Source organism: Miniopterus natalensis, chromosome 7 (assembly GCF_054644295.1).
Source record: "Miniopterus natalensis isolate mMinNat1 chromosome 7, mMinNat1.hap1, whole genome shotgun sequence".
Lineage (NCBI taxonomy): Eukaryota > Metazoa > Chordata > Mammalia > Chiroptera > Miniopteridae > Miniopterus > Miniopterus natalensis.
In genome coordinates this window covers 33,355,717-33,426,624 of record NC_142087.1, presented here as the reverse complement: position 1 = coordinate 33,426,624, position 70,908 = coordinate 33,355,717, and the positions used below count along the sequence as shown (strand labels likewise).

At 51.0% G+C, this 70,908-nt stretch overlaps 2 protein-coding genes across 4 annotated transcripts; both read right to left on the bottom strand.

The window, feature by feature from the left end:
- Positions 1–24,164: 24,164 nt before the first annotated feature.
- CNDP1 (carnosine dipeptidase 1) lies at positions 24,165–47,220 on the bottom strand. Its single transcript, XM_016213616.2, is given in 14 exon segments — positions 24,165–24,191; positions 24,193–24,256; positions 24,436–24,583; positions 25,982–26,123; positions 27,390–27,554; positions 28,505–28,665; positions 30,369–30,453; positions 31,854–32,054; positions 35,342–35,430; positions 36,070–36,232; positions 36,953–37,102; positions 38,316–38,432; positions 46,626–46,686; positions 47,191–47,220. Coding segments are annotated over 14 exon segments (1,575 nt in total). The 5' UTR covers positions 47,193–47,220.
- On the bottom strand, positions 46,914–65,809 carry CNDP2 (carnosine dipeptidase 2). 3 transcript variants are annotated; one of them, XM_087818907.1, is made up of 12 exons: positions 65,764–65,809; positions 62,770–62,859; positions 61,952–62,095; positions 59,664–59,826; positions 58,133–58,221; positions 56,443–56,643; positions 55,232–55,316; positions 54,165–54,325; positions 53,441–53,605; positions 52,189–52,330; positions 51,798–51,945; positions 46,914–47,319 (listed from the first exon to the last, which is right to left on the bottom strand). In XM_087818907.1, exons 2-12 carry the CDS (start codon positions 62,827–62,829, stop codon positions 47,226–47,228), a joined length of 1,452 nt encoding a protein of 483 aa, XP_087675033.1. In that variant the 5' UTR covers positions 62,830–62,859; positions 65,764–65,809; the 3' UTR covers positions 46,914–47,225. The 3 variants fall into 3 exon arrangements, with proteins under 3 accessions (XP_087675033.1, XP_087675032.1, XP_087675034.1); XM_087818906.1 differs by lacking the exon at positions 65,764–65,809 and adding an exon at positions 65,162–65,302; XM_087818908.1 differs by lacking the exons at positions 46,914–47,319; positions 65,764–65,809 and adding exons at positions 50,363–50,988; positions 65,162–65,302.
- Positions 65,810–70,908: the final 5,099 nt, after the last annotated feature.

Genomic DNA, 70,908 nt, shown 5'->3' with positions numbered 1-70,908 from the left:
AACCAAGGGAGTTCCAGCTTACTGCCTAGAGCAAGGACCCAGGCCACAGCACGGAGAGGAGCCCAGGCAGGGCCCAGGGGCAGCCAGAGTCAGTAGGGCAGAGTAGGAGAGAAGAGGTGCCAGAAAGAGAAGCCCAGAGGCCTGCAGAGCGTCCCTCGAGACAGAGAACACTGGCATCTTCCCCAAAAGCTGTCTCATGCCACCTCACACTCAGTCCTTGGTAACTCCCCTCCTGAGGCAACCACTGTTCTGGATTCTTCCACAGTAGATTAGCTTTGCTGTTCAGAAGTTCATGTAAATGCATTCAGGCAACATGCCTTTGAGGGAGGAGAGTCTGGCTTCTTCTGCACAGCATGACGTTTTTGTCGCACGTATCAGCAACGTGAGTTCATGGATATACCACGATTCTGTTGATGGCCATCTGAGCTGATTCCCTTTTTTTGGATTTCCCTTAAGGCAAAGCTGCTATGAATATTCCTGCACAAGTTTTTATGAACATATTTTTATCTCTTTTGTGTAAATAGGTAGGGTGGTACTGTGGGGTCACAGGGGGAGGGGCAGGGTTAACTCTATAGGGCAGTGTTTGATAATTTGCAAAGTGGCTGCACTGTTTTACATAGCCACCAGCAATGTCAGGAATTCTGAGAGACCCACGTCCCCACCCACACTTGATACTGCCAATCTTTTAAGTTTTAGTCATTCTAGTGGATGTGTGTAGCTTTCCAGTATTTCCCGGATGACCAGGGTGCCGAACACTTTGTGTTGTGCTTTGTGAAACGCTTGTTAGCCTTCTGCCCATTTCTTAGTTTGGTTGGTTGGTTAGTACTGAGCTGGGGAGTTGCTTATGTCTTCTGGATATAAATCCTCTGTCAGATATGTTTTACAAATATTTTCTCCCTTTTCATTTTATTATTGTTGTCTTTTATTAAGCAGTTTTAAACTTTGATGAAGTCAGTTGTTCTTGGGCCCTGGTTGTTGATGTGTCTACTCTATTTCCGCTATCCGCCCTCACATCCCAAGAGCCCAGAACAATTCCAAGCACACATACGGCGCGAGAATGAGTGATATAAGAAATGTCTGCTCTCTAAGCCTTTAGATGCCATGACAGATGTCTAAGATACGCTTCAAAGTGGCCCAGAGGAGGGCACCGTGGAGGCCGTGAGCTGACAGTGACGGAAGCTGAGTGACAGTGACAGGGATTCAATACACTCTTCCACCGGCTCTGTAAAGTCTGCATATGCGTATGTCTGAAAATGTCCATGACAGAAGTTTTGCTTAATATTTTTTAATGCCTGGTCTAAAGTAATGTGAATCCCTCCCTTCCAGTGACCATCCCTACTCGCCCCCTGCAGTGGCACACTACCTAGGCACCGCCTCCCCGGGGTCACTGCGGGAGTTTCATCGTGTGCAATAACACAGACGGAACACAGAAACACCAACTTAGGGAACCATGTGGCCTATTCAGAGTAAATGCTCTAGTGACGACGCCTGACTCGTGGATTTCTGGAGACAGAGAGTGACAAGCACATGAATACGCGGGCGCAGAACAGTGACGCCCTTCACTGTCACCTGTATAATGGCCCCAAAAACTCCAAACCAGGAGGGACTGCTCCTACCCTTGTTATTTCCCAAATAATTCTCTACATTACAGAAATAATTCGACATGTCACACCAAGGAAGAATATTCAACCTCACACAGCGGGTGCTGGCCCTATGAAGGGAACCACGGTGCGACAAACACTTCTTCCCCCCTCACCAGCTCATGTTGTTAGGAGCCACAAGCAAAGGAACTCATATACACATGGATGTGATGACCGTGTGTCAGATAAACTAAGATCTGCGTAGAGACGAGCAAGGGATTCCACTTCCAAGGAGAACACCTAGCTAAAGAAGCAGTGATATCACTTGAGCTAAACCTTGAAGAAAAAACAAACACCATTTTTCCTTCACTGAGGGAGCAAGTGGGAACAGTGAAACATCTCCAGTGGAAGAAAGGGCTCAGGCAAAGCCATGAAACACGCCCGATGTGCACGTGAGACTGTCGGCCGTCCAGACGGCTAACTACAGCTCTGCCATTCTTCTGCCTGCAGCTCAACCAAAAGCAGGTGGTCACCCAGGACCACGTCACACAGGCTGAATTAGAGCTGGAATTTATGCAGTCATGTCAGTGAGGGGTCGCCAAAACCTGACTCGGCTTTAGGAAGATAACTTCTCAGTGCGCAGGACCCACCCCAGGGGGAGAAGTCTGGAAGCAGAAAGTGCATGTTCCCACAGTTTTAGGTAGAAGGCCCAGGACTGGATGACGTCAGTACGCAGGAGTGCAAGGTGATTTATTAAGTATCTTAAAGTGATCTTAAAGTGATCTGGAGAGATTAAATGGAAAGGAGATGTTCACACTAATGTAAATTAAAGAGAAAGCCTTCCTCAGAAAGGGTGTTAGAACAACTACCAATGGAGATGGGAGAGGAGTCTGTTAAAATGGAAATCAAAATTCACCCGACTGGAACCGTTTAGGGGCTCATTTTTCTGGAGGCATGTTTCATTCATTCACTCAACACTCACTCACTGAGAGCCAATCTTGTTCCTGAAAGCCCCTTAATTGTCTCAAGAACAAAGTCAACCAACAGGGACCCTGCAACCTCAGTGTAGAGTACAGAAGGCGCCATCTGGGCTCTTTCTGAAACTATGGTACTTGTACCCAGTGGAGAAAGGAAATGAGTCTTGGATTTCTTCCCACGGCAGGGTTTCAATATTCAGATGACCTGGTAGGTGTTTACACTAAAATAATAAATTATATTATTAAACCAAATCTTCTTGAAGCGTTTGCTTCCAGTACAAATCCATCAGTTACCACTCAACCCATATCCTCACCGGGCCACAATGATTTTCAAGTATGCAGGCCATTTATAGTGTCTCCTCTTATCCAAAGTCTCAACTAGCTGTGCCCCGACTAAGAAATAAGACGCATGTCACTTCATCCTCTTTAATTTTACCTATAAATCATCAACTCATGAAGAATCTGTTACGAAGGAAAAGTTCCTACTGTAACTGGAAAAGCCTCCTCTATGGTTTTAAAAGAAAAAAAGTAGCAAAAAAGGAATCAAAACACTCACACTTTTTAAGAATAGTAATAAAACAAATCAACAGCAGCCTTCTGAGGACACCTGGTGGCCACTCCTCAGGGGAGGCTTCCTGCAGCATTTAGTGTCTCAGGGGTGAGCGCGGCGAGTGTCCCAGGCTCCCGTGCTGCCATGGCTACCGGGCGGCATGCGTGACACCTTCCCTTCCTTTTGCTCCTGTCCGTCCCACTTTCTTCTCATTCCAATCGTGTCTTCGTTTCCCTCACATGCCTTTTCTCTTTCCTAACGAGTACATGCGGAGCAGGATGGAGCCCTCTCCTCCCTGTCCCTCCCCCCCCCCCCCCCCGCACACACAGGAGCACACGAAAACCCGCACCCACAGACATGCTCTCTCACTGGCATGACGAGGCCACCCACCCAAGAAACCACCTTCTCTCTGCCCCATCCCCCCCTCCCAGAGTGACCCACGTTATGGAACAAGCAGGCAGTGTGAAGTCAGCACGTGCTGGCACCAGGCCGACAGTAAAGTCACAGCAGGGACACCTGTGCACCGCCTGGCAGAGGAGCACACACAGGCGCATATAAAGCCCGCCCTGGGGTTCTGCCCTTTCCCTCTGCGGGTCTAGAGAAGGCTGCAATGCAGACACCACTCAGAGGCCACAGCAGGGACGGTCTTCTGGAAGGACAAGGGGGGACAGGTAGGAAGACCTCCCACAAGCCTGTCATGAGCTGTGAGGTGACAGCTGAGTGGGGCAAGAATCGATAAAAACTGGTGACCACTGAGATCTTTCTTAACCCACCATTTGCACATGGACTTTTTATTGAAACTGTCTTACATTATATTATTACCTAATTTAATGGAGTATCACCAAGTCATAGAGAGTCTGTTATGAGAAACTGCAATGTTAGCTGTCATTACAAACACCGTGGCGTAGCCTACGGGCACGCACAGGTGCTGAGTTTTATAATGCTCCCCTCGCCACTCTCTCCCATCAGAAGCACCAATTCGTAACAGAGAACACAAAATAAAGTATCTGAGTCTACAAATAAAAACATCACTTTTCCATGAAAATGAATAAATTCTGCCATGACAAAAGAGTATAATTTAACACCCTAAAAGCCACAGATGGCTACACCAGAGGCAGCTTCACCACAGTGGGTGGAGACGCCGTGTGTTCTGAGCACGGACTCTCATGCCAGGGGCAGGCTGCAGCGCACCCCAAGTGAGCCGTCTGCAGGCGGAAGCACACCCACTCCGCCCAGGAAAGGGCCTGTAGTGGGTTAGGTGAGTCCACAAGTTCTGAAACTCCCTTCAAAGGGTGGAGCCTGCCTCCCTCCCCTGGGTGTGGGCTGCTCAGCGACTTGCTCGCACAGGACAGCAGCAGTGAAGTGAGGTGCCCATCTCCACAGGTGCCGTCCCGGAGGCGCTGTGTCCCTGTGGGCCCTCCCGCAGCCTCCCGCCTGGGGAAGGCCTGTGTCTGGTTGTGAGGACACTTGTGCAGTGTCCTCTATATGAGGGCTTCAGCCTCCTACCAAGCACCAGACGGGAGCTGGGGACTCCTGCCAACAGCCCCATGACGAGCCTTGGGAGCAGCTCCTCCAGCCCCAGGCCAGACTTCAGATGACTGCAGCCCTACTATATCCTGACTGCAGCCAAGGAGGCAACCGCAGCCAGGACCACCAGGCGAGCCCAACCCAAACCCTGACCCACAGAAACTCAGGGAACAAACATTTATTTCTTTAAACCACTAAGGTTTGACATAACCTTTTATATAGCAGTAAATGATTAACATAGTGCCCTTCTCTGTCCTTTCCACCTTGTCTAGGATACCTATGGCTCAAGTTCATGGCTCCTTTATGTATATTTTACGTATTTCCCTTCCTAACCCCCTTTCACAAGAATCTTCAGTACTGGCGCAATAGGATTCAGGAACACAGGAGGAGAGCAGTAAGTGTTAACTGAAGTGCACTGTCTGCAAGGTACAGCAACAGCAGAGTCCTGTCAAATGTCTGTAGGACATCAGAACTTTAATACACTGACACTTAGATGTATGCCTCTCCCACTACCAAAATCAGATCAGGGACAGCTTACCACAAAAAAATGAAATAATAAAATCAAGGGATTGTAGAGGGCTAACAAAGCGATGATGAGGAGAGAGTTTTAAATTTAGATTCATGGGGAATAAAAGAAACGTCCTGATGTTTCCTGACACATCTCCTCATGTTGGATGAAGACATTCATTTTTATAAGCCCCTGTATTTGTTTAGCAGCTGACCTGCCTCAGAGCTGACAGCAGCCGTGAGCTCCCTTCCAGCGAGGCTCAGCCGACAGTCCTAGTATTCCCCAGACCTGATGGGGCAGCCCGTGTGCGGCAAGCACAGGGACAGCCACAGGTCACGGGGCAGGAGGAGTGACTGACTACGCTTTGGCCACGCAGACTGTGTAACTCCCCCACCTTCCAGAACAGAATATTGTTTCTATTCTAGGGATACTGTTCTATTTCAAATATCCAATTCAATTTCACCTGCAAATTAAAAATTAGGATATTCACTTAGTGCTTACATTGGCGCTGAAACGATCACTAGTAAACCACACAAGTAGGGAGCAAATCGTGGTGACCAGGAGTGCAGACAGACATCACTCCTTCCACTACCAGAGTCCCAGCATCCCACCACCACTTGTGAAAATGTAAACAAGTCATGGACGAAAATAAACTGTAAAATCAGCTCAGCCTCTTACCTATTTCTTTTTTCAATAAAAAATCTTCCTACACCTTGAGTACTATTTCCCAAATACATTAAATTGATCCAGTAATAAAGTTAATTTTATGACAATCTTATATCAACCTGACAATGTACCTTTTACAGTTGGAAAGATTTTACACAAAAAGTTAAAATTTAACATACCTCCTTTCAAAAAGCATTTTTAAAATCAATGCTTTGTTAGTATTTCCATCTAATTGTTTTAATTTTTTTAGAGAAATTTTTTTTTTATCAGAACAGAAAAACAGGATAAAAAGGAAAAAGATCCTATGAGTAGAGATGGAAACTTCAATGCCATTAAAAGCAGGCACGTAGGATAGTTTGTATCTTAGGCCATTTGAAAAGGTTGTTTTATTATCAATGCAACTAATCACAATGAAACCATCTCTTCCAACTAAAGACATTATAATGAATTTTCTTTATAGCTACAGAGAAATGGGATTTGCTGTTTCATATCAAATAGAACAGGCTGTATAAATTCTTCTTCCTATTTATTGTAAAATATAATTTCATCTATAAAATCAGTCATGAAATATTAACACTGAAACAACAGAATATATATCCTTTACTTAATTTAGTTTAAAGGGTCTATTCATTACAAAAGGGGGGGGGGGTGGATATGTGTGACAGAGCCCCTACCTCCTCATTAAGTGTTTCCATTAGACCCTTTATTGTCAAGAATTTACAATGTAGCCATAAAAAACATTCCACGATAAAAGTTAGTATACTTTCCTTAAATCTGCCTTTCATCTTTCTCAAAAATCGAGAATGAAGCACACAGCATGTGAATGCTGAGGAAAGGGAAGAGAGTTAGGAGAATAAAATTAAGGAAACATGATATATTTACACTGATATATTTCATGCCACCTACACCAACAATATGTGTGGTATGCATGGCAACCATGCAACTTTTCTGAGCACCACTGTCCTTGTATGGAAAGTGGGAGGAAAAACTAGGTTCACAAATTCGATGAGAAAAATCAGACCGTAAGGAGCTGCTGAGCATTCAATCGATAGAAAAAGTACTCTCAGGACTGGATTTGTTCTTCATCTCAGCACAAAGAGGAAGAAAGGGGGTGGTTCCAAAATGTAAATACAGGGGAAACAGAACTTGAAAACATCTACAGACACGCTCCCTGGTGTTCTCCCTTGGAGATTCTCTAGGTCCACTGAGAAGAGACAGAAGACAATGGCTAATCCCAGAGCCGCAGGAAGAAATGTGAACTACTAATTTTGGAAGAAATCTGGAAAACACTGTCATTCCAAATGTCAATAAGCTAACACACTAAACTATCAAGCCTCGAGATATAGTGAATATCAATTATTAGGTATCAACGATCAGAGTGCTAAGGTATATTTAGCCCTGGCTGGTGGCTCAGCTGGCTGGAACGTCGTCCTGTACACCGAAAGGCTGCAGGTTCGAATCCCAGTCAGGGCACGTGTAGGAGGTAACGGACTAACGTTTCTCTCTCACATTGTTGTTTCCCCCTCTCCCCACTCTCTAAAATCAATGAAAGCATGTCCTTGGGTGAGGATTAGACAAACAGGAGGGAGGAAGCGTATTTAGAAAGAAGAACTTCAGGGTGACTCTACAGAACATATTTCTCACAAAGTCCATTTATACAATAACAACTTTTTCCTCTTGGTGCTGAAATTTTAGGGATTTGTTTCCTTCTTCTTCCGAGTACGTCTCTGTACTCTCCAAAGTATCTTCGTTTGGAAGACTGAGAGGACAGCCTCAAAGAAATTACCCACAGCAGCAGAAATGACAGGCGACGAGGACTACTCTCAAAGTCAGCCCTAAGACAGAAACACACTTACAATCGTGGTTCTTGCACTAAACTGAGAATCAAAACAATTAAAAAAGAAAGTTATAAGGTGACTTAAAACAGTCACAGATGCTTGGGGTCTAATTTTGTTCAAATCACCCAGGGACACCAAGAAATGTACCTCTGGCTCATGGGGCCTCACAGGAACCTCAAGAATGGAGGGAGGAGACCCAGAAACAACGAGCACAGCTGACACCCACACCCTGGTCGCCAACAGCAGCCCCACTAAAGGCTCCTCCAGTAATGACAGAGTCCAGGGCTGCGGCAAAGTAGGTACACTTGGAGCCTAGAGCATCTTATTACGTCAGAAAGTGAGGAAGTGCTTTTTTAAAAAAATGATGTGACAAGGACACAGGAGTCAGCTGGAATGCGCTTCTACCGGCCAAATCCTCCTGAGACAATTTGAGCACCAAAATAGCCAAATACCATTAAACCATGGACTATGGAGATTCCCAATGAAAACCATTTGCTCTCATTTTTTAACTATATCTTTATTGATTTCAGAGAGAGGAAAGGAGAGGGAGAGAGAGAGAGATAGAAACATCAATGATGAGAGAGTCATTGATCGAGCCCGCAACCCGGGCATGTGCCCTGACCGGGAATCGAACACGATCGCCTGGATCTTAGGTCGACACTCAACCACTGAGCCACGCCCGGCCGGGGGCTCTCATTTTTTAAAGACTATAACTTCTACTACCTCTCTTTGAATGATCTAAATTGTCTAAGATATTTTTAAAAGTACATTACCACCTTAGTTTAAGTTCTAATGGTTTTATAATTATATGCACTCCTATAACTACAATTCCTCTTTCTGTAATAATTGATCCAATAATTATATATCAAATTCTGCTAATAATTCACAATTAGCAGAAATTACAAGTGAATTATACACTTCTGAAGAAGTGGGGTGTTGCTTGTTCTGGGTTTAAAAACGGCTTCCAGCCCGGCCGGGCGTGGCTCAGTAGTTGAGCGTCGACCTGGGATCCAAGCGATCGGGGTTCGATTCCTGGTCAGGGCACATGCCCGGGTTGCAGGCTGCAGCCGATCAAGGACTCTCTCATCATGAATGTTTCTATCTCTCTCTCTCTCTCCCCCTCTCCTTTCCTCTCTCTGAAATCAATAAAGATATATTAAAAAAAAAAACAAAAAAAAAAACCGGCTTCCATTATACTCAGTAACAATCACGCTGGGCTCTGGTTACACAGGACAATTATACTGGTCTTATTCCAACTATGTCCAACAATTTCCCTATTAGGTTTCTTATTGCCTTGCTTGTTTTTATTTAAAACAGTTTCGGTGTTTTGATGTAACAAAAACACAGCATATCAGTTAAAATAAAAGGGAAATATGAACATCAAACACACTGAAAAGCACTCAGAATCAAGACAGACAAACCAGCTTTAGCAGATGGAGCTGGAACTGGAAGAGCTGAAATACCTACAATCTGTTTAAGGCACCTACATTCCACTGCTGCCCATCAGGGCTCTCGGACAGGCAGTGCCTGTGTCTGAAACACAGTCTTCCCTGCTCTGCAGGGACTCCCGTTGGCTGCCGTCTCCTCAGCCAGGCACTGAGTCTGCTACAGAGTGTGACATGATTACAGATGCCTGACAGTTGTTGTGGTTCAGACAACTCTAGCACTCTGAATATCAAACAAAAACAGAGGTGCTATTTGGTTCCACAGGGCATGCGATTTGACTTAGAACTTCTGGAACCATATTTGTATTTTTCCTATAATTGTCAACCTCAAGGCGTGACTGCCCTACCACGATGGCTTAAAATAACGTTTATTTGAGCCAAACTGCAGACAATTGCCAGGAAGCAAGATCTCAAAGGCTCTGGAGTGGAGAATGGCAGTCCGCAGTTTCTTTTATGCATCTGGAGTTGAGGAGGAGGATGTGGAGGAAAGGTAAGAGGAAGCAGGCAGGGCTGCAGGACAGTGAGGATCATGTGCTCTCCTGAGGGCGGTCACGCCTTCGAGAGGTAGTACTTCTGGCAATTCCAAGGTGTGTTAACCTGAATGCACAGAACTAATGGGCAGGACCTGCTAAAGGCAAAGATAAACCTCTTACTAAGGAAGTTATAGGCCTGGGGCCTGACCACCCCCCATGACCTGCCCAGTTACGAATTTATGATGAGATCATCCTATGAGGTTACTTTCCACAGAACCATTTATTCATGCAGTTTTTTAAATATTTGGTAAGTACAAAAAATAACTTTTAACATGTGCAAGGTATTACATATAACAAAACCCTGACTACGGATCAGTTTACTAAAGTTAAATTCTGCTCTTTGAAGTTCCTCTTGGTGTCTCAACCACTTTCCCTCTTCTTCAGGGCTGCCCAGTAAGTTGAGTTTTGTTTTGTAATTTACCTGTTTATTACTTTACCACATCTATATTCTAACAATTTGCAATTTTGTTTTGCATGTTTCTAAACTTTAAAAAAAAAAAAAGTGAAGAAACTATATGCTTTCTTCTGGAAATAGCTTTTTTCCCCTAAAAATGCGGTTCCTGCCACTTATCCTCAGTAATGCATGTAGTGAAGTCCCCTCAACTTCACTGCTGTAGGACTTCACTACAGGAACATAACACAATCCACCTGTCTCCTGCGGGGACACCGCTTCCAGGGTTTCCTTTTAGGAACAGTGCAACCTTGAGCATTCCGGTCCGTGTCTCCAGGCGCGTGTGTGCAGGGATTTCTCCAGGGCAGTGCTCTGCCAACTTGAGCTCGCATCAAATCACATGGACAGCGGGGTTGAGACTGAAAGTTGGCCCATGCCCAGAGTTTCCCATTCAATTGGTCTGGGTGGGACCCAAAAATTTGCATTTCCAACAAGTTCCCTTGAGATGCTGGGAACCCAATTTAGAAGCACTGCTCCAGGATGAAGACCTGAGGGGGGAATTACTGGGTCAAAGGGCACATGCATCTTTAACCTTACAGGATAATCCCAAAGTTACCGTACCAATTTACACTCCCATCTGTTGTGCAGCATTCCAGCTGTTTCCTACCCCCCCAGGTAGTCATATTTTACATCGTTGCCAAGCTGTGTATGAAACTATATTCCACTTTGGTCCTAATCTGCCTTCCCCTGATTACTAAGGACGCTGAGAATCTGCATTCTGGCTGCTTCTTGTGTGAGATGCCTGTTGTGGTCATTTGCCCATTTCTGTTGTTCTTACTGATTGTTGCTTTTTATCCTTCTGGATACAAATATTTTATCAGTAATATGTATTGAAAATACCTATTCTCACTTGTGACTTCTCCACTTTCTTAGTTTCATTTAATAATCACAAGTGGTCAATACTATTGTCAACATACCGACCTTTTCCTTCACGGTTTGAACCTTCTGTGCTGTGTTTAAAAGCCGCTTCCCTACATCAGTCATACAGCCACTGTCCTACATTGTCCTCCGAGTTTCATCATTTTCCCTCCCTATTTAAGCCTTTAACTGCTAACTTTTGCACTGATTTTTGTGAATGATGTGAATTAGAAATGTATCCCGTTCTCAAAAAGTTTCCTATTTGTTAAGGGGCATGGATATCACCAATTATAACTTTAGGAGAATATAAAAAGTGCCCCGAGTGAAATACTGAGTAGCTGCCAACCACTTTATGGAGGTTTATTGTTCTCTCATTGAGGCAAACAAAAAACTGTATATTTTCAATGTTAAAATTTGGAAGGTTATTAGGAAATTAGTCAGACTGTGATTCCCTACTCCACCACACTTCAGGAATATTCCTTAGGAACATCCAAAAGAACCCACAATTTAGTCTTATTCTTTAAAAAAACAAAAAGTTAGGCATTGGGAAAATGGGCATTTTCAACCCCTGGTTGAGCTATAAATCTATACAACCTTCCTAGGGATATATCAAAAGCTGTAAAATATGTATCTTCTTTGAGCTATCAATGACTCTTCACAGAATTTATCTTAAGGAAATAACTGCACAAAATGTGTTTCAGATATTCACCATGGAACTCTTCACAAGAGAACAAACTGGAAACAAGCTGACACCCACCAGCACAGGATGGGTTAGAGGGTTAGCTGCTGAGGCACATCACAGGCTCTACGCCCTGCAGAGCACAGCAGGCGATTGTGGGAAGGTGTTCACAATACGCAGGGAACTTATAAAAGCAGTTAACAAAGTACACACGTAATATGCATTTATTCACAAATATTTATTGAGTGCCTTGTGTGTGCCAGGTACCAAGCAAGTCACTGGTAAGCAAAGAGATCTGTTCCCTGCCTCCGAGGAGCTTGCAGCTCAAGGAGGACAGAGACAAAGTAAATATCTTCCAATTTCCTCCGGCTGGTATAGTAAAGGCACAAGCATTTTGAAAAGAGAGACAATTTATAAGGTGCATGTGTACTAATAGCGCATTTCATCAGCATGGACTGCAGAGAACACACCCAGCTCGACGGACTAGCAAGTGAGTAAGCTGCTCCTCATGCAACTGCCTTGGGAGGATCTGAAGAGTGTTCACCTTCTACGAAAATGCTCTAGGGAGAATCTGAAGAAATTTGGTTATGGAAAGCCACACACTGGAAGACAGATGTGAGACAGATCACAGAACCACGGCGAAAGGACTGGGGCACACAGTTTCCATTTAAGACCAAGACTGACCAAGATCAAGTACAAGTTCTCGAGCAAGTAACTGTTGGTCCCGTGCGAACTCCTTTACCTTCCCTGCTATGTCTGGGTCCAACAAACAGTAATGAAGCCCCCACATAAGAGCGAGCTCACAGTTAGGGTCAGGCTCGGGGAATTCTGACATTATACGTTCATTTCTTTTAAAAGGTCATAAAAAGACAAAGATAAAGGGAACGGTCACAGATCGGAAGACACTAATGAGACAGGTTAACTAATACTGGATTGGGTCCTGGACCAGTAAAAGGACCCCAGGGGTGAAACTCAAAGACTTTAGATTAATTTTATCAACTGTCCGGTTTCAGTGATTGCACTATGGTTACATAATGTTAACAAAGGGAGGCTGGCTGAAAGGTATATACCAGCTCCCTGGATTACCTTTGGAACTTTTTTGTAATTCTAAAATTATTTCAAAGTAAACGGTTTTTAAAAATCACTTCAGATGAATGATTAAAAAGGTACAGGATACCACTCATTAACTCTAACATAGAAGTACACCACCTCCTCCAGTAATTGTACTAAAAAATCCCAATAATTACAAGTAAGGCTTATGTTAGAATTTTTATTCACTAAAAACCTGCAATTGGGATAATCTAAGGAGCAGAGTAACTTTCCCAGGGCACTGAAGTCTCTCCAAATAAATAACCTCCCTTATTTCCCCTCTTACTCTTTTTCAATTGAACCCGACTTCCATTTAACATCTACTAGAGGCATGTAACTGTGCTAGAGCCTCATAAGATTTTGAAAGGGTCTACTTCATACACAAAATAAGAGAGAAATGCACCACTTAACAAAACTGGAAGTACTTTTTCACTGCTCTGCGATCTGGCAATCGATCTGGACACCCGTTTTACTGTTCGCGTTGGTAAGACTGAGGATACTCACAGTTCAAGTGTGTACCCTTCATCAGTAACATGGTTCTGACCTCTAGAATTATCTCCAAAAATTACCCTTGAAAATGATAAAATGACTGGCTCTGACAAATATTCCATTTCCGGTCCTTTTTTTCACCTAATCATTTTGGTATTGGTGCATTACTATTTGTAACTCAAAACTGAATGTGATTCTCTGAGTACCAGGGCAAAGGTTAGGCTGGCACAAACCCATGGAGGTTTAGTTACTGTCGCCTTGTAAGGGACGGAAAACAACACCGTGTAAGGCCATGTTTCCCAAAGTGTGGTCTCAGAGCCTGCAGCTTCCACAGAACCCAGGAACTTGTCAGAAATGCATTCTCAGCCCCAGCCCAGACCTGCTGCGCGAGCCTCTGCCAGGGCTCAGCATGTTTTCACAAGTCCCCAAGGTGACCCTGATGTACCTCAAATTTGAGAACCACTGATGAAGAACAGAAAGACCAACCTGCAAACCAGGAGATGGAATTCTAATCCTTGCTCTGCCACTAATCTCCTGGATGGATTTGTCCCTTAGCTTCTGTGGGGCTCAGCCTCCCTACCAGACAATGAGGAAACCTGAATCGATCACTGCCTGTCCTCGTGCCCTCATTGATAACTCTGAGGGCTTTCACACCTGAGGCCTAAAAGTGAAAAGAGCACCACTGTGTGTCACATTTCATCAAAAATGAAACAATTAAAATTTCCTCAGCTATTGGTCTCTGAATCATATTTAACATATCTAAAATAATTTATTAAACAAAATTGTGTTTGTTTTAGTAAAAGCCATATAAACACTAATTTTAGTTTCCTATTTAGTTGTCTATAGAGTCTATTTTGGAGGAATTAATTCCACATCCAAGAAACGCATCTACCAGACTGAATTGTGCCCCCTCAAAATTCAAGTTGAAGTCCTGATCCCCAGTGTGATGGTATTTGGAGGTGTGGCCCTCGGGAGATAATGAGGTTTAGATGAGGTCATGAGGGTTGGCTTCCAAAGATGGGATCAGGGTCCTCATGACAGACAAACCAGTTCTCTCTTCTCTGCCCTGTGAGGACACAGCGAGAAGGCAGGCATCTGTAAACCAGGAAGGGCCCTCACCAGGAACCTGCGCCTCGACCTTGGACTTCGCAACCTGCAGCGCTGGGAGAGAGCAGTATCTGTTTTTCCAGCCGCCCAGGCTAGGACAGCATTTCGTTCCAGTGGCCCAAGCTGACGAGGGTCCTCACTCAAATGGCCCCTCTGGTGTGGGCATCTAAGACTACAGTTCAGAGCTGCACTCCTGTCCTCACATAAAGAACCAGGCCACAAAAAGTATTTAACAAGTTTGAAAAATAATGTGAAAATGTACAGGTCTAAAAATTTCCATCACTGCATAGAAGCATAGCTTCATTTAATCTCCTACTCACAGGTTTATAAACTGGGGTTCTTCTCACTCTGACACCTGCACAACAAATCTCAAGAAGATGGGGAATCAAATTAGAAGTCTGTTTTATAAAGGCCAGCATTCTTCTCAAATAAAACAAACCTAAAAAGGTGGGGTGCAAGGAAAAATGTCCCATCAATCACCCCTCGAGACCTAAGTCAACAGGTATCCTGCAGGCTCTGCCCCTCCCTCCAGGCAGGAGGCCGCCTCCTGCTGCAGGGCCCCCTCTCGGGGCGCTCGGGAGCCGCCCCGCACCCCGAGGCCCGCCAGGACCCCGAGGCCCGCCAGGACCCCGCGCCTCTATCTGGCGCCCCCGCCGGCCCCGGGGTCGAGCAGGAACTGCGCTCGCGTAAGCGCATCCGCGGGACTGAGCGTGGGATCCCGTCCTCTCCTGAGGCCTTTCTGTAAACCCTGAATGATCCCTAATGCGTTTTGTGTGGTTTGTGTTTTTTCCAAAAGGCACCAGCAGCAACAGTTAACCGCGATCACCCCGACTGCCGCGCGTGCGGTGCGGGGAGACGTGGGTCCCGGAGAGGCTGCCTCGGCGACTCCCAGACGAGCCGGGGGACTTTCATCTCACGCGGAGCCAACTCGGGGACAAGCGACTAACACCCGCGGCGTGAACCCTGACATCAGTTCTGGTCTAACTTCTTAGTTGGGTTCTCCTGGCAAAAGGGGGCGGCCACCCCACGAGGCTGGGTGCTGAGCGAACAGTCTCGGCCTCAGCAAACGAGCAGGCGCCCGGGGCCGCCCCACACCCGGGGCCCTTCCCCGCGCGGGCGGCCCGTACCCCGCACCCCGCACCCCGCACGGGGCGCCGCCTGCGAGACAGAGGGCCCTGCACCGCGTGCAGGGTGCGCACCCCAAACACGCCTCGCTCCGCAGCTCCCGGGGCGCCACCGACAGGGGTCAGCAGCGCCCGGCCGGCTCCCTGGGGCCCGGAGCGCGGCGGCGCACGCGGGCTGCCCGGGTGCGGGTGCAGCGGCGTGCGGCAGCCTGCGGCCCCCTCCGATGCTGCGCCGTGAGCCCCGAGAGGCCGGGGCCCCGCGTCGGCCGCGCCGCCGTCCACAGCGCGGGGCCCCCCGCCCGGCGTCCCTAACGGAAGGCGGCGGCGAGGCGGCTGGGACGCGGGCGGGGGCGGCCGAGGAGGCCACCGCCAGACCGCAACCGACCCTGCGCGGCTCCGCGCTCGGGCGCGGCGGGGTCCGTTCCGGAGCCGGCGGGCGGTGAGCGGCGCCCCGACTGCGGGCCGGGAAGCGCGGGGAGTGCGGGGCGCCCCGCAGCGCTGACAGCCGGCGCCGCGGGGAAGCGGGGCCCGCGGGGGCGCGCGAGCCGGGCCGGGGCGGGCCGCGGGGCGAGCGGGGGCGGGCGGAGCGGAGGCCGGCGGCCGCGGCCCCGGCAGGCGTGTGAGGGGCGAGTCTGGGCGGCGCCGGGAAGGACGGCGAGCGGGAGGGGCGGAGGCGGGGGGAAGGGGAGGAGGCAGCGCGAAGGCCCCGGCGGGCGCCCCGCGTCCAGCCGCCGGCGCCCCGGCCCTCAAGCCACCGCCCCCAGGCCCCGCGCAGACGCTGGACCGTCCCCGCCTCCAAACCCCCCGCCCCGGCCAGACAGTAACTTACCTGTTCGCCGACAGGATCGCTCCTGCTGCCCCTGCGACTGACTCCTCCGGCTCACCGTCTTCCCTCTGGGAGGAAGGGGCGGGACTTCCTGTCTTTCCGTTGAGCCACTTCCGGCCGCTCCAGGACGACTCCGTGGTGAAGCGGCGGCCGGATGCTACAGCCAGAAAACAGGGTCTCAGGACCGGCTCAGTAAAACCCGCGCCGACCTCCCGCTTTCCGCCCCAAAGAGCCGAGGGGCTCCTCTTGTTTTCGGTGCCTCGGCTCTCGCCGGAAGTCACTCGGAGATGCCGCCGGAAGTCACGCCCCTCCCCGAGGGGAAAACGGAAAGCGGAGGACGTCAGTCTGGAGGGGAGACGCGGTCGGGCTGCGGGGCCGCGGGCCGGCCAGGGGGCGACGCCGGCGGTTTAGGGGGTCCCGCCCCTGCTGCGCCCACCCCTCGCCCGCCCTCCGCCGCGCTGACCCCGAGGCCGACGCGGAAGTCGCCGCCCGGTGCCTGACCCGGCGGGAGTGGGTCCCGCTCGAGGCCCCACGCGAAGGATGGAGCCGGGCGGCCCCCAGCCCCCCGGGTTGAGAGAAGCTCCCCAGTGACCCAAACTGGGGTTCTCGCGGCCGCAGGGTGGGGGAGCCCGGGAGGCGACCCGAGGCGGCGGCTGAAGGCGGCGCCGCCGGGCTCGGGGAGCCGGGGCGCCCGGACCGGTCGTGGACGCGGACGGCGGGGATCGCGGCCGGGCCGCCCCCCGAGCGCCTCGGGGCCTCGGGCCTGGAGACGGCCGGGAAGGAGGGCGCCTGCCGGGCCGGGGCACGGTGCCCGGCGGTCCCGCTGCGGGAGGCCGGCCGGCCTCGGAGGCGCAGGGCGCGGAGCCGCGGGGCTGTGCAGGGAGACGCGGCGAGCGGGGCTGCGAAACGACGGCCGGGAAACAACGGGCCCCTGCCCGCGTCCCGCGACGCCAGGTCCGGCCCGTGCTGCCTGAGTCAGAATCGTTAGAGCAGCGATTTCAACCGGGGGGGGGGGGGGGGGGCAAGAGCCTTTAAACCTGCAACACCTGACCCGTCGGGCACCGACCTCTTTTCCCCTAGATTGTCAAATTAAAAAATGACAGCGGCCAACATGGTGACGCCTCCCTGTGTGCATCAGTCAGAATTATGCCTTTTTCTTTTATCAGATCGGCAAAAAATTACATTTTCGGTGCCGCAGAATTTTTGTCACCAGTGTGTGTGCCCCGAGATGACGTGGGCAGATCGCTGGGATAGAGAACTAGAGACCTTATCAGAATTGTCGTCATAATCCAAGTGCATTCTCCCGCCGCCCGCGGGCCCAGACCTCACGGCCAGCGACGGGGCCTGGGCTCTGGGCACCAGCCTCTCCCATCAACCACACCTAGTAACAGTCAAAAGTTGTAGAGAAACATGGAAAACGGGTTTCTCAGAACAGGTGACCAGCTGCCAGTGTTATATTTGTTTCACTAACCAACATTTATTGGGTGCCTGTTGAATAAAAGATAAGTAAAACTAGATTCTGTCTTCAGAGTTCCCTTGAAATTTACTCGAAAATGTAGTGCTTATTAGTATAGTATCACACTGTTTGGGGGTAGTTTTTATCGCGCGCTCTACCACCAGTCAACGTAAAACGTATAAATGCGTTCCCCGCATACAATGTGGTATAAGCACCTACTATATTCCATGCAGTACTCTAGAAAAACCCAGGAATATAGGGAAATGTTGATAATGTTTTTCTGTGTCTCATTAGGAAAACTTACATATGTAAATATATATTCATTATATAAAAGAAGCCCCAGGGTTATTCATTTATATAACCTTTATAAAATTTATACATTATGGTTATATTTATTATTTAAATTGTATTTATAACTAATATTACATGTAAATATTTATATATATAAAACTGGGGGGCATTTCAAAAAATTGTTTCTCCCCACACACTTATGTAGCCACAGCACAGGAATTTTTATTTTTACAGGGTTGCTGTAAAGCAAGAGTAGTCACAACACTTCTCTAACTTTGGTCTAGCCTTTGAAGGGATAGAGGCCCTCTGGATGGGAGGCCAAGTAACTTTTCTGGACTGAGATGGCAGCCCAGCCAAATGCAGGGTGTTGATGTGAAACTCCTGGAGCCTGGGGGTGGCTCCCTCTAGGGTTTCATTCCTTCCATTGACTGGACAGACCTGTTGAACCCCCCTCAGTGTTGGAACTCCCAGTCCACCACTTTTCTCTGAAATGCAGCTTCTCTGCATTGACGGATGTTTTCTAATATTGCAGACAAGTTTTCTTAAAGCACTATCTGTCCTTACACCTGTAGCTAATGCCTCCCTCATCATCTCAGGCTCCTCAAGAGGGGAGGGTTTCTATCGGGGTGATACAAATTACTTTCTACCTTATAGCTTCACATGCAATGATCTAGCTTCATAAGCGTTGCCCACAGCACCCCTGAATCGGAGCTGGAGTCCTTCCCAGGGGTTAGGGGTGGCACCACCACTGAATTGAGGACTAGCCTCAAATCCCTCTGCCACAGGATAAGAAAGTCTAGGTTATAGTTCCTTCTTTGCCACAAATTAACCTAAAGAAAATTGCATAGTTTTGGCATTCAGATACTGTCAGTTCAAGTGTGTGGATTTGTCGGGTGTGCTCCGTGTGTATGACTCATGGCCTCTCCACGCTGCCTTTTCTGCAGTGGCCCTGCCCATCAATAATTCCAGCGAAGGAGAGAGGAATAGCCAATGAGTAGGTATTACCTACATTTGGACCAGAGGAACCTATGGAATTTTAAGGAAAGATGATGACAGCCACACATAATTGGTGGAAGAGATGGTTTAAACCATTTACATTTTCATATCCTAATACTCCTACCATAAATTAGTGTACTTAATCATTATGAACTTAAATTTCCCACTACAAATTCGTCCATTACTGCCTTCCTCGTGTTTAGTTTTAAACTGCCAATCCTCAACAAAAGTGTAATGTAGATCAGTCATTACTCAGAGGCCCAACTCAGTTCTCTCACAATAGTTTGGTCTCTCTAACCTCCCACGGTCCCTCATTTCCAGTTGGGAGTTTCCACTGGTCTGATTAACGACTAACTTTCTGATTCTAATAGTGAAATTCAGAGCAAGGGTTCTCTGGCTGAGTCATGTCTGACCAGAATCGTGGGAATCTTGCCCAGACACCTGGTGAAGGCCTGGGGCTCTTAGTGAGACAGTCAGCCTGGGTCAGGCCTCAGGCAAAGCCAGCCCTGCTGGATGGAACCTTCTACTCACAGTAGCCAGAAAAAGCCCTGTTATTGTTTGTCAGGTTTTCTTTCAAGAAGCAACTGAAATGATACAGAAAGATTATTACCAAATCTATCATAGTTGCAGTCTAAGAAAATATAAAAGAAAAACTCGGAGCAAGTTTTCAAACTTCGTAAGATTAAAAAAAAGAAAAAGGATATATTTGTGGAAATAAAACAATAGATTTACGTCTTTTTCTAAGCATGTCATTTTTTCCATTAGATAATGAGTAGTAAACATTTTTACAATGACAGGTTGAAAAATTGAGAGTGTACAAAAGAAGATACACCAGGTCCCATAGATGCCAGGCACTGTGCTAAAACCTTCAATGCAGTTTCTCATGTAGTCCTTATACCCTCTCTAAGTAGGGACACTCTCTTTAGTTTACAGGTAAAAATGAAGCTGAAAGTGATGTCATATTCTCTGGTTCTGTCCACGTTGGGTAACGAGGACAACTTCCCCTCTCCAGCGCCCCAAACCTCACACAGGCAGCTCCTCCCCGTCAGCCCTGTGGCTGGGATGTCCCAATAAAGAGGCTCCCTGGAAGGAGGAGGGGAGATGTCCCCATTTTTTCTCTTGAATACCAATAAAATCTATACATTACACCTCTTGATAGTATACACGATGATTAGAAGCTGTCTTTTTTGTTGTTTTCTTTTTTTCTCTCAGACCTGCAGATTGGGTCGTTTCTGTTGATCTGTCTCATGGTTTCCCTGATTCTTCTGTCATCTCCAAACATCTGTTCAAAGCAGCTAGTGATTTTTCCCTTATTTCTCTCTGTGGTTGAGCAACATTAATTTTCTCTTGAGTATGAGTCATGTTTTCCTCGTTCTTCAGTGTCTAGTAATTTTGATTTGTATCCTAGACATCTGAGTAATAGGATGTAGAGATTCCAAATTCAGCTAAGTTCCTCCAAAGAGGCTGATTGTTGTTACTGTTCAACAGATAATTATTTGGGCTGTTCATCCCCCCTCAGCCTTAGCTGGGAGGCTTACATCTGCCTCACACACGCATAGTTCAGAGTCATCCAGAGATGTAGGAAGAATATGCAGAATTTGGTGCTTCCCCTCTGGGGCTCTCCTTTCCAGAGCCTCCCTCCCCTCACTTTGTGCTGGTGAAACAGACCTGAGCTCTGCCTTCTGGTTCTCCAAGTGGAGTTTTAAACAAAGTTTAGATAACCTTCTTTATTTGGCTGTAATTATTATAAAATTTAAAAGGAAACATTGGTCATTTGGATGACTAATTTTTGATGACTAATTTAATGGTATCCTTTGAAGTTCTAATTTCCTTTAGCATTTTCTGTCATTACATTCAAATGCCCACCTACAATAACAGTGACAATACACTATGAACACTTAGCCACCCACACTAGGATTTTAAATATAAGTTCTTTGTGAATGTCTTTTGGTGAATTTCAATGTGGGAGGTGAAATGATTTAAAACTTCATATTTTTTGTTTTAGTCAAAGGCATAATTTCTCTGACATCTTTCCTCATTCTGAATAAAAAATTACCCTAGAACAGCATTTTAAAATATAATTTTTCTGCATAATGACTATTTTTTTCTCTTCAGTCTACCCACATTTAAAAGGCTCAGAAGCATTTATTTACTTACCATAACTGTTAAGAGGTTACAGTCATTACACCTACCATCCATTCTTTTTCACATCATGCGGGGGGGGGGGGGGGGGGGAGTAAGAAACATCACTTTGCAACAGAAAATCACCTGTATTTCTGACTTTGTATTTCATCAATCAACTGAGCCTTTGGATAGCTGAGCAAAATTTAGAATGTGCCCAGCCTGGCCCCTGCCTCCAGAGCTTGCTTCCTAGAGGAAAGTTCTTTTCAGTGCGGTGAGGAGGAAGGTCCTCTTTCTCATGTGGTAAGTGCTCTACAGAATAGAAGACAGGTGTTGCCCAGTCGGTCAGTGGAAGAACACGGAAGATATGCAAGTGTCAGGCCTTGGTTTAAACTGTATTGTTTGTCATTTAGGCAGTGGTGTGGTATTACCGACAGGTAACGTCACTGTGGTAGATCCAACCACAGGTGCATCATCACAGAAACAGAGAGCTTAGTTCACCTTATATAATCGAGGCCGGAAATCATTATTTAATTCTTTAGCTATTACATGTGCAATTAATATTCAAACTTGAGTTGAAAAGTAACATTAAAAATAATAGCTAGGCCCTTGCTGGTTTGGTTCAGTGGTTAGAGCATCAGCCCGTGGACTGAAGGGTCCCGGGTTCAATTCCGGTCAAGGGCACGTACCTGGGTTGCAGGCTTGATCCCTGGCCCCAGTCAGGGCGCGTGTGGAAGGCAACCAATCAGTGTGTCTCACGTCGATGTTTCTGTCTCTCCCTTCCACTGTCTCTAAAAAGCAATGGAAAAAATATCCTCGGGTGAGAATAAAACTATATATATATAATAATAATAATAATAATAATAGCTAGATGACTTTGAGTACATTTAAAACCAGATATTTAAAATAGTATAGTATTTAAAAGTCATTTGGCCCTATCATAAAATGGAGTTGGTTTGGGGACTTGTTTTTTAAGTGGAACTAGCTATCAGTAGAAGTGAGAAGCCAAATAGCATTATTTTTTTCTTTCGTGACCTGCTTCCTTATTCCACTTCTGAGATGTTTGTTGAGCACACAGTAAGGGCCAGGCACTGTGCTCAGTCCGCACGATCTCAGCTCAGCCGGCCGTCACCCTGAGGACCACAGGTCAGTGTTGCCCAGCCCCCTGACTGCATGCGGTGTGAAGCCGCCCAGTTCTGAAATGTGGACATCCGGTTCAGAAGTGCCCTGGACGCTGAAGTCTCCAGGTGGAAAATCCAGAGGGACCTATGAGAGCTGGGTGACAGGGAGGCAGAAAGACACGGGCACTGGGCCCAGGCATCCCGGGGCTGGCATCTCCTAGATTCAACGACCTCATTCGTCCTCTATTCCCCTCTGGTGGCCGCTGAATAATTAACCAAGATACTGCAGGTCTCAGAGTCGGCAGGAGTGAAGGTCAAGGAACATGCCTTCTTACGCAGTGACTTGGCAAAACGGATGCCGCATTGCTCGGAAGTGGTTACAATATATTTTACAACCAGTTTTGTTAACTGAGTTCCTGAACTCCTTTTTAAAATATAAATTAGCATCATAGACCTCTAGCACAGTTCGTTCTTGGGAATTCTGCCAAATACGTCAGGTAGGTCCCATAAAATCCCAAATGTCACAAGATTCAATGTAATCCAGCGAGCGCGAACCAAGCTTACTATCAAAGGATATGAAACACCTGCCAACACTTAGTCACCAGGACTTGATGTCTCTGCCTCAGAGAAGTGGACACTTTGTGGTGCACCCCCAGGCTGAGGCTGCAATGGGGTCCCCCTTCAGTGACCAGGGTCAAGGTAAGTGGAATCACTGGACCGTGGCCCAGCCATTTCAGATAGGATGCCGTAGGTTTCAACACTGACATTTCAAGAACCGGCGGAGAGGTGGAAAGCGTTATGCTTTGTTTTTGTTTAGAATCACGAGAGAAACATTTTTAATAAACCCTTAAATTCTTCCCATTAATGTGATTTAGGTAATGAATTCATAAAGATTGGACTGATTTGTTTACATACACTCAACCTTAGGAAAATCACCTTGTTTGTTTGTTTACACTGTCAGTTCCAATCAAGCAAACAAGAGGGTTAACTGAAATGATTAATGACTGCTCACCGCTGATGGCTTTAAATATAGAGCTGTCGTGCTCTCAGGGTTGATTAGCTCTCTATCCATCACTGATGCTATTAAAAGCTCCGGGCAATTTAGATGTCGTCTCTGAGTAAAATCCAGTGGGCTCAGCAAACTTCTATCAGATGGAGTCTGCTGTGGCGGATATACATGTGCAAAGACGTTAGAGAGACAGGATGGCCTTTACGGATGGAGGGGAGGAAGAACAGAAATCGGGAGGGACAGGCGGGCAGCATCCATCACAGCAAAGCTGAAGAGGCCTGGGAAAAGAAAAGACGCATCCCCACTCGAGGAATCCCGAGTGGCATGAGGCTATGCACATTGATCACTTCTCTTTCAGAATTTTCCAGAAGCAGGAAAAATAAATGAAGGGACGCAAGAGGGTGACATGGTATCATGCTCTAGTAATACCTCTAAAAATGAACCCACAGGGAAACCATGGTGGTCAGTGGTGGACACCAACATTTTTATTAACAAGGTAAAGGGGAGAGGTGGCCCGGGCAAGGGCGGGGTGAGTACTGGCAGTCGCTGCGTGGAATGATTATGTGTCCTGGGTACTTCCAGACGAGACAGCAAGCTAGAGTGACCACGCCAGTCATGGCAAGGGGAGGTCCAGTAAAAGAATCGTCCTTGTGCTCCAAGGGCAGAACGAGTCCAGTCCTGGGCTGCTGCAGCTGACCCTGGGGAGATCAGGCTGGTGACGGTAGCTGTGACTTTAGAGGCGTGCAACGGGGACATTAAAGCATTCCCAACGTCTGTACCTTTGAGACGCCATATCACTGGTCCAAGTCTCCAAAGATGCTTTAAATGGGAGGGAAAACATTATCTCCTGGACCGAAATTCTCTGGATATTTGGTTCCTTGCTGTCCAGGGTGTGGGCGAGGGGATCTGTCAGCAGGCCGGGCCTAAGCGGGAAGGTTCCTGTCGTTACTCGTGCAGCTGAGCCACCTCTAGGAAAAAGGCAGCCAACAATTTGGATCCGTCTATGTAGTTCCGCCTGTTGAGAGAAGAAAGAGAAACACCGTTATTTGCATTCAGATGGCGGAGGAACGCCCGTCTGCAAGTTGAACAGGGGAGGGGAGGGCATAAATTCAGTCTGAAGCCTGCGGCATGTCCGAGGTCACCGAAGCGCAGACCTGGGGCTGGGCGGCGAGGCCGTGGCCCCCCAGACCCCACCTGTTGATCTTCTCATTCTGAGAGTGCTCCCCGTCGTCAACGGCGCCCAGCGGAAGCATCAGCACACTCTTCTGGATAACCTCCTGGAACGTTTTGGCAATTGGTATGGTGGATCCATCCCGGATCATGTCTGGCTCCGTTCCAAACACTGCAGCCAGGGAAGAAGGCCTTTGATTAGCAAGACGACGCCAGTGACCCCCGTCCATTTGGTGGGTGGGGTGAGTAAGCGTCTGCTGTCATGCAATTTATGTTCTAAAATAGAGCGTCCAGAACAGGAAACTAAAATTGGAATGATGATATTAACTTGGCTCCAACCTTACTGGACCATCACGACTGTCCCTTTCCTGCCCCGTGACCCAGTCCAGAACCCCACACAGTGTTTGTTGCAGCTCCTCAGCCTCCTCTAGCCTGTGACAGCTTCTCGGTCTTTCCTTGTGTCCCATGACCTTGAACCTCTGGAAGAGTACTGACCGGTCGTTTTGTAAAATGTTCCTCAACCTGGGTTTGTCTGTCTTCTCATAATTGGAAGGGGTCGTGCATTTTGGGGAAGAGCAGCACCAATGTACCTACTTTTATGGTTGGTTCATAAATTAAATATTAGGAAAGCGAGACTTAGTTTTTTAGGTGTTTTTTTTTAACCAATATGTAAATACATCGCTATAGTCAACTGTCACCTGACCTCTCAGTGCTTGTACTCAGATTTCAATGCATGCCACGAAATAGCTGAATGGCTGCCCCAGGGTCTAGAAAGAGACGAGTTCAAACCTTCTGGGCCAGAGGGCGAGGTGCCAGTGATGGAGCGGAGACGAAAAATAAAGTGACGGAAGAGGACACGCCGCGTGGTCCCTGTGAACGCGAACCGCGAGGGCGCACCCGGTGGCCTCTCACGCAGCAGGCCCCGAGCGGGCTCGCGCCTTCCTGCAGGAGCACCTGGGTCTTCACCGTCGGCCCTGACGTGTGGACAGCACGTCTCCCTTCGCCGCATTCCCTGCGCCTGCCTGGCTGAGCTTCCTCTTCCCCTCACTCCCAGCTTTTACTGGTCAAACACGGCTGCCCGTGGGGGGTGGACGACGGAGAGAAGCAGGCTCCAGGTCTGGGGCTCGCGTCCCTTGTACTGACAGCCCTCGCAGAGAGCCGGCCCCCCAGGAGGCCTGGACCTCAAACTCCAGCTCTGCTGCCATCAGGGGTGTGGCCTGAGGCCCCTTCTGCAGCGCAGTGGTCCCTCCCTGCCCACGGCTGTACTCTCCAAGGCTTCAGTTACCCACGGCCAACGGCGATCGGGCCGTACTGCACGGAAAACGCCAGAAATAAACAATGCCTGCCGCACGCCCCTCACTTCATCTCATCACGCAGGCATTTTGTCATTCCCATCATCACAAGAAGGGTCACACTCAGTAATACAGCCTGTGTAAAGGACAGTTGGTACCGGAGTTTCACACTGTCTGCTTTATCCAGCCCCGGCTCCCCACCCCACCCCAGGCCCGGCCCCAGTCACCAGCCCTTGGTCCCACTGTAAACGGGCACCTCGAAGTATCTTAAGTCCAACCTGTTTTGATGGCTCTTTTTGCTGCAAGATACTGATGGTCTTTGACATCTGCCACCCACGGGTGTAGTCCCAGGACCATGGAAACAGCCATCTGGTTGGGACTGTTTCTTTGGGAGAATATATCCTGGAGATGCTGCTTCACCTAAAAGGTAACGTTTTCAATTGCAAGAGAAAATTTGGAGTTCCTCCCTCAGACAATGACTATAGTCTCCCACCAAGAAACTCTGAAATCCCAGCCCGACAAATCCAGAGGTTGTGATGTGATCTTGGCCCTGCCAGAGGGAAGACGGCACAGCGAGCAGGGTGTCCAGGGAGAGCTTCGCCCAGTGGGAGAAACACCAGCTCTCAGCCCCCTCACCCCCAGCCCCCCCATCCCACCACAGCGTCTGACTGCTAATGTTTGCTTGCTCTGAATCTGGTAACTATGAAACCTCGAATGGTATTACGGATCCCACGAGCAACAGGAGTATTATGAATGCTGAGTGACTATGAAACATGATACAAGTATAACTGCTCAGTTTGAACATCCCCCTTTCGGGATTTATCGGCCCTTCATGACCATTTCAAGAGCCATCCCACAATGACTGGGAAAGGGCTTGTCAGCACCCTTCTCTTTGCCCCGGCTCCATTCCGGTTGCTGCTGTGGAATCCTCCCGGGAAGAACCCCACAGTCTTAGATATTTCTTCCATTCATTCCTTCAGCAAACGTTTGCAGAGCACCTGTCATGTGGCAAGACCTGTTCTAGGGGCTGGGGTGTAGCTGTGAGCAAGAGGGACAAGGTCCCGCCCTCAGGGGATGTATGTGGTGAGAAAGTGGGGGTGCAGAGAGGGAGGAAGGAGAGGAAGTGGGAGGGGGCGTATGTAGAACGTAATTATCACCTAGAAAACAGTAACAGACAATGGGCTGGAGAGGGTTGGGATGAGGTGTTTCTTGAGCTCATTTGTTCAGTTTACTTCTGTTAAACTTGAGGATAACTGATGACGGGCGGACGATGGGGACATATAACTCCTTCCAGATAACATTTTCGTTAAAAGGCTCCTATCCGAGTGCTCATTTCAGACACTAGGATAAATTGATGGCAGGCGCTTGAGATTTTCTAGCTCAATCCAGCCTTAGACAGCGAGTGTCCTCATCTGGGTACAAAACCAGTCTTGCCTCTGTAACTACCATTTAACTTTTAAAAATTTTCCATCACTCCAACTCCAAATGGTTATTTATCTGACTACTGTAATTGCATGTAATCAAGGAAAGAGATTTCCACTGAACAGAAATGATGGCTGTTTTTGACATCAGTTGCAGTTCCTTTTGTCTTGGAAAAGGTGGCACTTCAGTGCCGCCCCCGGAGCTGCTCACTCAGGTGTGCGGGGCTCTCGGGAAGTGCTGCTCGCAGACGGGCAGGTGCGTTACCTGTTTCTCCACCACAGACACGTCCATGTGAGGGACCAGGCGGATGGAAAACTTTCCTGTCACTCGGCCAGGTATGACAGTTTTAGTCCCGGGCTCATCAAACGCCCCCTCGATCCCGTGAATGGAAAGAGATGGGAACCTCCACAGGTGCATCAGAATTTCCTCCTGAATTAAAATAAAATTATTTTATTATATACAAGAATGACTGATTAAAACCAGTCCAGTTGTATTGCTCACATCACCAGTTTCTGTCCATCGGAGACAACCATTCAGGACAAGTCCATTCTCACCCTGCTTGGCTACGTCTGGACTAGTACAAATGACCTTCTCCCTCAGGACACGAGGTGCTTGCGGCTGTCACCTGCCCAGGCCACTCCCATAGACAAGGGCCCCTTGTCATCAGATCTCTGGTTTCCAGTTAACAGATGGCAAGGGGGCCCTTTCAGAAATTTGAGTTCAGTGATAAATTTCCCTCCCAGTCACCCGTGACAGCCTGTGTGTAAATGCATGTTATTTTCCAGGCATCCGAGCTCGCTGCAGACGCCTGAGCCAGTTTTCTTCCTCACTGTGGCCATGCAGAGCTTGTGGGAGGAACTCTGCCCGCGTTCAACAGGGCTCCCCTCTCCTGCATTCCCCCACCCCAAGCAGCCAGCCATCCACCCACACACCACAGCAGGCGGAGGAGGGGTGGCCACGAGGGAAAGGAAAAGTCTGAATTTGATTTAACACCATTTCCGCCCCTGGGCTACGCCCTGCTCTGAGGGGCGACCTACAGAGCAGCCCGAGGCTCTTGGTTTTGTCTAGAAAAATAAAGTTAGGGGCCTGGAGCTAAAATGACTGCAGACTGTTCTCTCATTAACCAGATAGGAAGCCCGGCTGGGACAGTCTAGTAAGCGGATTAGGAAGGGCAGGGCTGTGACAGAGGAACTGCCCTGTGGGTACAGCCCCAGAGAAAGGTCTGGATCTAGACGAGAGTGGCCCGGAAGGTGAATCTCCGCCTCAGAATGACCTGCTTGGGTTCTCAGGTGTGAGATCCGCAGCACGCAGGAGATTAGGATCGGGGAAAATGGGTTAGTATCGTCAGTCCCCTCAGCGAGCCATCGCCTGAGCCATACCTTGGTGTCATACAGAAACCGCCGCACCTGGCTGCTGCTCCGATATTCCTCTAGGTCCAGGTCGATGGCCCCGTACATGTCTCTCTCCTCCTCTGTGACAGGAGCCACGTGGTCGTAGATCCCAGGGATCAGAATGTGACCAGACGAGTCTGTGAGGCTACCTGCAGGATACAGGTGTTCCCTGTGGGCTGGTGCTCCGGCCCTGCTGCGGACCACGGGGATCACCCTGGGGCAGCAGCCTGTGGCTGGCTCCTGTCCCCACCGCAGAGCCACCGGCAGCAGCTCACATCCTCAGGGTGATGGTCCCAGGAGGGAGCAGGTTACTCGGCTGGCACCAGCCCCGCTTTAACGCCCACCTTGTCGATGGAAGGATGAGCTGTAGATTTGCCATCAGTTAAATGGGGTTTGACTCACCTGCATCACATTCTACCTCCCAACTATACCTGTTAGAGCATAAACATTAAAAACTTCTCAAGGCCGGCCAGTCGTGGCTCAGCTGTTGAGCATCAATTTAGGATCCAGGAGATCAGGGTTCGATTCCCGGTCAGGGCACAGGCCCGGGTTGCAGGCTCCTCGATCGCCAGCAGGGGGCGCACAGGAGGCAGCCGACCAATGACTGACTCTCATCATTGATGTTTCTCTCTCTCTCCCTCTCCCTTCCTCTCTCTGAAATCAATATACATTAAAAAAAAAAAAAACTTTTCAAAAGTTTTATATTATCCTGAGTTAAAGTCATGAAAAATTTTAGATACGTGTGTGTATACGCACACACACCTGACAAACTGAAAATCCTCATGCCTAAACTTCTCTCCCTGACACACCGTAATAATATAATGAATATTATCATTAATCAAAAGCATAATTGGGGTCTAGTCTGTGAGATCCATCAGGACCATGAGAGCCTTTGTGGTGATGAGCAGTCACCTAAACTGTTATTTACTTTTTTTATTGATTGATTTTGAGAGGGAGATGGGAAGGGGGGAGGGGGGAGAAAGGGAGAGAAACATCGATTTGTTGTTCCACTTATTTATTGATTCTTTTTGTTTTTTAATCCACACCCGAGGATATTTTTTCCATTGCTTCTCAGAAAACATCGATGTGAGAGAGACATCGACTGATTGCCTCCTGCACATGCCCCTCGGGGATGGAACCTGCAACCGAGGTATGTGCTGCCCTTGGCTGGAATCGAACCCAGGACCCTTCAGTCCGCAAAACTGGCTAAGAATCATTGGTTGATGCTTGAATATGCCCTGGCCCAGGATCAAACCTGCAACCTTGACGTATCAGGATGATGCTCTAACCAACTGAGCTATCCAGCCAGGGCCTAGACTGTTATTTATGAAAGATGTTGGGATTAATAGAATAGGAGAAATCATCGAAGAATGTAAAAGAAGCAGACTCGAGATTCAGTAAACACTGCTCACAATCTTGAGAAAGTACTTATCAAAGACACAAGGCAACCAGCAAGTAGAGAACATAAATGATGCACAAGTCTCAGGACAGCTAAATCCATCCTCGGTCAGCCTGGGGGCTTTTATTCAAGTAAAGACACCTCCTAAGACTATGTGTGTCACACTACTGCGGCCACCCAGACTTTCACGGGGTTTTCCTTGGCTTCCATTATGTCCACACAGACCCAAGCCACCTGTTGGTCCAGGCCTGTGGGGTCACACTTGTCATTTAACCTGTGTGGTCAGGGGCAGCGCCCTCGTTGATGGAAGGCGGGTCTGTGCATCGCCACATCCCAGCATTCGCCCGGCGCTGGGGCACAGCAGGTGCCCAGGGACTAGGTGTAAACACCAGTCCTCATGGAGCCTTCAACCCTGCGTCCTGAGGCACAAAACAAAATGAAATAAGACCTTACCGAGAAGAGCCACCAAGTCAGCCATTGGCTCATGAAGGATGCCACCGAAGGTCCCTGAGTGAAAGTCCTGATCTCTGCATTTCACCTGCAAGACAGGCAGGAGAAGACAGGTCTGCTGCTGTCGCTGGGGCAGCCATAGCTTCCACGTGGTGGGAAATATGCCAAGCGGTGTCCCCCAGGACTCAGGTGAGCAGCCTGACGTCACTTCTGCTGTCCGGTCACATGACGCCCATGTCTTCATTTCCCATGTGTCCCGAACCCCCTGAAACTGACTTCAGCCCCCACCTATTCCACAAACGGGGTTCTGTGCAAGATCACCGAATTATTGATGGGTATGCCCTCGTCTTACTCTCGGTCTCACCCCCATCTGCTGCTCACCCTCCTTCCAGAAAAATTCTCCTCCTGTGGTTTCTGAGAAAGTTTCTTCTCTGGATTCTTTCTGTGCCTGCAGGACAATCCTATCAATGTCTCCTCCAGTCACTTCTTTTCTGTCTCCCACCCCCACGCTTATTCCGGGGCTCGCTCTTCCTCACACACAGAGCTCCAAGAACTAGCTCACTGGGCTCCATTCACTGCCCACACTCCTCCACGCGCCGCCCCGAAGCTCTGACCCCCCTGGTGTGCTCCACCTTCTGAAATTCAGGTCCAGAAGTCAACTCAGCATCTTCTCCTGCGCTGACTTCCTACCAGCTTGCTGTTTCCAAAGCAAGGGGAGTCCCCAGTCCTGCTAATGGGTCACCTTAAAATGACACCATAGCCCATGTCACCAGTGAGGGGTTTTTGAAATTGTCTCTTCGACTGATCCCCCATCTTCCCTGCCCAGCGGGTCTTCCCTGCCCGATCCACCTTTAAGGTCAGGCCAGGGGGGTGTCCTCATTCCAGCCCCGCTGGGTTCCCACGGCACGGATTTTGGTGTCCACGTTGCTACGTGAGAAAACAGAGGAACTTGGCGGAATGACAGGAGATCTCCCAGGAGGTGCTGTCTGACTCTGAGTCACGCGCTCTGCCCCAGGCTGTCTGTACTGATGAAAACAAGGGCTGGACCAGCTGCGTGGGGGTTGCTGTGCTCACGTTAGAGGTGAGGACTCGGAGGCCGAGAGTAAGGGGCCTACACAGGCTGTGTGCGCATCACTGAGCCGGGACTGGGATGCAGGCCCCGGGGAGCGGGTACTGCTGGTGTCACAGGAGCCCAGCACCTGGTGGGCAGGCTCCTCACCCAGATTCCACAGCTGCAGTCCCTAAGCCTTGGCCTGTGTGTCTCAAGCGCTCAGAACCAGTCTGCAGAATGATGCACAGAGCTCACGCTCACAGTGGGGGGCTGGTGAACCCCCACCCAGCCCCAGGACCTCCCTCCGAGGTCCCTGGGCATCCCGGGAGAACTCTGTGCTCTCACACAGCTCTGTCGCTGCCCCTCCCAGGCCCCAGGGCGGCTCCCCGCCTGCAGGCCAGCAGCCGCCACGGTTTCCCTCCGCGGTCTGCGGGTACCTCCACCGTGAAGTAGCTGTTCCCTCGCGTTCCGTAGATGAGCGCGGGCCTCCACCGGCTGACCCACAGGTTGTCTGAAATCACGATGTAGTCCACGCTGGAAAAGAACCCCTCCTTTTCTCTCGTGACAAATTCCTCCAGGCCCACAGAACCGGCCTCCTCCATCCCTTCAATGATAAACTTGATGTTCACCGGGAGATCCTGAGTTAACAAGTCAACAGTGGGACAAGCCATTCTGTCAAAAGCTGCACAGCCACCCTCTCGCCTCATAAGACCCAGGGTCGGTGGGTATTTAACGTAAACACAGTAATTATTGCCCGGCCGGCGTGGCTCAGCGGTTGAGCATCGACCTAGGATCCAGGAGATCTCGGTTCGATTCCCGGTCGGGGCACAGGCCCGGGTTGCAGGCTCCTCGATCCCCAGCAGGGGGCGTGCAGGAGGCAGCCGATCAATGACTCTCATCATTGATGTTTCTCCCTCTCTCTCCCTCTCCCTTCCTCTCTCTGAAATCAATAGATACATTTAAAAATAAATAAATATACAGTAATTATTCTATGTGTTCCATGCAGGAATTACTCACAGTCCCAACATCTCTGTGATAGTAAAGGAGCTTCAACTAAGGCTGGGAAGGAGAATTCGAGGGAATGCCCAGTGTACACACTGCAGGGCGACCCACCAGTCTGACGCCGGTGAAGAGTGTGGGGAAGGGATTCCTAACAGAGGCGGCATCCACCCCACGAGCCCTGCGGGGGCCCCGACAGGGGCGCTTTCTCCCTTCTCCCCAAAGGGAATTTCTCTAGAAAGGCCACTCAGTGACAAACCTCTTCGCCCTCGTAATTCTGAGCATGATACACGAGGACCCTTTCCTCTGAAAGACCGGCTGATGTTTAAGCCTCGGGATAATTTTCATTTCAAGTGTCTGCTGTTTTTCAGCTGTGAGTTCCAGCTGCCTTCTGACTTATTCAGAGGCCCTGGTCACACAGCAGAGTGGACTTGATTTTTCCCCAGCTAATACCATGGCTCGGGATCGCTGCTGTAAAATTATCACGTGTCCCTCCCCGTCGGTGTTGACCTTATTGTATCTCTACAATTTATAACTTCCTATCTCAGAGCCCCGTGAAGAGCAGAGGCCGGAGCCTCCTCCCAGCGCAGGAGACGCGTAGGAGGCTCTGGGAGCGACTGCAGGCAGGCAGACGACCACACAAACACACCGCTTTGATCTATGAGGGGACCGACTCGCCGGAGAGGAACCAGGCAGGACGAGCGGAGGATTATGTGTCAGGAAATGTGACCCGCGGCCACCCGCTGGCCAAGGGCACGTGGGGATAGGCGTTTGTCCAATGCATCGCTTGGGTACATTTCTAGGCGTCACAGGAAGTGGAGCTACATTCTGAAACCTTAATATTCAAAAGCTCTTTGCTAACATTTCACTGTCAACAACAAGGGCTGAGAGGCAGTAGGAAAGCCTCAGAATTTCCTGGCAAAAGGTGATTAATAAAATGCCAGCCAATGGCTGCAAGTGTTCAGAGAGGATGACAGACCAGCAGGGCTGTCCCTTGGCACCCGAGGGACCTGGATGAGCCATGTCACCCACCGCCGGGCTGCTCACTCGTCTCCCTGTGCGGCGCGGGCACTGCCCCTCGCCCTGGCTCCTGGGGAGACGGTCCAGTGGGGCGACGCAGGCTCAGTGATCTGCACACGACACAGGAGGGGGGAGGGCGCCAGGAAAGAAGCGGGCGCCCTCAGGGCCCAGCACCCGCAGGCACCGATGCGCCTCGACTGTTAGCTTCATTTCATCGCTCGGGGCGGGGGGTAGAAGGGACCCTTCCTGGCTCGCAGGTGAGGAAAAGAGGCTCAGGGAGAATTAACTGCTTACGTTCTGACTGTAGTTATGTAAGTTTCGCAGCTGAAATTGAAAAGCAAAGCAGATTTTGGCCTTTATACAGGAATTTTCTTATAACTATTGTTTCCCTTCCCTTAAGAAAGAAGGAGGGGAGGGAGAGGGAGAGGGAGGGGGAGGGGGAGGGAAGGAGGAAGGAAACGGAGAGGAAGGAAGTCCAGGGCGGGAACTCTAGACAGAGAGACAGGGGAGAAACATGAAATCTCCTCGGGGGAGACGCCGCAGGGCCCGGCCCTGCTCTGAGGGACAGGAGTGGGGAGCGAGGGCCACCGAAGATCTAGCCCTTGGGCCTGGCTGGGACGGCCGGAGCCTGACCCCTGCCGCCCCGCTTCCTCCTGGCAGAGGCTGGATGGAGGAGCCCGACCTTGACCCCCGTCTTCACGGCCCAGTGCTCAGAGGGGCTTCCTCCAGTGCAGCCAGGCGAGGGAGAAGGTAGCAGGCTCCGTGTCCTTAGGGTTCCCCCCACAAGATCCTTGGACGGAGCCAAGGGCCAGGCTTCCTGTCCCAGGCTCACTGCCTAGACGGGCTGCTTCTGTGTGAAATGAATTCCGCTGCCAAGTAAACACAGGGTCAGAAAGTTGGCCACGAAAACTGACATCCTTGTTTCTACAGGACAGATCTGAGGCCTGGGAAGATTCGGCCTCCTGCCCGGGGCCACACAGCTGGACAGGCCCTCGGTGCGGAGTCTAAGTGCACTTGTCAGAAGGGAGGGTGGTGTGAGATGAAACCATCCTTGTGAGGACACCATGTGGGACAGTGGGAGACCCAGGTCACCAACATGTCCCCTGGTGGCCGAGAGAGGCGGCCCCTCCTCGAAGCCGCACCCCTACCTTTCCAGGACCTGTGCTGGACACCTGTGAAAACCACATTTCACAGGGATGGAAAAGACCTCAAGATTCAGACAGAACATCACATGTCGGGGTCTCTATCTTGATAACTGGTCAAGTAGCTAACGTATTTTTTTTTAATATTTAATTTATTGATTTCAGAGAGAGGAAGGGAGAGGAGAGAGAGAGAAACATCAATGATGAGAGTCATTGATCAGCTGCCTCCTGAGCGCCCCCTGCTGGGGATCGAGCCCGCAACCCGGGCCTGTGCCCTGACCGGGAATCGAACCGTGACCTCCTGGATCCCAGGTCGATGCTCAACCGCTGAGCCACGCCGGCCGGGCGCTAACGTGTTTTTAAAAGTATGTATGTCTATTAATAAAACCAGACTCTGTAATAGGAGATAAAAGCACGAGCTAGAGAAAGACGCAGGTGGAACGGCAAGTCCCAGCAGAGAGCGCCTGGCCGCGGGCTCGCCATGCTTTTCGTTTTGTTTCTCAGTGTGGTCGGCAGCAAGGCTCCCGGTACCAGGCCTGCCCCGGCCAGCGGGCTCTGCGCGAGTTCCCTGCCTGCCCACGCCTCTGTCCCTCGGCTGTAGAGGGGCCGTGACTATGACAACACACACCTGCAGAGGCTTTGGGGAGAGCGAAGGACAACATTCGGCGGAAGGCTCGGGGCACAGCGCGGGACCCGAAGCAGGCGGCCTGCCCCGTCGTCACCGCCACCGCCACCGCCCTCCCTCCCAAGCCCCCGGCGCCTACCTCCCCCAGGGCCCGGAAGGCGCTCACGGCGTTGACCCACGCCAGGACGGGGCCCTTGTTGTCTGTGGCTCCCCGTCCGTACAGTTTTCCTGGAAAGGGGGGGAGAGCTGTCAGAGGAGCAGGGGTACCCCGCCGGCCGAATGCTAAACAGGTGGCGGCACAGTGACCGCGTGACAGGCCTTCTGCCCCAGGCGCAGGCCCTGCGCTGAAAGCGCGGTGTGTTCCTCCTGCAGACAGCGCGGCCCAGCGGGTCGGCAGGGAGCTCCTCGGCGCCCGCAGGCCCGTCCACCCCGAGGGCCAGCAGCTGTTTTACCCACGTTCACGGCGGAGGACCTGCGGCTGTTACACACCTGACATAGTCTCGCATTCTGAGATTTTACGAGCAAAAGAATTTAAAAAGGGTATCTGTGTCTCCATTAACCTTTCTTCTTTCTTTAAAAAGAAGTTTTAAACTAATTAAAACATTTGGGAATTTCAGAAAGAAGACGTGTGCCCAAACAACCGTTTTCCCCACGCCCCAAAGGCTCCATCGTGGGGAGCCCATTCACCCAGGGGCTCAGAGGGTGGCAGTTTCTTTGGCAAATGCAAGAAAGACCAACTCGTAGACCACGAGAGTGGCATTAGTTCACTCTTTACAGCGACAGTTAGACCTGGAGCCAGGGACGGAGGCCTGTCTTAAATCGTCACCCCCGTGAGCATCCCTCATCCACGGTGGGCCCGTCACTGACCGTCCACTTCCGTCAGCGTGTAAGGGTCCGTGAGCCACCCATCGGCCTGCCTCGCCGGCTGCACGTCCAAGTGGCCGTAGAAGCACACGGTAGGTTTCCCTGGCTCGTTCCCCAGCTCGGCCAGGATGACGGGAGGCATCGGGAGAGTCTGCCCATCGGGCAGCTGCGGAGGAAAATGGGTCACGGCCTTAAACGAGAGCTGTTTGGTTCGCCCTGAAAATTCAGAGACATGACATTGGGAGTCCTGTTTCCACCCCCGGGTCTTATGGAGCCCACATAATTCTCTAACCACCCTTTACCAGCTCTATCATGGGCACCACGGGCACTTTTAATTAACATGTGAAACGTAATTAAAACAAAGCACTTCCTTAGACACACACTGACAGAGAGTGAACTTAACCGGGGTGCTCTTCAGCAGGAACCCAGACTCAGCGACCCTGAACCGGGTGGACAGAGTCGGAAAACGAACCATCCAGAGACTCGTCAGCGCTAAGCCAGGCGGCGGCACTAGGCGCTGGATTTAAGATCGCCATTCGTGACCGAGCGGCAGGAGCAGGCAGTGATCTGACCAGAGGCTGGAGCCTCTGAGAAAGATGCACCAGGGCTTCAGGGAGATGTGCAGCTTGCGTGCAGGGTGTGGACAGCGGGGACCTCTCCAGAGTAAGTCACCTTCACTCACGTCCTCTACTTGTGCTCTCCCCACTCCCCCCCAAGTCCTTACATGATGAGAAACCAATACACGAGCCTCATCTGGTACGAGGAGGAACCAAGGGCTGCTTTAACTGAGGGTCAGGGCAGGCCCCGCCCTGCCACCACCCCGGGTGGGCGTGGCCGATGCACAGGGAAGTGCAGCTCACGGGGGAGGGGAGGGTCCACCCAGCACCTGCTGAGAGCCCAGGTCCACGAGGTCCACGCTGGCGCCCAGGCGCCGGAGCTCCTCGGCAGCCACGGCCATCATCCTGAAGAGCTCTTGTCGGAGGCGGGGCACGGGTTGGACGGAGTCACTCTCGATGGCCACCCATTCCTTCAGCGTCTGTGCAGACAGCTGATTAGCATGACACAGGACAGGAGGCAGGGAGTCCCCAACACCCTTCATTTGACCTCCATACTCAAAAGTCCCTGGGACAAGCCGAAGGTGTAAACACAGAGGCCAGAGCGGCTGGGTCAGGAGGAGAATGGGCCAGGCAGGTTGGGGGAAGGCTGTCTTCCCTGCGCCTGGGCCCCTGTGGGTCCACAGGGTTGCAAAGAAGAGCTTGGTTTTTAGCACTGAGAGCGAAGGCCAGCCACATCCACTCTGGGACTCAAGGCTTCCCACAATGTCCTGGAGGCCTCTGGACCTAACAAACACCTGACTTGACCCCCATGGTGGCCTCAGCGGCTGCGGGGCTCCAGAACCATCCTCCACACTTGGATTTTCTGGTCAGCCCATCACTCCTTGTGCATTCGGCATAGTGCTTCAGCACAAAACACCTAAATGCCAAAGGGAGTCCTGATGTTGACTGGTTGGTCAAGTAAAGGTACACTGGACACGTGTGCAGACAGGACATGGGGACTCAAGGTGCAAAGTCTGTGAAAGCACAGGGAGTTCGGGCTGTGGTGGTGGCCTGGCCTGAGCAAGACAGAGGCGGGGAAGAAGAGGGACTTACAGGGAGACTGTGGGTGCATCACTTTCCTGCTTCCCTCCCCAGGCCTCCTTCTCCATCTCCTGCCCCATAGATGCCAGGTGGTGAGACAGGAACAGAGCAGAGGAGAAGAAACAGTGCATCGATCGCACCTGGACTACAAAACAACAGCATCGGCACCAAACTGGCAGAACTCTCGACCGAAAGCTGCTGCAGACAGAGGTTCACTCTGGGTTAGTGTCGTGGGGAAGATGCATTTCAGCCGAGTGTGGGTGGAGAGGGTCTCAGCCAGGGCCCTTCCAGAGGGACAGTGGCAATCTGAGGATGGCTCTGAGTGAACCTGAGCACAGTGGAGTTTGCGGGCCACTGCCAGACACAACTGAACAGACACCCTGAGGTCCAATGTGCAGGAAAGGAACAGAGCGCCCCTTTCAGGAGAAATGGCTGGGAGAGATCTCTCCCGTAAACCTAACAGTCTGTGACTGTTTTAAGTCAATGAGGAATCACAGGTGTTTTAAATGGAATTAAGTTGTCAGGCAAAAACCCCCACAGTTCCCGGCAAACAGCCATTCACCCAGACACCAAAAGGGATCTCGTGCAAGCACTCCGAGTGGTTTCTCGAACCTGCACAAATTCATCCTGATGGAGATCCATGTATCGGAAGACCTTCTCGACCAGGCCGGGGTGGGGTGAGGACATGCCTCCCAGGAGCAGCAGCAGGACAGCAAGGAGAGATGACGCCTGCAGGCGGGCAACAGGGGAGGAAGCAAAATAAGAACCAGGGCTTGGACTTTCGACCTTTCCAATACTTGAAGAAAGTCTGTTCTCCAGCACACCTTTGGCCAGTCGCTCAGATGGAAATAATAAAAGGCAGTGGGCTGGAAAATCTACTCTGTGCTCTATTTTCCCCACACACTTTGGTCTCCATGCTGAAGGACTGTAACAAGGCAGGATCCCAGCTCACAAGCCTGTTTTTAAATGACCTTCGTCAGTCTGTTCCTGCGATTTCCTGTCCTGTTGGTTCACTCCCCCTGCATCATAACACACACATATGGTGTTAGGGGCAATATCTGTAAGGAAGAAGAGGGTGATATAATTTTTTTTAATCAAAATTTTTATGTGTGGTGCTGGCCAGTGTGGCTCAGTGGTTAGAGTGTCGGCCTGTGCATCAAAGGGTTTGGGGTTTGATTCCCAGTCAAGAGCATGTACCTGGGTTGCAGGTTTGACCCCTGACCTGGTTGGGGTGCATGGGGGAGGCAACCAATCAATGTGCCTCTCTCACATTGATGTTTCTCTCTCTCTCTCTCTCTCTCTTCCCTCTCTCTCTCCTCTCCCTTCCACTCTCTCTGAAAAGCAATGGAAAAAATATCCTCAGTTGAGAATTAAAATTTTTTTCTTTTACATACAATTAACCACTTTATTAGAAAGCATGTTTTGTAAACACTGTCTAGAATCCTATGCAGTGTTAGTGTGCGGAGGTTTCCTCCCATCAGCTCCTGAAGGACGGTACTTTGAAAAGAAACGCACAAGGAATAGTGTGATAAGTAACATCTAAGAACTGAGGATAATTCAGACACTGCAGGCCACGCTCCCCACCTTGGGGTCCCTGCTCCATGGCTTGCTCTTCTCTCCCTCCCACCTCTCCGGCTTCTGCTTCCCTCCCTGATGGGTCCCTTCCTTCTCTCTCCCATAAGTGTGAGACCTGTGTGTGATCCCAGTCTCTGCCCCCCCCTTTCCCTGTGCCCCCTTCCTGGTCATCTATCCACCCTGCAGTGGCCCCAGGTGTGTGGGGTACAGACCAGAAACCCAGATGGTAGTACTTCTGGACGCAGAACTAACTCATTCTCTTCTCCCAAACCAGCTCTTCTTTGTGGTTTTGCACATTCTGAAAATGGACCATTTTAGATTTAGGCTGCTTCCTTCCTTGGCCTCCAGCTCTGGGCACCAACAGAGTCAAGGTGAGGATGTGTGTCTAGACTATAAAGAGCTACACAAGTCAACAATATGAGACAAATTAACCAAATCTGAATAGACATTTCTCCAAAGAAAGTCTACAAATGATCAGTTAAGCACATGAAAAGATGTTCAATCTCATTAGCCATCAGGAAAATGCAAGTCAAACAACAATGAGGAGGTCCAAGAAGGCGACAGGTTGAGTGGAAGCTAGCTACACTGCCACTCTCCCAGGACCAAACTGGAAGTACAACTAAAATACAGAAAAAGCACTCTGAATAATCAACTGCAACTGAAGACGAGCTGGGGAGCACCCTTATAACCAAGGACAAAAAGTGGAGATGGCATAGAGACTGCTTTTGCACGGGGGAGAAGCAATTGCCCCACCCTGCTGGAAAACCTCTGGCCCTACCCCACGGAGTTTCTACAGCCTGAGGCTCCTACAGAGACTGATAACAATCAGCTGCCTCACTCTGTGGAGTTTCTACAGCCCGAGACTCATCAAGAGATTGAATAACAGCGTTTCGGTGCTTTGAGTCTTTGCCTGATTTGCTTCTGGACCCAGGGTTTGGAAAAGCAGACCTTGGTGCACATCTTGGTCCTGTACAAACACACCCAGCCCCAGCAGAGAGAACCAGATGCTTGGAGTGCAGAAAACTTCAAACAGGGTACTCAAAAACAGTCACAAACAGTGTCTGATATTGGCTGGCACCAGAGGCCATCCAAAAGACTGAGAGTCCTAGCAGATCTACCTAATACATAGAAACAAATCCAAACAGGCAGCCAAAATGGGGAGACCAAAAAACAAGTCCCAAATGAAAGAACAAAAGAATTATCCAGAAGAAGAGCTAAATGAAATGGAGATAAGCAATCTATCAGATATAGAGTTCCGAATACTGATCATAAAGATGCTCAACAGCATGAGAAAAGAAATGGAAACTATGAAGGAAATTAAGAATGACATAATAGAAATAATTTTTTAAAATATTGGAAGGAATAAATAGATTAGAGGAAGCTGAGGATCAGATCAGCAAATTAGAAGACAGAGTAAAAATATCACTCAACCACAGAACCAAAAAGAAAAAATAATTAAAAAACAGGAGGACAGTTTAAGGGAGCTGTGGGACAACATAAAATATAACAATATTCGCATCATAGGAGTGCCAGAAGAGGTCAAAAGTAAGCAAGGGTTAGAGAACATGTTTGAAGAAATGATGTCAGAAAAGTTCCCTAACCTGGTCAGGGAAAAAGTCACACAAGTTCAGGAGGCACAGAAAGTCCCAAGCAAGAAGAACCCAAAGAGGCCCACACTCAGACATCATAATTAAAATGCCAAAAATTCAAGACAGAGAATCTTAAAGGCAGCAAGAGAAAAGCAATCTGTTACCTACAAAGGAGCTCCCATAAGGTTGTCAGCTGACTTCTCATCAGAAACTCTACAGGCCAGAAGGGAATGGCATGAAGTATTCAAGGTCATGCAAAACAAGGATCTGGAACCAAGACTACTCTATCCAGCAAGACTATCATTCAAAATAGATGGTGAAATAAAGAGCTTCCCAGACAAAAAAGGCTAAAGGAGTTAATCACCACCAAACTAGCATTCCAGGAAATGTTAAAGGAACTGCTGTAATTAGAAGTTGAAATGGAGAGGAAGAGAAACAGGCATGAAGGAAGAAAATGGCAAAAGATAAGTATCTATCAATAATGACCTTAACTATAAATGGATTAAATGCTCCCATCAAAACATAGGGTAGCTGAATGGATAAGAAAACATGACCCAAATATATACTGTCTACAAGAGACCCACCTCAGAACAAAAGACTCATACAGGCTGGAAAAAAAACAAAAACAACTTCTAGAGGACTTTAAAGGAGAGATCAACAGCAATACAGTCACCATAGGGAACTTTAACACCCCACTGACTTTACTGGACAGACCTTCCAGACAAAAAATCAACAAGAAAATAGTAACCCTAAATGACACACTAGATCAGATGGATTTAATTAACATTTACAGAAATTCCTCCAAAGCGGCAGAATAGGCATCCTCCTCAAGTGCACAGGGGACACTCTCAAAGACAGACCACATGTTAGGACACAAAACAAGTCTCTACAAGTTCAAGAAGATTGAAATCATATCAAGCATCTTCTCAGACATTTACACAATGGAACTCTGCAGCTGTAAAAAGGAAGAATCTCTTACCATTTGAGACAGCATGGAGGGACCCGGAGAGTATTATGCTAAGCAAAATAAGCCAATCAGAGAAAGACAAGTATCACATGATCTTACTCATATGTGGAATCTAATGAGCAAAATAAACTGATGAACGAAATAGATCCAGAGACATAGAAGCATGGGACAGACAGAGGGATCTCAGAGGGAAGGTGGGGGGTGGATGGGGAGAGATTAACATAAGAATTTATATGCATAACCCATGGACACACAGACAATAGTGGGGTGAAGGCCTGGGTGGAGGAGTACAGGGTGAAGGGGATCAATGGAGGAAAAAGGGGGACATTTATAATACGTTCACCAATAAAGATAAACTTAAAAAAAAAAGTTGCCCGGCCAGGCCTGGCTCAGCAGTAGAGCATCGATCTAGGATCCAGATTGTGGTTCGATTCCCGGTCAGAGCACATGCCCGGGTTGTGGGCTTGATCCCCAGAAGGGGGCGTGCAGGGGGCAGCCAATCAGTGACTCTCATCATTGATGTTTCTGTCTTTCTCCCTCTCCCTTCCTCTCTCTGAAGTCAATAAAAATATATTTTTAAAAAAAGAAAAAGCCCAGCCAGGCGTGGCTCAGCGGTTGAGCATCAACCTAGGATCCAGGAGATCGGGGTTCGATTCCCGGTCACGGCACATGCCCGGGTTGCGGGCTAAGCAGCTATCAATGACTCTCTCATCATTGATGTTTCTATCTCTCTCTCTCCCTCTCCTTTCCTTTCTCTGAAATCAATAAAGATATATTTTTTTTTAAAAAGGGAACTTGGCCCAGTAGATGGCGCCAGTGAGCCACCCCTGAGCATCCTTTGCCTCCTCCAGGAGGGAATGAGGCTGGACCCAGCTAATCTCTGCGGGGCAGAGCCAAGACCCAGGGGCTGCAAATAAATCAGGGAGAAAAGCAGCTCTGGGCACCCGGGAAAGGCTCTCTGAAATGGAACAGGCTACCTTTTGCAGCGACCCATCTAAATCAATATTCGAACTGTTATTTTTATTTTCCATGCATTCAATCTCCATTTAAAAAACACTTGGTGCTCCTCCCAATGAACAGTACAGCGGGGACTCTGAAGAAAGGCAGCCACAGGAAAAGAGGAGTGCCTGTGAGGAGGAAGAACGGTTAGGGTTTGGGGGGAGCCCCTCCCTTCCCAACAGGTTCCTGAGGCATGGTCCCCGGTGGTGGGTCCTCCCACAGGGTCTGCATGACTGCGCTTCCCCTCAGTGCCCGCAAAGTGGACAGAGCACCTGTGTCCTTTGCCGCAGAGACGGTCTGTGGGCACTGACCCTGCCTGTAAGGTCCTGGGGGGGTCCCTGCATCCCCACATCCCCGCACTGCTTGCTGCCTCCCCAGGCTGCCTCACTCACCCCTTTCCCTTTCTGTCTCTTTTCTTGGGTTACAGACACACGTGACTTGGAACTAACTGCACAATTCCTGGCTTTTGTCTTTGCACAAAGAAGGTGCTGGAGGGCAGGAAGGTGAAGAGGGGGCAGGGAGCAGAGCTGGAGGCCTGGTCTTAGCATGATCTCGGTGGGGCAGGTAGCCTGGCTCAGCTGGAGATGCCCCCTGTGGGGCCCTCAGAGAGAACCCCCTCATGCTCTGTGAGATCCTGTTCATTCCAGCTCCTTCTTAGATTTGGAACAAAAACTCTAAGTGCCTTATTTTTAAATACTTTAACTTGTAAGATTTTCTGAAGCCACTTCCACATCCTAAGCAGTGGACGCACCCCCACATCGTCCTCCCAACTGACCCAGCTTCAGTCCAGGGAGCCTCTCCACGGGCCCCGCCTCCGTGTCCCCTCCTCCCGCCCAACTCTCGCCAGTCGCGGGGAAGGTTAGATGGCCTGTGTGCTTAGTTGAGGTGGCCTTGACATCCCCGGGGGCTGCCGTGGCCAATGACACTGTGACGCTTCTAGCCCAGCCCTCCTGCACTGCCAGCTGCTGAGAATTAAGAACCCACACGAAGCTTCTTGCCTCCCCCACACGGCCTGGGCCAGGCCTGTTCCTCCCCTACACTCAGTGGCCCACTGGCCAAACCCTTTTCCACCCATGAGAAACGTTGTGCAGGGTCACCTTGGAGGCCAAGACTCCCACTTACCGAGCCCCCTAGAGTCCCGTGGTGGTGCGGCTGCTCTGGGAAGGCGCTCTGCCGGGGGCTGGGCTGACGGGTTTGCTATTACACGGGAAAGGTCCAGCTCACCGTGCCCAGATTAAAAGTTAAAGCGGGACCTCCCCTCCCTCAACTGGCCTTTCTGGATTCCGCTCAATCCCCCGCAGAGCTGGGCTGGGCCCAGCATTCCGGTGCTTACAACCCCAGCAGCCAGTCTTGAAGAGGGAGTGGTCAGGGCGTGGCTTCGGAGGGCAGCCTGGACACGCTGGGGTGAAGAAACAGAATCCCCCAGAAAGTCCCAAGAGCTGGGAGTTTCCCCACCATCCTCTACCTGCGAGTCTGACCCCAAAGAAGAGCTTAGCTCGGGAAGCCGGGGCTCACTCCCGGAGCCCGAGGCCACACCGGCTCCACGTGCGGCCGGCTGGAGGCAGGGAGCGCCGGACCGGACCGGCGCAGGGGCAGCGGAGCGCAGTCCTGGGCACAGGCAGGGCGCGGAGCCAGGCTGGGCGCCCACTGCTGCGGCTCCGCTGCCTTCTGTGCCCGCGCGCTGGCCCCTGAGACCCTGCGGCAGCCTGTCTCTAGATGCTTCCACCCCTGCTCACCACTGAGTGTTTGTTTTGTTTCTCTCCAGCAGGGATATTCTTTACGTTTTGAGTCCACGGCTTTTTAATTGGAAGTTTAAAGCGCGGTAACTGCGCTGCTGGAAGTGGGTGCGTGAGTGTAAGAGCGGACACCTGCTGAGCAATGATCAGAATTCCCTACGGGGACCTCCCTCCCTCTCTTTGGTAACTTGAAACCTTAAAATTATACTGTTAAGTGATGGACAGTTGATAAATATTCAGATCATTTCTAAATAAGATAAAACACTGGAACATTAATTTCTGAACATGTGTATCTACTTTTAGCTTCTCGTTAGAGACTAAAGGTATCTGGGTCTGTTGGTAAAATGTTCCTTTGCCATGTTGAAAGCCCTGCTGCCCCGTCCTCAGGCCCCAGCCCTACTCGCTGTCTCTGAGGCTGTGCTATCTACCTGGAAATTGCTCTGGGCCCTGAAGTCTTGGTTTCCTCCAGTGTCTGGCTACAACTCTGCACACCGATGTTCCCAATCTCCTCTCCCCCTTTCTGACTTGGCGTCACTGAGAACTAAAGAGGCCCTTGTCCGAAGCCCTGCACCTGAAGCTGGAGGACCGGACGTAAACTCCAGAGGAGTCACCTCTACAGACCACAGAGGGACAACTTGATCTGCTGCTGCACGGGCCACTCTGAACACTCCCTGGAACACCCATGACATCCCAGAGTCATTGAAACCACAAATCAGTCATCAAAATCACCCTCATAACACCGGCTAAAGATGCTTCCAGCCCAACACCTGGAAATCTTTTTAAAAAATTAATCAGCCCAGCTGGTGTGGCTCAGTGGTTGAGCTTCGACCTATGAACTAGGTCACAGTTTGATTCCCGGTTAGGGCACATGCCCACATTGCGGGCTCGACCCCCAGTAGAACGCATGCAGGACGCAGCCAATCAGTGACTCTCCCATCATTGATGTTTCTTTCTCTCTTCCTCTCTCTGAAATCAATAAAGGCATATTTAAAAAATTGATCAAAGAGAGAGCGAGGAAGGGAGAAAGAGAAAACATCAATTTGTGGTTCTACTTATTTATGCATCATTGGTTGGTTCCTGCATGTGCCCTGACTGGGAATCGAACCCACAACCTTGGCATATGCCGAGGACGCTTTAACCAGCTGAGCTACCCAGCCAGGGTTAGAAATCTTCTTGGCCAACTGCCCTCTGGACTCAAAAATGGAGTTTGGAGTTTGTTCTAGTCATTAATGTTCATTTTTGTTTCCCAGGAATGCGTCTCATAAACGCCTGACTACTGGCAGCACAGGGAGATCGGTGGTCACTCTGGGCCTGGGGGCAGGCTGAGTGGGGAAATAATTCCAAGGGCACAGTGCTTCTTTCTGAGGCGACGAAAATATCCTAAAACCAACTGTGGTGACGGTTGCACATGCTTGTGAATGGGGTAAAAGTGACTGACTTATATATTGAATTATATAAAATGCAGGTTCCTGGGGCTCCCTGCCAAAGGCTTCACACTAATGTGGGACTGGGGTGGGGTGGGGGGCAGAGTTCAGGGATCAGTGAGAAAGGCAGCAAAACACCTGCCCGCACACGGTTCTCCACACCCTCCCCCAAGTCACGCCTCGCCCTTTGCACTCAGCAGCTAGAGGTGCTCTGTGGTTTTAGCAATAACATTGCTTTTCCCGTGAAGGAAAACTGCGCATGGACAAGTGTGCTGTGGTGGGGCCTAGCGCACTCCCCCCGAGAAGCTGCCTGGGCCTCGGGTCCTCACCCTGGCTGCCACCACCCACCCAGCGTGGCTGCGCCCCAGGCACTAGAAAAACGATTTGAAGAGAACACCACACAAGTGTCCGTAAGAATAGACAGCCACCCGGAGCACACCATAGGCCACCTCTACATGGCCTGTCCCTTGGCAGAGACAGTGACACCTGAGGGCACGTCCAAGCAGTGGCAACTCACGGGCCCCGTGCAGCCTGTTCTGTGCACCTGGCTCCCGCATGGCACATGCACCCTTTGGGCAAACACACGTCCAGCACTCTGGTCCCTGCTCTCCCAAAGCTGGAGGCCCACTCACCATTCTGCCCAGTTTGGGGTCCATCGGGCCGGGTTCCAAAGCCTCAGCAGTGCCCCTGGACCTGGACGAGAAGTGGAAAAGGAAACCTCAGGGCACATTTTATACCTTGGTGCCAACGCTCGTCTGTGTCCCACAGCCCTCCTCGCAGGAAGACGAGGCTGGTACAGTGGCCCATTCTATTCACACTGGGAAACAAAGATGCTGCACAGACGTCAGCCAGTTGGGGGGGGGAGAAACAATGGGTCTCCTACACAGACTCGTAATGAGGTAGCGGCCCGGAAGTCATCTGATGTTACTGAGGGCCGCCGGGGCTCAGGCTGCGTGACGACCCAGGAGCTGCACTGTGCATGCGTGCAGGTGTCACCTGTGAGTGGGTGCATGTGCCCAGGCCAGCAGAGCCGAGACAGAGGTGATGGGAGCACACACTGTGACCCTGAGCGGGTGGCAGAGCCCTGCTCTGCGGCCGGGGCCCTCGTGATGGGATGCTGCCTAGGAGCTAGGTCAGGGTCACAGGCCGTGTGTTTGCTCAGGCTGCCACAAACGGAGCAGAAATCCATTGTCTCACATTCTGGAGGCCAGAAGTCCAAAACCAGGGTGTCGTCAGGGTTGGCTCCTCCGAAGGCAGTGACGGAGAGTCTGTCCCTGGCCTCCCCCTGGCTTCTGGCAGTCACCGGCAATCTGGGCGTCCATTGTCCTGCAAACACATCGCCAGTCGCTGCCTTCATTTCACGTGGCATCTCCCTGTCCAAACCTCCCCCTTTCACAAGGACACCAGTCACACTGGAGTGGGGCCCAGGCTACTCAGAACGGCTGCATCGCAACCACATCTGCAAAGACCCTATTTCCAAATCACCATTTTCTGAGGTGCTGGGAGTCAGGACTTCAACATATGAATTTTGGGGGATACAGTTCAACCCTAACAGGTTGTAGGCTTCCAAATCCCCTAGACAGGCCTGTCCCAGCACCAGGCCCACAAATCCAGATCTCCAGGGGCAATCCCTGGGCAGGGTTAGCCTCTGGTCTCTCCCACACTCACGGCGAGGGCAGCCGGGACCGGAGGACGGGTCCATCAACCCTGTGGGTCAGAGTCCGCACTGCGCCCTCTTGGGCAGAGTGTCTGGTGAAGAAATTCTGCTCTTGTTAATGGACCGTCCCCTGCAAGCTGTGCACTGAACCAGCTCTTCTCTGAGGCCTGCTCAGGGAGCTGCAGGTCAGGGGAATCTGCAAACCATGTTTCCACGCTTCGGTGCACTTAGGGGCCGGCCGTTCTCTTATGAGGTAGAGCAACAGCTTCTACCAAGTACAGATCGTTTACAATGACAACCACCAGCCAGAAAGGAAGGGGCTGCACCGGGATCTGCTATGAGCCTGGGTGACCCACGGTCACATTTTGTGAAAAAGTGCAAAGGAAAAGGCAGGCAGGCTGTGAGCAGCATCGTAGGCCGGCTCACTGAACCCCACTGTGGGGACAGAAAAGTAAAATTTCTTTTACCTTCCTAAGTTCTTCGGGCTGCACTAAATGACCGTACTTATTGCGTGTGCATGATGCCTCCTAGGAATGAGACCTGAGGACAAGTGGGACAGTTACGGCTTGTGTGCCCTCCAGAGCTACGGAGAAGAGGGGTGGGCTTGGGACTTCAAAGGGCAGGAAAGTAATTCACAAGATGGAAAGGCAAATGTTTGTAAGTAAATGTTTGCTGGGCCATCTTGAACAAGGGGACACAGAGAGGGCTTTGGTCAAGGACCTGCCAGGTTCCTCCCTGCCTGTCACACCTGGTTCACAGTAACCATACTTACCTACACGCTAGCTCCCTTCCTGTCTAAATCACATAGCAGGGAAGGGAAGGTCAAAGGCAGGGAGAAGGTCAAAGTTTCTTCCTGCGTCTTTTGTTAAAATAACCAGCTAATGTGGGACATTCACACCATGGAATACTACACAGCTGTAAAGAAGAATCTTGTACCCTTTGGGACAGTATGGATGGACCTGGAGAAAATTATGCTGAGTGAAATAAGCCAGGCAGAGAAAGACATCACATGATCTCGCTTATACGTGGAATCTAAAGAACTTAATAAACTGATGAACAGAATAGATTCAATGACATGGAAGCATAGATGAGACTGACGAATGTCAGGGGGATGGAGGAGGGGGGTGGGTGGAGGGGGAGAGATAACCAAAGAATTTATATGCATCTATGCACAACCCAAGGACACGGACAACGGTGGGGAGAGGGACTGGGGAGGGGGATGGGACGGGGTGGAATGGGTCATTGGGGAGAAAAAGGGACATCTGTAATATTTTAAACAAAAATAAAATTAAAAAATAAAAATAACCAGCTAAAAATAACCAACATTTCAACAAAGGCCTATTTGGGGCTAACACTGCCTCCCCTCACCTCTCATGGTGCCCCCCAAAGCCTCAGGGCTGATGCAGACATTAGTCTTCTCTGAAAAGTGATGAATGCAGTCCGTCTCCATGGTCCTTTCTCCAGCTAATGCTACAGTTTATTTTTCTCGGTTTTCCTTGAGACAAATGTCATGGTATCACCGTGATGTAATACAGGGACTTAAAGTCTGTCTCCCTCCTGCAGAGCGACAGTAATGTCAGCCAGGCCTATCACCCACCCCTGGCGCAGCGAGGAGCGGCCCTGGGAGCACTCCGACAGTAAGAAGCCCAAGGAAGAAGCACCTGCTCGTCCTGGGGTGTCCTCCCCTGTCCCCGGCTGAAATGCAGCTGGGGTTGCAGGCTGCAGAGCAGGTCCTGGACCATGAGATGACACCGAGGGCAGAGGCGGCGCCCACAGCAGGCCTGGCCTGGCTGCACAGCCCTCACGCAGCCCAGAATGTGCGTCAGTGAGGTGAAGCCCTGGTTGGTTTGGGCACAGCAGCCTAGCCGACCGATGTCCTCACTAGTTAACACGCTGTGGTTTAAGGGTCCTCAGGTGTCTAGCATAACCTTTCTGACCCAGTTAAAAAGTAGCAAGAGCAGGTGAACCTGACTTTCCCTCGGGTCAGGAAGGTTCCTCTCAGCCCCTCCTCTCCTGGGCCCAGCAGTTGCCTTTTTCTAAGGGAGAGCAGGCAGCTGGTTCTGAGTGACCAGCTCCTGCAGGAGTAACAGGGGAGGGATCGGGCAGACGGGACCAGGCGACTCCTCCGGGAAGGCGCACTACAGACCTCCTGGAGGTTGTGATGAGAGCCCTCTCCTAGGAAAGCCTCCCCGAGGACTAGGACGGGGTGGCTGGTGAGGAAGGGGACAAGGGGACTGCAGAACTCCGGCATTAGCACTGGTGGCGACTCCAGGGCAGGGAGGACCCAGGGAGAGAAGGTGTCAGAGAGGTCTCAGGGGCTAAAGCAGTGATTTCCAGTGTCACCATCCTGTTCCACTAAGTGTAGGTATGAGGGCCCAATAGACAGCACCCCTTTCCCCACCCCAGTTCTGACCTGAGTCAAGGTGGTCAGCAAAGTGGACACACTACAGACTTTGAGATGAATCAAGCCCAGCTTCCCAGATACCCCGGGCTTTTTATCAGCTGGGCCAATACACAATCCATTTTGTTTAAACCAATTTGACTGGATTCTTGGTGACTAGGGATGGGGACAGACCTTCCCTAACAGCTAGGGAGGGCCTGCGAGTCACACTCCTCCTGGGGGCTAGGAGAGGAGATTCACCCCACCTGAAGCCCCACCACACCACCCACCACATGCAGTGTGCTTGTGGGTCAGTCACTGGGCAGTGGCACTTCCAGAGGCTCCACTGTACTTTTTATTTACCGGCACACACAGACTACATGGTCCTTAGTTAGGCTCAGGTTTGGAAGGTCGGCAGGGAAAAGACAAGAGATGTCGTGGTTCAAAAAAGGACAGAGCCGCAGGATGCCAAGGGACCAGAAAGGGAGGCCCCCAAGGCGTCAGGTGACCCGACCAGGTGTTCCAGGTGCGCCTGACTAGAATCAGAGGCAGAGGCGGCGCCAGGTTCAGCACAGCCACTGCTTAGCCAGAATGGACACCAACCAGAACTTTCTACAGAACTCGTGCTGTGAGTTCTGGAGACCACGCCATGCTGAGCACCTGAGAACCCAGCTGACACTCGGGGTCACTGACACGGCAGGACTGCACGTATGTGACTGCCCAGTGCAGGTCACGTGTCACTCAGGGACAGGCTGGTGCTTGTGTCCACTCCTGGAAGTCCGTGTGGTGTGACAAGAGACAGAGGACAGACAGCTTTCCGGAGAGATTGGAGAGGATGTGGGTGGGTGGGGTGGGGGGCCTTCAGTGGCTCCAGGGACACGGAGCCTCTCAGTTCTTTAGCTGTGACACTTCATACAGGTACGCGGCTAGCATTTTGGTTCCTTCTATGTAGTTGTGCCTGATGGAAAGGAACAGTCATCGTATTGGCTGGTGTCCCAAGGTCTGGGCATCCTGGGAGCGTCCCACATCCTGGCTCATGGGCCCTGAGTCCTGCTCGCCTTTAGAATCTGGGCACCTGATTCTCAAGTGCAGGTTCAGCCTGAGTGTCTCAGCAGGGACTGACTGGTCCTGGTCCCTGCCCAGGCCCAGGCTCTGGCCCTGGCCTCATCGAGTACACGTGATCTCACCTAGCTCCCAACTATGAACAGCCTCACCTTGATCATGGCCCTCCCTTGGTTTGTTTGGATCTGAAGTCTCCACCTCATGCGTATCCTAGGAACAGGGTCTCTTCTGTCCCTCCCCTCTGCCCTCCACGGAGGGTCTCTGCCTCTGGGGCCTCCCTTGCCTGCATGGGTCTCTCCTCATGGCTGCCGACCCAGAGATCGACTTCCGTCTCTGTTGGTTAAAGACCCCCATCGTGTCCCTCTAAGCCTTACAGAGCCAGCAATGACATGAGAACTTTAAACAGGAAGATACAGAAGTCCTTCAGGGCTCACAGGGGAAGCAGAGATCAAAAGACCACTGGGCGAGCCTTGTATTGAAGAACTGCCACCACCCGCAGGCCTCCTTCCCTGTCTCGCACCAGAAGTGTTCACTGTCCTCCCCTTCCCCCTTCTCGGCCCCAGGACAGACGGTAGTGAGGGGTCCTGGAAGCAGGGGAAGTGGGAGGAGGAAGAGATGCAGGGATGCCCTGGCTTTCACAGGATTTCTCACTGGTACCCATGAGGAAACCAACCCAGATTCAGGACCGAGGACCCGGAGCCTCACCTATTGAGCTTTTCATTCTGGGAGTGGGCGCCATCGTCGGCGGACCCCACTGGCAACAGCATGACATTCTTGCCTGTGGCCTCCTGAAAAGTCAGGGTCACAGGAATACTGCCACCTTCCCTGGTTAAGTCCGGTTCAACTCCAAAAACTAGGGGAATGAAATGAAAGAAATGGTGAGGCTGGGGCTCCCCCACAGACCTGCTACCCGCAGCACCAGGGCCAGACCGTGTGAGCGCGAGGACAGCAGCCCTTATAGTCGCTGGCAGTGTGGCCCGGCCTGCATACCGACACCCCCCAGAACATCGCTATGTGGCTATGCGCCCACACGATGCGGCAGAGCCCCAGCAGACACACCAAGGGCCCTGGCATCATCCCCGGGAGAGCGTCTGACCTGTTTTCAGGGCTCTTCTCCCAGCCATGTAATGAGGGTGGTTGAAGTCGGACACCCAGGGCTTCCCACCATGGCCCATGTACACCTTGAACTTGTTGGGGCTCTGCAGTTCAGCAAACTTCTTAGTCAAGTACTTTATAACCTGAACCACAAACAGAAGAGACACAATTATAAAGCTCGGCACTTGACCCACTGCTAGTGATCTGCTCTGCAGCAGCTCTACAGTGAGTCCATAAAGGATCTACAATGGCTCTACAGTGAGTCTACAATGGATCTACAATGGGTCTCATTTTTGCTGCTAGACACTGATCTGCATAACTGTGATAACAGAAAAAGGGATTTTATCAAGAATCAAAAGCCGCCCAACCAGCGTGGCTCAGTGGTTGAGCATCAACCTATGATCCAGGAGATTGAGGTTCAATTCCCAGTCAGGGCACCGATCCCTGTAGGGGGCGTGCAGGAGGCAGCCAACCAATGACTCTCTCATCATTGATATTTCTATCTTTCTTGTTCTCCCTCTTCCTTCCTCTCTTTGAAATCAATAAAGACATATTTTACAAAAAAAAGGATTCAAAAGTCAGTTACTTGAAGGTAAAAGGTAATGTTTTAATATCAAGCAATTCACCCTTTAAGTAGATGGTTCCATATGATGATAATATTTAAGCCAAGTTTTTAAAAGTGTTATTTGACCGGCTTTATAAAAAAGACCACATCCGGACCAAAAACAGAGCCAGGTGCTGACCCAGGGACACCTCTTGATCACAAAATGCGAGGACCTCCCAAAGGGGAAGCCCTTGATTCCAGCCTCCAAACCTCCTTGTGTGGGTGACTGCTCCCAGGAAGCCTGGCGGGCCTGCAGCTACCAGAATTTGCCCCTCTGAAGTCTTCCGTCTCTGGAATCTTCCCTCTGCCCCTCACCACAGCCCAGAGGTGGCTCCCTTGGACTCTCACCATAACATATCAGACCTAAAGTCAGCATCTGACCTGAAGCCTCAGGGTGAGGTCAGAGGTCAGGTTTTGGCATGCCTCAGCGGTGACAAAGGTCACTTACATTCATGATGCTTTTTATATGGCCTTTACCTTTGGTCAATTTCTGAACTGCTTATGCTAGTAATTACTGAGTTGGCTGGAGCTGAGGTGGGGATGTGTGGGTTTTGGGCTTGAGTGTTTCAGTTTTTTGGAGGAAAGCCCCTTGTCCCCAAAGTTCTGCTGGTGCACCGCAGCCCCTCCCTGCATCCCAGCGCCCACGTGCCTGTTCGCTGACAACCTCAGGAGTCATGTTGGGCACAAGCCTGATGGAGAACTTGCCGACCACCTTCCTAGGAATCACAGTCTTGGCCCCTGAGCCAGAGAAGGCGCCTTCGATCCCGTGCAGGGAGAGGGATGGGTACCGCCATCTGTGCATCAGGACGTCTTTCTGCAGAAATGACAGAGTGGGTTGGGACAGCACTGTGTGCTCTGAGGAGACGGGAATGTCGTCTGGGAAGTCCCTCTTAGTCACAGCCGGCCAGGTCGGCACAAGCAAGGAGGAGTGCAGACCCTGCGGGAGCTCATTAGTGCTGGATGGCCTGAATGTGAACTTCCATCCAGACCTCACCAACCAGGAACTAGACTAACTCAGTCACAACATGGCTCCCCCAGGAGTTAAGAGCTCACTGCAGCGTGCGCCTGAGCACGGGCTCTGCTAGCTGGTCTCACACTATCTCTAGCCTAGTGCCGGAGACTGTCCTCTCCACGCAAACAGGCTCCCTGCCTCTAAGTTTTGTCTGCATGTGTTCTATGCCTATGCTGTCACCAGTTAATATTAGACATTTCTAACAACCTCTCGGCATCCAGCCCGGTGCTTCTGGGCTCTGCATCATTCGAGGGTTCAGGTGCCCATGGAAATGCCCAGATCTCTGCCAGTCCCTCTGCTCCATCCCCCGGGCGCCTGTGCATGGGGGCTACTGGGAGGCCCAACATGGCCAAAGCAGCACCTTGCAGCTATGTAGCAGGGTCTGCGCCCCGACGTCCTTGGCGTACTCCTTCAAGTCAAAGTCGATCTGCTCGTAGAGCTTCAGCTCCTCCTCCGTCAGGGGCGCCACAGCCTCGTTGATGCCAGGGATGAGGATCTTCCCCTTCCTGTCCACCAAACAGCCTGGGGGGGGGGGGGGGGAAGCACTCAGCATGCACACGGCAGGGAGTCTGGGCTACAACCCAGCAGGACTGGAAGTCCTCACGCAAGAGCCTCATGGTGACGGTTCTTGAGTGCATGTGATCGCTCAGGCACTGTGCTCATAAGTAAATTAACTACTGTAACAACCCAATGAGGCGAGCAGTGCCATCTTCCCATTTTAAGACAGAGCAACTGAGATACAAAGGGGTAAGTGAGCTATGCACGGCCACAGACCAGGACACGCCAAGCAGAGTGGCCCCAGGCCTCCTAAGAAAACCACAATGCTCTCCAATACTGCCTTGTCAATGCACTTTCCACCAGAACTCAGCTGCTCCAGCTGAGGAGGAACTAGAGAGGGACAGAGACTCAGTCCTAGGAGCAACGCTGACTCCACAGGTGGCAGCTACCATCCACCAGGGAAGGAAACGGAACACAAAAACGTGGGGTGAGCAACAGGACATCGGGAAGAGAGCTGGGTCTCCCTTCCAAGGAGCTGACCAAGCAGGAGCCCTCAAAGTGACAGTTACAATATCAAACAGGCAAGCAGATGCCATCTGAGATGTGACATACAACGTTTCCAGAGGGAGGAAGATTGTGGGATTCTAGGGGACAGGCTGGACAGGGCCAGACAGGGCCGATAGAGCAAGGGGTGCCAAGTTGGCTCCTGGAGGCGAGACAGGGTTTAGTGACACCGGAGGCAAGGGTGCGAGGAAGAGGAAGGCAGAAATGAGGCACCCATACCCAATCCTTTAAAGGGAGAAGTGAATGGAGGGAGGGAGCAGCAGAGTGAAAGGGAGGGGTTCACGAAGAGTGCTGGAATGCACCAGATGCTGGTGACAGCCTGGATATATTCCCCCAAATCACCAAGTACTGACTGAACCCCCTTACCCATCAGCGTAATGAGATCCGTCATGGCCTCGTGCACCGAGCCCCCATACACCCCGGAGTGCAGGTCCTTGTCGCTGCATTCCACCTGGACGGAACAAAGGCCGCTCTGTTGGCTGCTTAGAGGGAGCTCATTTTTATCATAGAGGGAGCTCATTTTTATCATGTGACAGTAAATTGAACCAAGTACACTCATAAGACCTGACAGGCAATTTTTAAAATTAAAATTTGCTCCTTCAATGAGCAAAGCAAGGCATTTCCTAAAATACAAAATTGGAATAACAAAAAATACCCTCAGAAATGCCAGCCACAGGCAGACTAGGAATACTAACCACAGGTAAACTGGGAACACTGACCACAGGTAGACCAGAAAAACTAACCACAGGTAGACCAGGAATACTAACCACAGGTAGACCAGGAATACTGATCACAGGTAAACCAGGAACACTGAGCACAGGTGAGCTAGGAACACTGAGCACAGGTGAAACATGCCGCAAGGCAGTTCCCCAGCACTCAGCCTTTTCCCAGTGGTCTCAGGAAGACCCTGCACCAAGCTATTGGAAAGGTAACAGCTACCAGGAAGAAGCCAGCAGGGACCAGAGCCCGAGGACCTGGGGTCAGTCCCCGCCCCGCCGCTGCTGCACTGTAACCAGGGGAAGGCGGGAGCAGCTCTGGACCTATACTTCCTCGCCTGCAGCATGGCAGAGTAGACCACTTATCTCCCAGCCACTGTGTCCCTGCCAGTAACTCGTGCAGCGGGTAGGAAGGAGCCTGCACAGAGTGAGTGCTCAGCGCAGCCACTGTGATCATTCCCGGTACTGTGAGTCCATAAACCACCCTCATGGCAGGAACTAACTTCACCATCAGTCACCAGAGCAGCAGGACCCCCGCCTTTCTCTGTAGAGACTGAGGCTCAGCCCACCGGACAGTGAGTGGCAGGTCCGTCCTCCTGGGCTTCTGTGTCAAGTGCGATGCCCCAGTTCCCTCAAGATCACCCAGTCAAGGGGTAAGAGCTTAAGGGCTGGAACACACTGTCCCTTTTAAAGGAAGTCTTTCTAGAATGCTCTGTGTAAGTCCTTTCCTACATGGACCAGCATGCGCTCTTTCCTCAACTGCTGCAAGACCACCCAGCTTGAGGGTGGAGGCTGCAGCTCTGAGGGGTCGGGCGTGCAGCCCCCAGAGAATCACTGTGGAACACGGGGAACAGCTGATACCTCGATGAAGAAGTAGCAGATGCCCCGGAGGCCGTAGGTGATGCACGGTTTCTTTTTCCCCAGCCAGTAGTTGTCGGAGATGCAGACGTAGTCCACGTCTTTAAAGAAGGTGTCTTTCTGGGCAAAAATCAGCTCGTCCAGGCCCTCGGAGCCCGACTCCTCCATGCCCTCCAGACAGAAGCGGATGTTGACAGGGATTTCCTGTGACAGAGAAAGAGTGTGGCAGGCATTCAGCTTCCACATACTTTACCTCTTAGAGACAACAGACAAGAAGTCACCAAATATTTAGAAATCACTAGTTTCAAACACCCGCACTTCCTCCAGACCAAGCACGCTGGTGGCCTATGTGTGGCCCCCAGTAACCCACAGTCCCCAGGCACTGGGCTCTCAGGGGACAAGCCTGGCTCCAGCCACAGTGACATCCTCACTGAGAGCTCCTTGCAAGCTACTCCTCAGGTGACGTTTCCTAGTCACAGGGATGTCTGCACCCACCAGTGCAGGTCAGGAGTCTCCAGTAAAGCCCGAGCTGCTCTCTGAAGGCCGCACACAAAGACCACAGGAGTCTTCATTTGCACCCCTGTGGCCACCACCAGTGCCCACAAGGGAGAGACTCCTCCTAGTTCAGAAGGCACTCCTGCACTATGACCTCCACTCTGTTCGCACTAAAGTCCCTTTTCCCAAAGAGCAGATGCTCCTGTCTCTCATCCAGCTCCTGCCTGTAGTTTTCCAGGTCTCGCCAGTACTGTGCAGTGAGGCAGGAAGATCCACACACAGCAAGGCCCTCACTGGGACTCAAGTCTGCACAGCCCTGCTCAGAACTGCCCCCGGACAGCACTGCTCATGGCAAACCTCCCCTCCCCACCTCTGCCCTCAGATGGAACCCTTCTGGGGGCCTTGGTATATGGAAGAGGTAAGTGGAGCTGCTCTGGGCGACTGCTCTACACCCGGCCACCCTTCCCCTCCAATGCTCCCAGTCTATGCCCAGCACACAGTGGCCACGGGAGCCCCGCCATCCAGCGGTTCTGGGCCTCAGCTTCCTCCCATGCAAAATGGACCCCTGGCCAGAGGGTCAAGGACCCCAAGCAAATCTACCATTTCACACTCTGATAAATATGCTTGTCTTATAATTTTGATTTTATGATACAAGATAAAAGCAAGATGCAAAAGTCATCTGTACATTTAGCCATAATTAAGTTAAAAACAACTGAAAGGATCAGTAACAAAATATTAAGTCTCTTAGGGTTGAGATTCTAGGCAATTTTTTCTTTCTATTTCTCTATATTTTACAAACTTTCAACAAGGAGTGGATATTTCCTAGTTAAGGAAATATATTTTTAAAAATAAAATGTATTTTCAGGAGGCTTTAAACCACAAAGAGAGTAAGCAGTTTGTCAACTATCGTGGCCTGTGAGAGTGTGGCCAGCACTCTCCATGCGGTGGGTCATCTGTGTGTGGCCTGGGTTCCTACTGAGTCATCACATCAGTGCGACCGTTGAACATTGTAAAACAACTATACCTGCAGTGTTTCCTGAAGCTGGAACACAACCTCTCAGCTAGAATCTGAGTCACTGGGCTGACACCTGAGCGGGGAGCCTGCTGTCACCTATCCCCGTGACCTTTGACCTGGACAAGCCCAGCCTTTTAGCTCAGATGGAAGCAGGTGCACCAGGCCTGACTCGAGGCAACATACCTGACCTGTCTTCTGAAAGGCTTCCAGGGCATTCATCCAGCCGGCTACCGGCCCCTTGTCATCAGTCGAACCCCTTCCATACAGTTTGCCTAGAACAACAATCAGCAAATTCATAACGTAACAAGACAAGGAGACAGACAACAGAGCGAATCCTCAGTGAATACCTGGTAACATTAGTGAAACCACTTGCGACAGTCCTGAGTTTCTCCTCTTGACATCAGAAGCCCCATTTTCATGCTGTCAGGACCATGAGTCTCCATCTGGCATTACTACTAGAATGCCCGGAGAATTTGCCCTCACCTAAGGCAGCCACGTCACCTAAGTAAGGCAGCCACGTGGATGCCTCCAGGTTCCCCTCCCGTCCCCCACGATGGAGCAGTTAGCCATCGCTCACGATCCTGCTGACTCAGGCCACAAACTTCAGACCCAGGTCCAGGAACTATCAGGGGCCAGTGGTTAAAATATACTTCCCAAATCAGCTGGTAGTGATAAGAGCAGGCAACCTGGGCACAGGTAGGAAACACAATGTACCCTTATCAAGAGAATGACAAATCTCACCCCTACCCCAATTTCCACATCTAATTTGATAAAGAATAGAACTACGCTTGTCACTGATTCCTCTTGGGTTCACTGGAATCTAAAAGCACGATACTGCTTCTCCTCAGTGTAAGCAGTCAGTCCCTCCCCTCTGCACCCCGGCTTCTGGGACCCCCAACACAGGGTGGCTGGACTGGGAAAACAAGGCCTACTATCATGTGACACAGAGCACCCGAGGGCGACCAGAGCAAGCCTGGAAGGCCATGCCTGCCTGGGGCTCAGCTCTCTCTGTCCTGGTCAGCCCTCTGACTTCCTCATTCCTAGGACTGTTTTCAAACATTTGGCAGTTTCAGTATGACCCACTCCAAAGCAGTACTAGGCTTACAGCCATCATTACCCTGGGGACTTCCTTTTAAATTAAACCCAGCTTTTCACAAAAGCTGAAGAGCTCTCCTAAAAGCATCCTCATTCCCGTGAGGAACGCACGAGGGAACTGCACGTGCAGACCGCTGCTCAGAGGTATATGAGACAAAGAGGCCTGCTCCCCCCAGCTCCATCAATGCCAGGTCTGCCAAGGGAGTCTGTCTGTCCCTTGCTATCAGGGGAGGGGCTGTGTCTAGGCTGGTGTCATGTGGAGCACGTAGGGGAGGAGCTGTCAGCAGACAAGACAGGGAGGTGGGGGCCCAGTGCCACTGAGTCTCCAGAGAGGTGTCAAGTGGAGACTGAGCTTGTGAGGGCTGCAAGGCTTCAGTTCAGAGCAGAGGGAAGTGTGGCTGAACCAAGGCCACAGAGCCGTTTCCACAGGACGGGAAGGCTTACTCATGTTGTCATAACTGGCCCACATGCCGGAAACTTCTGGAGGACAATTTCTACATTGTGTCAGAACAGTCTGTCCTAGGAATATGGCCAAGGGCATGTCAGTGATTTGCTGGAGCAGCAGCAGGATCGAAGCGGGGCTCCTCCAGGTGCTGCTCCCCTGGGACAGAGTCCTTACCATCTCGCTCTACCAAGGTGAAGGGCTCACTGTCCCAGCCGTCCTCCAGGGCTGCGGGCTGCACGTCCAGGTGGCCATAGATGCACACCGTCTTCTTCAGGGGGTCGGAGCCCAGCTTGCCAAGTAGAATGGGAGGAAGCGGTATCTCTGAGCCATCAGGGAGCTGCGAGGGGAGAGGGAAGCAAGTGAGGACAGCCTCTGTTTAAAAACCTGGCATTCACGGCAGACTTACTAAATACCTTAGCATTCTTATCCCTGTTCATCAGCCTCCCTCTACTGCAGGGTTTAAGATCATATTGCTCAATGAGTTATTAATTAATAAGAAATTACTTTCCTATAATCCAGAGAACAAAGACTGAATTATGCTCACCAACTGTAGGCAATTTTTTGATAAATTTTTAAAGGCAGATTTTTTTTAAACTTTTATACAATAAAGCATGTTATGAAAGGCGAGTTTGGGAAGTAACATAGTTCAGTATTTCCTAAATTAAATAATGGAAGAAAGCTACTGTGATCTTACAGCAGAAGGCAGGTGTTTGGAATCTGTACCCAGACCACAGCTCTGAACAGAAAGGGCCACAGACAGATGCAGTGACTAAGCCACAGGGAGCCCCATGAGCAGGCACTGGGAGCTGGTGGTCCCAAGCTTCCTCCCAAGGCCTTCTGGTCGCCCATGGTCCTGTCAGAACAGGCCAGTGCATAACCATGGTAGTCTCTCTTGAGTAGCAGTGCAGGGACTCGAAGGCAGGCTTAGGGCTTCTCCACACCCACACCAGCTCCACTCTCCCAACAGACACTTTAAAGCCGGGCCCTGCACCCTGTACCAGCTCTCCCAGCTCCCACATTTCAGCAGGGAAACCTGTCACCATACAGAATACCACAGGCAAAAGGCTGGGGCATGGGGTGCAGGATGGTGAAAAGTACACATCCATCTATATCTGCTACCAGGTAAGGATTAGTCACACTAGAACCATCACGCACGTATGCATCAGCCTAGTTACTAGAAAACAGTCTTCATGACAATATACATTAATAAACACACAGGCTAAAATGGTAATGAAGCTAAACTAACAATTTACAATCAAGAGGTAAATGAGCAGCTAGTAAAAATGACAAGCTAATCAGGGCGATCAGGACAAGACCGGTGATGGCTGATGCACGTGTCTCCCCCCAGCTCCAGGGGTTCTGACTACCTCTGGGTGCACTGTACATTCAGGAAAGCACCAGGTGGCCGGGATTCTTGCAGGACCACAGATTTGTCGTCCCAGTAAACTTCACTTATAAATACTAAGTGTAAGGGGTCTCAGTAACCCCACAGGCACCCCTGTGCAGCCCTCACACACATCGCTGGACCAGAATCAGGAGGCACAGGTTTTGTCTCCTTTGCCATGACTGGTGTGGTTCCAGTGGAGACACAGCCCATCTGGGCCTCTGGGTGCTTCCATTCATGAAAAGAGCAAACTGGGCTGAATGTCCACAATAAAACCTGGGGACAATGACCTCAACTGACAGTTATATCATCAGGCAAGAGAACCAGGATAAAGCAAACCTTGCCACGCTCTGCAATATAAATGATACTCATCTTAAAAAATACACGGCACGAAACATGTAATTCACACGGGACTGAAATCGGGATGACTTGGCGTGAGTGGACTGTTCACCTCAGTTAGGAAAAAAGCAAACCAGCCCTGACCAGTGTGGCTCAGTGGCTCGAGGGTCAACCTGAGCACTGGAGGGTCGAGGATTCAGCTCTGGGTGAAGGGCACGTACCTGGGTTGCAAGTCTGATTCTGGTCTGGGTAAGGCAACCAGTCGATGTGTGTGTGTCTCTCTTTCTCTCCCTCTCGCCCTCCCTCCTTTCCACTCTCTCTGGAAAAAATATCCTCGGGGGAAGATTAACAAAAAACAAACAAACAAACAATGTCATTTGTCAGAATGCAGCCAGCACACAAAGTTCCTCTTTCAAGAAAAAGTGCTATTCCTAGCAGTTGGGATGCTGGGGACAGGGTGCAGGGACAGTGGGAGCCTTCATCGTTTTACACCTACGTGGATAGAGTGTAACTGCCTAGGCTGAAAGGAGACTGATTGCTGGGGAATCTCGGCTGTTTTCTAAGGACAGCCTCTGCTCACTTACTCTTGAGTAACCCCCACAGCTCTCCTTCCCGCAGAGAAAGGCTGAGGATGACACAACCTTTGCCCCAGTACAAGGGAGGAACCACACAGAGATTTGCATCCCAATCAGGGCTTTCGGTTGAAAGACAAGCCGGGTGTCTGAACACACACTCATACCTTCTGCTTTCCAATGTCCACCAATTCCACGGAGCCGCCCAGCTGCTTGACGTCCGCAGCGGCAACTTCCATCATCCTTTTGATTTCCCCCCTCTTCTCGGGCCAGGCAGACACACTCTGGATGGCCACCCATTCTGCAAGCTTCTGTTTGTGGACAATAAGCACAAAGGGGCTCTCAAAAAGTGCTCCTTATCCACCCCTTTGCCAAGTTTCAGGCCCAACGCTGACCTGCTACCTGGGGCCACTCCATGCTAGGCGTGCTGGCCAGATGTGGGAGAACAGACCCACCACACCTGCTATTTTGCTAAGATTTTAGAAACCTGCTTTCACTGACCCTGTAGCAAGAACTACAGCATAACAGAAACGTGTCAGAATACGTATTTTTAACTATTAAGCATGGGGCAAATGTGAAATGTACCCAGTCCATAAATACCTCTATACCTAAATCTAATAAAATTACAACTGTAAACATACTTTTGCCCCATCCTATACATACATTTTTAGTTACTTTTTTTTTTTGCTGTGAGAACACATAAGAACTTCTGTGTCACCACGCCATACATTAAACCTCCGGAACTTTCCTTTTTATAACTGAAAGTGTGCCCTTTGCCCAACATCTCCCAGTCCCCCTGCCCTGACCACCACCATTCTGCTCTCTGCTCTCCGAGTTCCTTTTTCCAACTGCACCTATGTGAGATCGAGCAGCATCGTCTGTCTGTAACACTTGATTTAAACAGCATAGCTCACATTAGTGTTCCTGAGCCCCACAGGATTAGACAGGATTGTAAGTTTATTAGAATAAGTAAATATCCCCTTACCTTAATGTAGCGATCCTGATTTTCATCCACATACTTAAACAGGGTCGTGAGGCCCGACATCTTCCAACCAGAGGGCAGACCTTGGAGATTCTTGGGAGGAAAAGGAACCTGTCAATCCTGCCTCCACACAGGGCGCTACTGACTGAGGGAAATGTACACGACTGCTTAGGGTCATGAACTCCTTCCTACCCCACCCTCCCTGCCAGCAGTGGGCAGTCACAGGCAGTCATCATGTAGATTCCAGGAAATGACTGCAGAGGCAGAAATGAAAGCTCTGGGATGCAGAGAGGCTCAGGTTGATCTCCCACCTTTTTCAGAAGGAAAATGTACCCCAAATGGTGTCACAATGGTAGATAATGAAGGAAGGGCCTGGGTTGAGGACAATCTGATGAAAATTAAAAATCGGCACTTCCCAGCAACACTGACTTATTAGCACTTGAAATTTTAATTTGATTTTACTCTCCTGAAGCTCAGAGAACTTTCCACTTGTTATGACCAGAGGCAATCATCACTCCCAGGATCCCAGCAAAAATATCCCAGCCTGCCTACAACACACAAAGCCCAAGGACAGACAGATAAACTCCCTTTAAGGAAGTTGACAATCTGAGTCCAGAAACTGCCAGAGGCAGCATGCGGAAACCCCCATGAAGGCCTGATTAGCATAAGCAACCCCATCTACCTGTGCTCCCTTCCCCAGTGCATTCCTGACACCCAGTTCCCCATGTGTGTGACCCAGCCCATCTGCCCCGCCCCACAAATAAGGGAAAAGAAATCCCCTGATGGATCACCTTTAAAATCTGGAATGCATACAAAACAAAAATGATTCTGGTATAGCCCAGCCTGAGTGGCTCAGCGGTTGAGCATCGACCTAGGATCCAGGAGATCCAGTTTCATTTCTGGTCAGGGCAGGTGCCTGCGTTGCCAGCTCAGTTCCCAGCAGGGGGCGTGCAGGAGGCAGCCTATCAATGGCTCCTCATTGATGTTTCTCTCTCCCCCTCTCCCTTTCTCTCTCTGAAATCAATAAGGATATGTATTTTTTTTTAAATTGTTTTGGTATATACTGAGATTTTCAAAATTGCTTCTGTCCCTTCCTTCAATTGACAACTCCAATCCCATCCAGTGATTGGAAAAGGCTCAGCTATGCCCCAGGGATCCGCAGCATTACAGACCCGCAGCTGCAGGCTCACCAGATGCCACCACGTCCAGCAGTGCTGATGCCTGGGCACCCACACGCTGCAGTTAAAGAGCCAGTTTTGCTTGGTATGGGATTCCAACGTGGTTTCTGAACAGAGCAGTGACTGTGTGCCCTGTGACATGAAGGAGGGCAGGGGGCAGCTGCTCAGCAATACAGTGAGGTCAGTAAGGGCAGGAGATCAGACTGCTTATTCTCGGGGCCTCCTTCCTCCTCTTCGACCACAGGACGTAAAAGATTACAAACCTCCCAGCCAGCTTCGGCCTGAGGCTCTCATCTGACAGAGCCCAGCCAGACAGCACACGAGCGCCGCAGAGGAATCTCATGGGCGTTAACAAGTCAGATTTTCATCCATCTACCACCAAAAATGTAACCAGAAAGCTATCTATGACAGTGTGCTATACTGGGCACTTTTATTTGGGTCCCTGGTCATCAAACAGCACAAACCGCAAACTCGGAGCGGTACGTTCTCATTCATAGCTTGCTCTGTGCAGCCAAGTTTACCCACGGCCTTCCAGGGCCACTCCAAGACGGAACTACTTAAACCGCACCTGTCACCGAAGGACACTAAACAGACCCTTGACCGCAAAGCCAACTCCTCCCCAGGGCTGGGCCAAAAAAAAAAAAAAAAAATCTCAGACCCACTCATCAGGAAAAGCAGGCCGGGCCACGTCCACTTTCTCCCTCGGGTGGCGTCAGGGCTATTCTCGCCCTTCCCTCCTCCCATTAACCCGGACCCGCTGCACCACCTGCTAAGGTGAGAGGACCGTGCGGACGAAAGCAGACCAGCACCGTCTTCACTGCCCTCGGAAGCCGCAGCTCCCGGGCCGGAAGGAAACCTCAGCAGGGGGCCAGCGGGAGGGGCGGGGCTGACCCGCAGCCCGGGGGTAAGGAAACCTCAGCAGGGGGCCAGCGGGAGCGGCGGGGCTGACCCGCAGCCCGGGGCTAAGGAAACCTCAGCAGGCGGCCAGCGGGAGCGGCGGGGCTGACCCGCAGGCCGGGGCTAAGGAAACCTCAGCAGGGGGCCAGCGGGAGCGGCGGGGCTGACCCGCAGCCCGGGGCTAAGGAAACCTCACTCAGCAGGCGGCCAGCGGGAGCGGCGGGGCTCACCCGCAGCCCGGGGCCGTCCACAGCGCCCGCCCGCCCCGCCACCTCCGCCCCGCGCACTGATTCAGGTCTTACGGCAAATAAACAAAATACCTGGTCCGCGGCTTTGAGTCTCTGGAAAAGCGCCGCTAAAACAGGGCGGGAGCCTCCGGTTCGCCCAAACCGGGGCTTTACCCCGCACAGTTTCACAAGCTGCCTCCCCTCACTCCGGGCGGACCCACGCGCGACAAGGGCGCGCAGGTCCCCCGCGGGCTCACGCCGCCTCGGCGCGGGGACGGCGCCCGGGGGCCCCACCGCGGCCGCGGGCAGCCAGGCATCGCCTCGGCCTCACAGGTGGGGAAACTGAGGCCTGCTCGGGCCCGGAGGCCCGGCGCTTAAAGCCGGCGGCAGCCGGGACGCCTGACCCGGGCCCCCGGACAAGGCCGAGCAGCCACGCCGGCCCGAGCCTCCGCCCAAGGCCTCCGCCTGCCGCGGCCCCGAGGGACCCGGGCGCCCGCGTTTCCCGTCGGCGCCAGCGGCGCGCTCCGGGCGGTGGGCGCGGCCCTCCCGAACCCCCGGCCCGGCCTGGCCCGCTGCTCCCCCCCGGCCGCACGGAGCCCTCCGCCCCGGCCTCGGCCCCCCTTCCGCACGCCGAGCGGGGCGCGACTCCCGGTGCGCGGGGACTCCCGACACACGGGCCCGGGAAGGCCGCTCACCTTCCGGCCGCCGCGCCGAGGCCGCCTCACGAGTCCCAGTCACGCCCCCGGCGCGCCCCGCCCACCAACCCCGCAGCCTCAGGACCTGCGTCGCCCCGCGCGCCCCGCCCACCAACGCCGGGCTTCAGGACTAGCGTCGCCCCGCCCACCAATCCCGCTGCGTCAGGACTAGCGTCGCCCCGCCCCCGGCGCGCCCCGCCCACCAATCCCTGGCCTCTTCCGGGGAGCTAGCGTAGCTCCGCCCCGTCCCGCGCCTCCCCGCCCCCTCGGGAGCGATCCAGGGCCCGGGCGCTGACCTGCCTCGGTGCCTTTGGCTCCCTGGGGCCCCGACGTTGGGGTCTGACCCTGTGACCTTTAATGAGGTTCTGAGGTCCGAAGTCGGGGCGCCCACGCGGCATCCCTGAACCCTCTGGCTTTTCAGGGGGGAGTCCCACCCCGGGCTCCTGAGCGGTGCACATGTTGCTGGTGACTCACATTTCCCCTTACATTTTACATCTTTTTCCCTTTGAGATTCTATTTCCATTTATATTTCTCACAGAATTTTTTTCGATTTGCAACATTTTTACACTTGATAGTCTTTTTTTGATGATCCTGTCACACTGCTCTGCAACTGAATATATTTAAATTAATATTTACTTTCCTATAATTAGAAAGTTCTAAGTGTTAAATTTTTCTTCTTGCATTCTCATTACAATTATTATTATTTTTTAACTATATATTTATTGATTTCAGAGAGGGAGGGAGAGAGAAACATCAATGATGAGAGTCATTGATCGGCGGCCTCCTGCTCCCCCCTGCTGGGGACCCAGGGGCCCGAAACCCAGGCATGTGCCCTGACCAGGAATCGAACCGCGACCTCCTGGATCCTAGGTCAAAGCTAAACCACTGAGCCACACCGGCCAGGCACAATTATTATTAATACATGATTGATAAAAAAGACCACACATGCCTAAATATATTACATTTTGGTAAAGACTTTTTAGATATTAAAAGTAATTCATTAGAAATGTATTCTTTAATCACAGTTGTAGGCGGCGGGAAAGACACCAGGTGTCTGACCAGTGGTGTCAGACCAAACCTGGGTTCAGCAACCTCGGTACTTGGGTTCTGGCTAGGAAGGAATTCAGACCCAAGACCCAAACAGAAAGAGAACATTTATTTGTAAAATTAGAGGTAGAAGGAGCAATTCCTAGAAGAAATGGGCTTAGGAAATAAGTTATAGAGGCAAAGGAAGGGCCCTTGGAGCTTTGCTTATGCACCTAGGTGGGTGAGGGGGAAGGTGGGGGCAGGTTCCCAGGAGGGAGAGGCACTGGGTCCTCCATCCTAATGGTTTTAAGGGTGGAGATTTTAGGGGAGGTCCCAGGGGAAGATCTCAATAGAATATTCAGCAGTTTTCCAGGCATGTCCTTTCAGGGCTTTGGTCTCCACTGATTGGTTGGCTCCTGGGCGGGGTCATTATCCAATGCAGCTGGTCCTGAGGTCAGCTGTGGCTGGTTTTGTTGTTTTTCTGAGCCTGGAACCAAAATACAACTGAGGACTAGATGTTATTTCTAGGGAGGAGAGGTCTGGGGGGTCTCAACCACATGACCAGTGATATGCTAGGGGGCAGAAAGGCCAACCTAGGGGCAAGGCCCCACCCTACAATTGCTGGGCACATGGGGCATTCCACCCCGAAGACCTTCTGTACCTAGCCCATCATCCTTGCTCTACTCATGTCTGTCTAACTGCCCACCACATCCCTTCAAGACAAGATGGTGAGGACAACTGGCTTACCAGTGATGGAGTTACATTCAGAGTCATGGCACCATTATGTTGTAGGTGGCAGGAGCGGCACAAGGTGTCTGACTAGCGGGGTCCGACCAAACCTGGGTTCAGCAACCTCTGTACCTGAGTTCTGGCTAAGAAAGAATTCAGAGCCAAGACCCAAACTATAAGAAAACATTTATTTGGTAGAATTACAGAGGTGACAGAAGTAATTCCTAGAAGAAATGGGCTTAGGAAACAAGTTATAGAGGCAAAGGAAGGGCCCTTAGGGCTTGGGAGTGAGGAAGCTAATAGTAACCTGCCAGAAGGGGGAGGGAGAGGCTTGGGCCCGCTCCCAAGTGGGAGAGTGCTGGGTTCTCTGTCCTAAGGCTTTTAAGGGAGGAGATTTTAGGGGCGGTCCCAGGGGAAGATCTTAATAGAATATTCACCAGTTTTCCAGGTGTGTCCTTTCAGGGTCCAGGCCTCCACTGACTGATTGGTCAGCCCCAGGGCGGGGGTTATTATCCAGTGCAGCTGGTCCTGAGGTTAGGCATCTGAGCAGCCAAAACTTGGCGCCCTCAGACCTCTCTGAGCCCTCCTTTAAAAGTCTTCTCCTGCCCCCAGGTATCTCTTGGAGATTAAGTAAATGAGGGGGTTAAACCACCTAAGTGTGCACAGCTCAGGATGCCCAGCAGGTGGCGCTACAAGCCTTTTCTTCTTGGGTAAAAAATGCAGATTGCTCAGTAGGGACAGCTTTGATCTTGGCTTCAGAAGCTAATGGGTTTCTATTCTTCTCTGCTGGATTTTGGGGGAACAGGGCCACTGTGAGAGAAAACAAAGCCGTATGAGGATGGCTGGCCAGAGGTTCGTTGCTTTGGAAGGAGAAGTGATGTGACTCATTCTGAGAATTTAAGAAGTGTAAGCATTGCGTTACTATTGATTATAGATCCACTTATAAAACATTAGATCAAGATGCCAATTACCATGGTTTCCAGTCCCCAGCAGGAGACACAGAGCCTGGTCACCAGAATCTGAGTCAGTTCTCTGTAACCAAGCTTAACTCAACACCCAGACAGCGGGCACACCCATTGCCCTGGAAAACAGAATTTTCCTGGGCCCAGTGGCCTCTGTGGAGAGCATAATGATTCTCCAGAAACCGGGTGCAGAGAAGTGGCAGGTCACCAATGAGAGAACACCTGCCACGTAGGTCAGTGCTAGGAAGAAAGCGGAGATCGGGGCAGGAGGGAACGACAACAGGTGGCCTCCTTGCTTCCTGGGCTCCTGCTTTCATTCCCACGGCATCAGCCACTCCACTTGTCCAGTCCCAAATGCATGTATGCCTCTGGCCTGCAGGACTTCATGGTCAGTAGGCCATTGTTCATGAGGTGACCAGTGATTACAGGGGAGGGGAGGGGGGAATGTGGCTGTAAAGGGGCAGCGTGAGGGCGTCTTTTGGGTGATGGAACTCTTCTGTACATATGGCCACGTGAATTTGTACATGTTAAAATTCATAGAATGGTACCCATGCTCACACAGAATCAATTCTACTGTATGTTAATTAAGAAATAAAATTGTAGAAGCTAATGTCAGGTAGAACTTTACAGATGATTATCGTGAACTTCAAATAACAGGTATCAGCAAGGCCCCCATTAGAGCAGAATTCCTTAAAGCTCCCAATGCCAGCTGCACATTTTCTTCCGTTATACAAGTAAGATATTTGGTTTAGTCATGGGAAAAACAAATAATGTAGGGACGAGAGAGGGATGTTTACTGCTACTGCTTCTAAGCAACAGTGACTGAAGGTTCAAAAAATGAAAGACATAGGGATTGGAAGGGTGACAATAAAACCTCATTATTTGCTTGCAGGGGAGCAGGGAGACTAAGAAGTGAAAAGGGATCGAACGCCCTTCCCAGCACAGATGTTCTGGCCGGAGGCTGGCCTGAGCCAAGAAAGAGCATTTGGAAGTGAACTCTGCAGTGCTAACATTAAGCAGGGCTGGACTCTGCTCTGCCCAGAAAGAGGCCATTGTTTAGCACCGAAAGTGACAAAGCTCTGAGAAGGCCAGGAATGTCAGGCGCCAGGACCGAAAACACGACACGTTGTGGGGGGAAAGGAACACCCCGAAACGTGCCTCCCGACTGCACTGTAACAAGACAAGCAAGCGTGTTATGCTGATGAGATGCTCGCCCTCTGATGGGACAGAAATCACAGAGCCTCCTGGTGGGGGAACCTGCCGCCAGCCCCCCGCCCTGATTCCCACAGTCACATTCACGTGTCCACTCCTGCCAGAGGAGCGGGAAACAGGCAAGCTCCCAACTCAAAGTCAACGAAGCTGGGACCTTCCCTGTCCCCTCGGGGTCTCTGCAGTCATGTCCGGAGCACGCTGGGCCTTTGGGCAACCAAGCAACTCCTCCCCGCTGAAAGCGCAGCCCGTGAAGGAGCAGGGGAAGCGCATTTGGCAGAAGGGCTGCGTGAATAGCGGCGAGAATGACAGGACAGACGAAGGGACTTGGCGGTGAGGCTGGAAAGGGAGGCGGTGTTGGAGGAAGGCGGCCCTGTGGGATCAGGTGAGGAAGACGCTGAGCTCATTGGTCTGAGGGTGGAGGGCAACCACCGGGAGGGCTGGAGTCACTCCATTCCTTGTGTTGGCTGGCATTTGCTGGGTGGGATTTTCTTCCTGAGTATTCATGTACCGTGGCAAGCATGCAAAATACAGTGTTTGTCACGTTACGAAGACATTGCTGGTATGTGTTAGTTGCAATCAGAACGGCCCTCGACCGTGCTTTATAGAGAATCCATTTTCTGATGTCACAGGAGCCACCATGCTCCGTCTGGAGGCGCTCTCTCGTGATCGCCTGATATTTTATTTTATTCCCAGGTGTTCTAGCAGGGACTCAGGTGTTTAAACACCCATGTTCATAGCAGCATCATTCACAATAGCCCAAAGGTGGGTCAACCCAGGTGTCCACACACAGGACTTGCTAACAGCACGTGAGGACTGAGAGGGCCGGATAGGACCTTCAGGGACAGGGTGGTGGTGAGCTCCCAGCACCAGGCCAGCGTAAAAGCGCTCCCCAACCAGAAATGAACTGCGTGCAAGTCCAACAAATTTAGTTTTCACCGTGATGATCATGTCATTGCTTTTCATGAAATACCCAAAATAAAATGATTTTAAGTGCTTTCAACAAAGAGTTTGTGTTTTCATGCCATCATGTGCCCTCACAATGCCCATCGAAAAATCCACTCAACATCTTATGTCATCAGGGGGCCGCAGACTAAAACAAGAATGACATACTCCCACACACCTATTAAAGTGGCCAAAATCCAAAACACTGATAATGCCAAATGCTGGCGAGGCTGTGGAGCAATAAGAACCCTTGTTCACTGCTGGTGGGAACAAA

Bases quoted from the DNA above. Each gene is read 5' to 3' on its own strand.
- CNDP2 (XM_087818907.1), bottom strand. From the start codon at position 62,829: ATGTCGGGCCTCACGACCCTGTTTAAGTATGTGGATGAAAATCAGGAT. The intron at 62,096-62,769 runs GTAAGGGGATAT...GTCCACAAACAG, and splicing joins ATCAGGATCGCTACATTAAG to AAGCTTGCAGAATGGGTGGC. The intron at 52,331-53,440 runs GCACGTGGGCGC...TTTGTGGTTCAG, and splicing joins CTGAGGTTGTCAGCGAACAG to GTTATAAAGTACTTGACTAA.